Below are 72,089 nucleotides of genomic sequence, written 5' to 3' on the forward strand. Positions count from 1 at the left end.
TTTTTAGCAACAGGAGGCAACTAGATAAGCGTAGCTCAGGCATCTCTACCACTGCAGTACATCACTGTGTCTCAGCACAGACAGGCAAGGGCTTCATTTTGACTGCAGCAGCTGTAAAATCACTGACCCTGAGCAAATGCAGGGCAGTTTTTTTTAAAGACAGTTTACTCCCAGTCTGATATGAAAGAAACTTACTCTTCACTTAGCTAAAGATATCATCCACATAAGTTTTACGTTGTGCAAGCTTAACTGTTGACCTGCATTATGAATTGAAATGGTCACGGTGCTGTTTCTCACATAGTTTAATCAGAGTGTAATTACTCACTACCAAGTGTTCTCCTGTCCCACTGCATTCACACTCACCTCATAGCCTTTCCAGCAGAGGTTTCTATTACAAGACAGCCATCAAGGACATCCTGGGGCAATGCATTACGAATGGGAGCACTCAATCCAAAGGCATTGGCTCTGCTCGTCCCTTACAAGGCAGAAGGAAGAATAGGTCTGAACATTTAGATCAGCTCTTATTAACATAATTACTCATGATGGTTTCACCTAATTGCTGTAATTAAAATATAAAGCATCTTTTCTTTCTAGTTACTTCTAGGACAGTCTGTTTTATTTCTAGCACTGATGTGTAGTGTAAGGTTATAGAACAATGTCTAGTGAGGGAAAATGAATACAGTTTCTAAGAAATTTAATTTAACAAAATCTCTATTATATCTTAAATTAAAAATAATTTGAATAGGGGCGTAAAGGGAAAACAGTGACTTTTAGAGCACACATTGCATGCATCAGACTTTTGAGTTTATTTTCCCAGTTCCAAAACAGATGTCATAACGTGTTCCTTATTGACTAAGATCCCAACCCACTTCAGATAATGACTGATCTAGTGATTGTGTATTTCCACTCTTTCGTTTCCAGTGCAGTGAGTAAGCAAAGAATGTATCTTAACAATCTGAAAGCCCTTAGTAATGCTGAAATTTCCACGAGGAAAGAAAATTTCTAGGCTACTTGAATTTTTGACTGAGTGGGTGTTAGTGTTGGTAATGTCACTGCAGTGCTGTCATTCGAAGTACACATCAACTTACTGGCCATACAGGCAGGAGTGTCCGATGTCTCTGCTGTCAGCCAAGCTAGGTGCAATTTGAATATTGTATGTTGACAATTTAACACTAGGAGCAGTATTGCTTGATACTGTGCACTGAAATGTGGTGAAGTTCTGTTATTTAAAAAGAAAGTGAGATCTTAGCTCCCACTTCATTCTTTTAATATAACTTTTTTACATGTCAAATTTGAGCTGGATGTCCCAGAGCATTGTTGAAGCAGGGTTAACCACGAGGAGGCTGAGAATGTTTGATAGTACGTTACAAAGAGATAAAAGGTACTAGAAAACTTACTGTTTGTCTTGGAAGAAATAATTACAGCAAATTAGTCTAGTTTAATTATTACAGTAATTTAAGTGACTTGTGTATTTTTGCTGTAATTATAGCATCACTAAAGCTGCAAATCCTGTAGAAAAATAAATAGTGCCTTATTGAAGGCAGCTGTTGTGACAATTATTGTAGAGCTAGCTTTGGAGAGCAGTGCAATTCAATCAGTGTGGCTTGCTAACTAGTATTTCAGTTCAGCATTTTGTGATAATGATTCACAGCAAATGAACTCCTGTACAAAACCAGAGTAGCTCTGCACCCCCACACAGACCAGCGACGTGTGCTGCAGGCAAAGGTTCTAGTATCCTTGGTGGGGCAGTTAGGAAGAGTATATTCCTCTCAAATCAACATTTTTTTTTTTTTGCTTTTTTTTTTCTCCCCATAAAGCCAATTTGGTTACCTTTGAGGGTACTTTGTGGCAATGGCACATGCAAGAATGGCATTCTTTAAGAATCTGAGTACTTTATGTTGCTTGTGGAGTTGTTCTGGCTGAATCGGTTTCCCATCCTGCATGCTCAAACTCTGGGGACCCCTGGAGCTCTTGTCCTCAATCATCAGCAAGCCATGGCCCCTGCTTCCAGAAGGAAAGAAGGAAGTCAATTTTATTTATGTACTTATTTATTTTCCAGAGGCATCAGAGAAAGTTGTGATAATTGTAACCACTAATTTAGGACTTCCTTCTGCCTCTGACCCCAAATCCTAGTGGTGCTTGGGATGCACGGAAAGGGCATGAGCTAGAACTATAGAAGAGCACATCATGATTCTATGATTTGGTTTCTTTTTCCATGTGACTCATCTACACCGTCTTGCCAGGTGGTTTGGCTTTTAACTTCATTTCTACTTAGGCCTCATTTCTGATTTGGGAGAGATGAACAAAGCTCACTGTCTTCAAAAGGACACTAATGCTAATCCTTGGTTTGAGTCTCTTCTGCTTAAGAGAAAGCCAGAGGTGGTCAGGTCAAGATGACACCTAATGCCAAGGCAGTCATCCCCACTGATCCTTCTTGAGCTGTGAGACCTGTTACCTGGTGACTTCGCTGGTTGCAGATGTGTGCGTTTTACCCATATGCTAACAGAACTGCTAACAGAAAGGAGCAAGGGGGAGCTACAAATCTCTAATGGTTGTTAATGGCTGGGTCTTTTCAATGCAAATGTAGAGATCAGCCTGAACGTTACACAATCCATTCGGCCTCCAGAAAATATATTCCAAGCAAGATAGAAATGAAAAGAAAGAGTTTGGCTCTTCAACAAATAAGTAATATTACTTATTTCTACACTACCTCTGCTGCAAGCTTCCCTCTCACCTGGGAGGTTTTGTGCCACAGAGGGGCTGCTCTGGGATTCAGATGACTTGAAGCAAACATATTCTAAGTTTGTTAAATGCTCTTAAATGAGTGAAACTGACCTCGGTGTTTGAAGCCCTGATTTTCCATAATTGTACAACAAGTGAGAAGATGGAACAGTGCAATACGACTGCAGGAAAAGTCAGGAATTTGTCATTTGCCACCATCAGATACTGTATTTCTTTAAGAAATAAAGAAGAATAGTTGCCTAAATGTAGGCTTGTGCTTGCTAAGGACTGTTTTGTAAAAAGCTGTAAAATTAGATAAGTGGAAAAATAAAAATTGAAACAGTACATAGATTCCAGTTCAAGCTTCAGGTCTAGCAGAGTAGAGCTATTTTATGGCACGTGTCTAATGAATTAGAGTCTCCCTCTCAAAAACTATGTTCTTTATCTTGCTGCAGCACACCTTTTGATTGGATTTTAAAGCCTTTAAAAATGCAGATTCAGGGTTATCGTATTGCTTCCAGTCTTACCCAATTTACCAGGGTATTGTTCAGTACGTTGAATGAAGATTGGAAGTGCTCCCTGACATCAGTCATTAGTGCCTGGCTCCCTTTTTGCAAGTTCTGAGTGCTGCCCTGCAGAAGAGTGGGATAATGAATTACCTACACCGGCATGTGTCGTGCCTTCAGGACAACTTGCATGAAACATTTTCTACAGTACTCCCCACAGGTTTTTCTCATTTTCCCCCTTTCTAGTTTCCCCCTTCAGGATGACAGTCATACATACTGTGTTTTTACTATCACGTAGTCCTTAATTGAAAGACAAATAAATGGCTGTGCTGTTGTGTCGCTGAATCACAGAATATCCTGAGTTGGAGGGGACCAATGGGGATCATCATGCGATCCCATCAGTCTAAGACTTCCACCAGATATTTGAGGTCCTTACCTCTGATGTTGCTAAATTGAACTTGAAGTTTCAGGGTTAACTAATAAATATTGGTCTTGAAGTTTTATTTTGCTGAAGGAATTGTTGTTGTATGTTTACTATAATGGTGACTCATGGTAATGGCTTTCTATATCCCAAGAGTACAGCATATGATCTAAACAGATTGGTAAAGTGTGTCTACAATTAAATTTGATGGCAATAAACTGCTGTCAGAGGTAGTAGTAATCTCTAGTGACTGTGCTTTAAAAATCATCTAAAAGCTGCTCTTTGCTTTGAAATTCTGTAGTAAAGAAGCCAAGTAAGCCAACCTCTCGTGGATGATCAGGACTGAATTTAGTGCAACTAAAGAAATCAGAAATGCAAGGTAAAAGAGGCCATCTAAGTTCAAATCAGTCTTTTTATTTTTTTATAAATATTTTTGTCCTGAAGAACAAATTCCACTCTCTCTCTTGAGCTAGACCTGACCAGCTGCCTAAGTATGCCAGTAGGGCAGGCTGCCTGGAAGCCAGTTAAGGTTTGCCCACCACACAGACTCGATTTTGACAGTTTGTGTCTGGGGATTTTTAGCTCACTGGGACTTATAGATCAACATATTTGTTTGTCTCGCACCAATGGCCCATTGTGTTTCCTCAGGGTGCTGTCTGTAGTTCAGAAAGGCAGGACGTATTGAAATCTTTTGTTTCTGTACTTCAGTGAAATACCTTCAAATTTAATTATTTTTATTGCAAAGGAAATGTTTCAGGAGCAGTAAAGGCTAAAACAAAGCCTAAGATCAAATATTTTTCCTCCTGAAGCACTTGCTCGCAGGTGGGCACTAAATTATTATTATTTTGTCAAGCTATTAACTTGTGCAGAAACAGTGGCTACAGATGAGCATTTTACTTCCTACTTAGTAGACAGTTCTGGATTTTGAATGTTTTTCTTAAATAAGCACAGCCAAACACTTTATCTGTTCTTTTTTTGTGTGCCTAACTATAGAAGAGTCCAGTAGTCAAGTGTATAAGAACAATTTTGCTCTTAAAATGTAAAATATAAATTAAATGAATGAATATTAGGGCAGTGTGCTTTTGTTGAGCATTATTTTTGACAAAGTTTTGATAAATAGGCTAACTTATGCTTAATTGTAATATTTCTATAACCATTGTTTCTTTAAGGTCTGACAATTTATTTTGGATGTTTTACTGGAAACGTAGGGTAGTTGAAAGGAAAAGTGAATATACAGTCAGGGGTTTCTTTGGTTATAGACCTCAAGGAACATATGCTGCATTCTATGACTATTTTATGTGAACACTTTTTTTTAGATCTTACAGTAGTAGTTAATGGAGTGGTGTGGTACCTGGCATGACAACAAGCTTTGTGAGCAATACCTGAGACATTCTCTTGTGAATGAATAATCATTTTTCCTTTCTGTTGTCACACCAGTCCTGGCATTTTACTTATTATTCTGCCATCGAGATTATTTTCCATTCTTTCTGGATAGGTATCACCACCTGCTCTTCTTCCAGTACACACATCTTTTCAGTTAACAGGGCTCTTGTCAAAGAATCTCCAAACTTCTGACCTTGGTTTTTCTTTTCACTCTTCCAATGACACAGCAGTACTGTAAAACAATTAGAAGGGACAAGATCTAAGCATGGTAACATTGAGAGAATCTTCTCCCTTGTTGTTTTGGTTATGCTTTGAAAGGATAGAAAGGTCACATTACATTCCTAATCGTGATAGACTTTCTGGTAAAACTGCCCCTTTTCAGGTCCCTACATTACAGAAGATGAGATTTCAATAATAGTTTCAAAATAGCCTTCTTGAATAAAATTAGGTAAAATTGCCCCTTTGTCACAAGAGGTGCCGAATTCATTAGCTTTTATATTTCCTTCATGATAAATTAGGAGTGCTATGCAACGTTTTGTATCACTACAGTAACAACTTCATTTGCTTTAATGTCAATTTTTTTTAATGAGTTTGAGATAATTATATCTGTACACAAAAATACGACTGAAAAGAATTGTTTTCAACTGTCATAAACTTTATGGACAGTACAAGGTTACACTGCAAGTCCAGTCGTTCCTTCACTTGAGCAAAGTTTGCTGAATGAGTGAGATATACTGTTAAGTCTGTAGTTAGTAAAAGACTGATTATTTATCAATACTTCATTAACAATGATGTTCAATATTAACTGTAAGATCATATATTTGCCAAGTCTTGGCAGAGGACATTCTAATGCTTTGGTATTTTAAGGTAATTTCATTAGGGTGGTGGTCACTGTGAAAGTATTTCCCAGCTTATCTTGGCTCTGATGGAACCCCAAACTCCCTGTTCCTTCAAGAACAGAGGCAGAAGTGGCAAACAGTGTGAAAGTAAGTGCTGCAAAGCGTTTTCTGGGCTGCCTTTTCTCTTGGTGATGTTTATTTCTCAATCCACTGACATCTTGGCTGCAGCACAAAAAGATGGTTATGGTACAACAGCTGGAAGCTATGAGAAGCAACTCCAGAATCTGGTACCATTTTTATGCATTCATCAAAGGCACATATGCTTATGCCCTTTACACCTTGAGGTATTAACACTGTTGTTCATTAACCAGGAGGCTCATGCATCTTGCAGCTCATCTGAGCTTCTTTAATATCACTGTCACCACAAGGCTCAGTGACATGGTGTTTTGCATTGCTCTCTCCCATTAATATAAGTTGTTTTTTGCCTCATTCTTAAGATTTGTTTACGCTCTCCACATGACAGATCTCCCAGCACAAGTATATCATCCCACGGCCACTTCATTTCCATGTTAAGATGCACTTTCCTTTAAAGACTCGCAGATTCCTGAGTACAAACGACATCATTGTGTATTGAATCTTTTTAACGTTGAATTTCTTGACTCAGGTTCTCATTAATATCAATCAACAGAGTGGAAAATATGGTAGTGAGTCAGTCTGGGGTAGCCTACTGCAACAACCAGTGCTCTCCTCTTCAAATGCAGCTGAGAGGGCAATGCTCCCAGTCCTGCCTCCAGCTAAATGCTCCTGGCTCTTAATTGACTCTGCATGTGAAGGCCTGAATAAAGTTGTGATCTATGGAGAATTGAATAGCCACATGTCCCATAGTGTCAGCTGTAGACAATGCCTCTTGAAAGAAAAAAGGTGTGTAAGACACAGAGAATGGAAATGTAGAAGCAGGGGAAGCAGCCAAGCCATGAAAGGACCTGGTCCCATCATAGCCACTGTAGTATTGCCACCCCCCAAAACTTAGTTCAAAGTCTTGCATAATTTCATTGTCATTGTGTAGGTTGAAAGATGTGGAGACCATAAGCACCTTGAACTTAAGGTTTGCTGCATTCTGAACAGTGTAAACATGAGCTGATCTGCATTCATAAGCCTTTAATAGCTTTGTTTCTTACTATGGTTGCCAATTTTTTTACTAAAAGAAAAAAAAACACCTGAGAAGAGTATAATAATATGTCTAAATAAGTAAAAAAGCTGGGTAGGAATCAGTATATAATATATAGTATTATAGGGCGTTACATAATAATATATATAGTATACTACAATATATAATTATATAAATATAGGTATATAAATGCATATAGTATAGTACAGTATGTAATAACAGTGGTTTTGCTTTGTTTCCTTCTCAGTAGCAGCAATCACAGGCACTGGCTGGAGGGCGATCTGCAGGAAGGACAAGGAAAGCCATAGAAACCGTCAGCCAACAATTTTTCACCTGAAAACAACAATATGCAGAGGAGCCAAATCAGTGATTTCATTAAGCAGTTGCTTTCAGAATTATCTTCTCCTCACTTTAAAGGCAGGGAGACTGTCTGTCATGTCAGCTTCTCTTCAGTGATAACCTGGAGTGCAGTTTACGAACGGAAGTGTTTTATTGCTGTTTTTGTCTGTATTGCATCTTGTTAATTTCATAATTAGATATTTGCTCTGGTTTTTTTTTGTTTGTTTGTTTGTTTTTTAGTTAAATGAAGTTATCAACATCCCTTAAAAGAAAATCAAAGTTTCTGGCATATGCAACTTCAGAATCTAAGAAAGTTTGAAACAAGTCCCTGGTTTTTCCTTTTTTTTTTTTTTTTTTTGGTTGACTTATGCTGTTTTGCTTGTTTGTTTTGAAGTTGCTTTAGAAATTGCTACTTTGCACTTGTCTGACCAAAGAGACTTCAGAGCTGGCAGACCCTTGGGCTTCCTTGGGTCTGCACATAGGCATCTTCAGACTTCAGCCACAAGTAAGCACTCATGAAAGTATTAATTTTAATTAATGTGCATATTGATTACCAAAATGCAGAATGGGCTAATTGGGGTTCTTAAATCCAAACCTCAGATTTGCCTGTGTTTGACTTTCTATACTGTGCATCCTTCAGTTAATCTTGTATGTGTATTTATTATGTTCTAGAGAGAAAAGCTTCATGATGTGCACCGGGAGTTGTAAGAGACAGTTTCATCTTTCGTAGGGATTTAGGAAGGGGAGAAGGACTTGCTTTTGTAGAGATTTAATACAATTTGTGCATTTTTCTTTTGTGAAACTAGTCCTTCTATTTCTCACAGATTTCATATGAAGCCATAATCTCCAATTTGAACGTTAACCTTGAGGTGCTCGTGCTCAGTCTCCAGATCTGTTAACAGAAGTGATGCTTTCTTTCTGCTGGTACGTTTGAGATAGGAAGGAGTACAGAAAAATTACACAACAAATACTTGAGAGTAAAACTAAGAGCTGCTCCCAGTAAAAAGACTCCAGAACAAGCAGCCACAATGGGCTCAGTCTGTCAACTCATGACATGGATACCCAACATGCTGCGAAGGTTACACCTTTCAATAATGCCTTCATTTTCTGAGCAGACAGCATTTCTTGACAAAGTATCTAATGATGAGCTGAGTTAATTTTGCCCTGTGACTTACTCTGTGGATTCAGATATTTGAGGAGAGGTGGGGGACCCAAAGAAGTCGGAGGGAATAATGACATGGGGGCAGCTGTTGTGCCTTACATGCCTGTGAATGCCCTCCTTAATCCCCTTTGGAGCATCCCAGGGATGAAAGCAGAGTTGCTAGGATGTGGTTGAGTGTTTTTGAGTGTTCTTTTGAGTTTTAAGTGCTATCAGGATCTAGCAATTACTAGTAAATATCAATTCTCCTTCTTTTTTCATCTTCATTTATAGGTGGCAAAAGAGTATCCTAAAATTCACATTCTAGTTACAAATGACCAGTTAGAATCATTTGCTTGTAGGACAATTTGCATTTATAAATATCCCTAATGCAATCCCATTACTGTTGAAAGAATAAAGAAGACAATAGGCTTTGATCAAGTAACTATGTAAAATATATTTTGGTATTTCCATGTTGGGAAGCATGAATAGCCACAGAGAAAATATGCTTTCCTTCAGGCAAGGTTGTAATTCTGTTCTCAGCTGAAAGGATAGGTAATAAACATTGGCAATGTGTAAGACTGTCTCTTCTAGGTCCTACCACTTACTAGCTTGAAGAACAGCAGGTACTAATTTACAGATATAACTAAGCAATTTATATTAATGATTATGGTTCAGACTATTGTGGTGCTTGTTCATTCTACACTGAATGCCTTCTCTAGTTCTCCTTTCTGTCTTCAGTATGGAAGAAAAAGAATTATTGTTAAAATATTTTGTTTCTGATTCAAAGTCTTAATAACTATCAGGTCACCACAGCACATAAGAAATATGCACTGCTCTGACTACAGTAAAACTTTCAGCAGTGATTGCTTCATTGCTGTAATTTAGAGAATCATAACAAGTTATCTCCTTGATTGAAGAAAGAAATGCAGAATATCTTTCTGCAGTGTATGTTCAGTTGGAAGCTATCACTAAAGTCAACATCAAGGCTTTTACTGGACTGGAACTTGAAATAATAACTCATAAATACACTTGGATTCAGCTTTAGGATACCTTTGTTGTTTCTGTTATACTCTGTTGGCTCAGAGGTGTTGTTAGAACCAGGATTAAGGCCCACAGTTTAGGCACACGGAGACTTATTTAGCTATCTATGAAAGGGTAGAGTTTCAATGTCTAATTGCATTGCTCTTAGAACTAGACATACTTTGAAAATGAACTTCAAGCATGTTCTGCTTTTCCATGACAGTGCAATTATTCTATTGAAGTTACTTTTCTATCTGGTTAATAAACAAAGTCAAAATCTTCTGTCTGCCAAATGCTGTAAAATGAAAGCTACTTCTGTTTGAGACTAAGTTCACATGATGTTATCTCGAACTGTGATGCACTTTGGGAAAAGGAGACAGCTCTGAAGGAATTCACATCTGTTCCCTTCGAAGTCCCACTGAGAAAATAAATGCTTGCAATACATTTCCTGAGGCTTTCTCAGTTCTTTCCCTTGACCAGATTTACACTAATCTCAGTTTGGTTCATAAGGAACATTCCAGGGCAAGTATGCTTTATTTGTTATTCTTTATTTCTTATTCAGCCTCTCCTTAAAATTGGTTACCTTTTAAAATTGTAGTTATTTTTCTAAATACCGATTATTTTTTTTTTTTTTGTCCTTTTTGGAAACCTGTAAGAAGTTGTTCAGCTTAATGGTATTATGCTTGCATGCTCAGGTCTGCAGCTGCAATAACAACCTCCTAGGGAGCCCAGGTGAGACTTCTGTCTAGAAACTTCCATGAAAGAGCTGTCTCACATAGGCTTTCCAAGGTCTATGCTGAACATTGTGTTTACTGAAGCTTTAAAGAAGAATAAGATGCTTATGTTGAGGCAGGCATTTGCTTTCTTATAGGCATTAATGAACTTTCTGAGAGTATTTTCTCTTCCATCCTTCTCCTTACTAACTCAAGGCTGCCAGTGGAGCACCGGAGGGTGGTGGTGCAGTAGACAAAGCTGTGTAGTGAACCGCACCAGTTGTTCCATACCTTTGCTGATGTCTTAGCAAAGTGCTAAAGAACTGGTTTGAGTATACAATGAACCTTTTCAGGCTGAATCCTACCAAGCTCATAACACTTACTTTGGGAGTTTTGAGAAGGCACATGAGGCCTTAATCCAGATTTCTATTTACTAAACTGATAAAGACAAAGAAGTACAGTATATAAAAAATTGAGTTATCTACCTAACTTTTCCTCTACTCTCATTTAAACGCTGCCCAAGTCATTTAATAATTCCATACCTATCAAACCAGAGAGAACGTGCAATGACTTCGTCTCAAAGTCTAAGATACTGTTGTCAAAACAGGGTGTGCTGGTCTCCAGCTTCTGCTTCAGCACTGTGCATTTGTCCACTGTTGATATAAAATAGAGAAATAACCCTTAAAGCCCTCCTGTCTTCTCTCTTCTTTACAATAGTTGGAAATGCGCAGTAATATTTCTCTTAGCACTCTCTGTGGTCTGGGCCTGTTATATTGGAGTTTCTGAAGTCTTAAGTGTGAAGAGGATTTGTGTTTCTATTTTTATGTCTTTGTTTGTTTGTTTGAACACTGCAATAAGTCTTTTGTTATTTCAGTGCCAAATAAGATGATCTGCGGGGCAGGAATATTATCCATGTGATCTGCTTGGTTGAATTTTATCATGGGTTCCCAGGAGTTCTCTAAGAGTTGTGTTAAATCTGGACAGGTTTTCTGTTTGTGTGCATCTGCCTAATTAGTTTGCCAATGTGTCCTCAATTTTTTGGGATGGAAGTCATCACCAGTACAAGCTTACGTACTGCAGCAGAGTTATAGCAGGAATGGGTTGGGTCTCCTGCCAATAAACTGTGCAGTCATGTCATGTAAAATCTGAGGCTCTCACCAAAATATTGATTTGACCAAATTATTTGACTTTTGCTCAACTAGGATATCTTTTTTTTCCTCAAGAAAATGGAAGCTATCACTCAATGTAAGCAAGATCTGTAGTGTTCATATATATGCAGATATATTTATATAGAAAATGTAGCATATGCTTGCAAGTACTGTTTGTAGACAACTTTGTCCCTGTTCCTGAGAGAGGAGCTCAAGCATGGGGGCAGATATGGGGCACTCCAACCATAAGTCTCCATTGGGATAGCAATCCAGTGATTCTTTGGAAAGGCCAGACCCTATGCAGTTCTCTATGTAAAAAAAAAAAAGTGCACGTTGCTAATCAAACCATTCAAAGCATTTGCAGAATTATCATCCTCATCATCTGTATGAGGAAAAAAAAACTTACCATGAAACATGATGATGAATGCAGGCTGATCACAACTTGACATCCAGCTAATAAGTAACTGAGCAGGGAGTGGAGAACAGACCTATGGGTCTTTGCTCTGAACAGGTATACGCACTTCAGTGCACAGAACAGTGATAAGGACTGATATCTCCTACTAAAGGAAAAGAGCTTTATCTTTCAGATCTCTTTTCAGAGAAGGGAGGAGATGCAGCTGGCAACTGTCTTGAAACGTGAAGAATTTAAATCAAGCAAGTTACTTCTTTTTACAGGCTTGAGGGATGAGCCTTTCAGAATGGAATTCATCGTAACTGCTTCTATAAAGTGTTTGCCTTCTTTTTTCCTTGAGTATGATCGTGACTTCACTGAAGAGCTCACACCTTGCTGAACTGATACCTCAGATTGGTTTCTCCCATGCAACCATTACATGTGGAGAGAACAGGAGAACCAGCGTGCTCCTCTTTAATAGATGTCCTTCCATGAGAATTCCTGATTCTTGGAATTCAATGCTACATCTTCACCTGAAAGCTCTGTTGTTGATATCCATTGTAGACAAATTAAAATACATTCAGCTGGGATACCTGCTTGGTTAACCCTTTTGTGAGACCTATTTGTTCAGTGCTTTTATGCTCTCAAATTGCGCAGAAAATGTGCACTAGTTGATGGGTAATATGAGATTGCAGCACTATGAATTCAGGAAAGCACTTAAATAAATGGCTACATAGATGACTGTGTGATTGCAGACATATTTAAATGAAATACGTGGCCATATGCTTTGCTGAACTAAGTGCTTTCCTGGAACAATTAAATTAAACTTGGAGAACAGAGGTGAGCGAACAAAACCTCCAAAATCATTGTTATCTTCATAATACGTGTGATGCTGTTGTGCCTCAATGTGCACTCATCAAGCAGTATATTTAGCAACATTAAGAGGGATGTTAGAATTACACTTCTAGAGCTTGTTTGCACATCTGCAGACGTGCATGATATTACAGTGAAATGGAGAGGCTAAGATACCTAAACACCAGACTGCACTTCAGAAACAATCATTGAGAGTGGTGGCATTCATCTGTGTTAAGATGAATGATTCCAGGAGAACCACAGTGCTGTGTGTGTATGATTGATTCTGAGCCTTTTAAGAACTGACTTGGGGAAAAAAAGAACCATTCCTTTTGTTCTCAGAGGGGTCAGATCTTTTAGCTGCACTTGCTAGAGTGAGAGGAAATATTTAGGAAACAGTAAATTTATGGTGCAAGAAACATCCAGCACTCACAGTTTTAATAATGTAGCAGCACTTTGGTATATTATGGCAAGTAAACTGATACCATTAATTCGTTATGACAAGAGTCAGTGTGATTAGTCTACTACATATTCAAGCAGCTAAATCTTAATACAAATTGAGTACCATAAAAAATTAAAGTTTTCTTGCCAACAGGAGTAGTTAGTGAGGAAGTTTGAGTGAGCTGAGGAATAACCTTGAGAGAAGTCCCAGCCCAACAGGAAATCATTGCTCTGCAGCCTACCTCTTCAGTAAGGAGATCTCACATGAAGGCTCCCATAAGGTAAAGTGATGGACTCATTTTCACACTTAGAATTCTTATCATGTTGCTCTCAATTTCTGATGTAATTTGTTATTTTCCCCCTAGGGAATTTCAGTGGTCATCTGCTTTATCTAGAATTGCATCCCTCTTTGTTTGTAGTCATGGCCATGAGCTCTGGTGCTCTGCCATCAGTGTGCTGTCTGGTTAAAGGAGCCTTCATGCTAAGGCTTACCAAGGTTCACAAGCCTGAGCCAACACTTAGGTCAAGTGCAGGAGTTGAGGGCATCCATCACAATTTGTGAACAGTTCAAATCTACACAGCACTTCTCAGTCCTCTCCACTTTACTGAAAAATAATTTCTAAGTGCTCTTAACAGTTTGAACCAAAATGTTTAGTTTGGAAAGTAGAGATTTAATGTCATTATTATACCTGCTGTAAGAAAAAGACAAGGTATATGTTATATATTAAGGCTGCATACTATGAAAATTCTTCCCTGTAAACTCTTCTGTGCTATTTTTTCCTCTTTCTATTGTACTTTTGACATTTACTGCTACAATCACATCAAATCTGTTTATATTAATATTAGCATTAATAATTCATCGTTCCTTACTGAAAAAGTTAAATGATCATAAATTTGATTATCTATTAACAATATTTTAGTAGTTCATCTTCCTCATTTGAGAACCTTTAATGACTTCATACAGTGATTAAAGCAGAAATGATAGACAAGGAATGTGAAGGTTGCATGAAGCATCTAGTAACAATGATATGGAAAAAAGAACAGTAAAACCATTAAATCATGCAATATGGACAAACTTATTGGCATTTTATTGCTGCTTTTCTTTCATTTACAGAACCTGCTGAGTGATACAGAATGAAAATATTATTAATTAACCAGCTATTCCTTGGCTACAATAAACACAGTAACTAATTTTAGCTGAGAAAGTTTCTGCAACCTGCCTGTAATTATGTATGTGCCTACCATTGGTAGATTGGTTGGCAAACAATGCAATGAACTGATAACAGCAGAGAATAAAACATTGGTTTTGAGACTGAGCTTTACAACCAGGATCAGCAGATGAAGAGAGCAGAGGGTTTTTAAGGTACGTTATCACGTTTACTCCATCTATGTTGCTGCAGATCTTTTCCTTGCTGCAGAGTGCAAGTTGCACAGCAGAAGTTGCATTTATGAATTATAAATTATAAATCCTTGTTTCTGAAGTCTCAGGTTGTGGAGACCTTGAATATGAAAAAGCTGAAATACAATGCTACGGAAGTTTGCAGGGTGGCAAGGACAGTTTGGCAAGAAGAATTTTAATATTCTTCTTTATTTTTAATATTTAATATTCTCATTTTCAGAAAAGTAAATGTTACTCGTTAGGGCTCCTATCTGTGGAGTGTTCTGACAATGCTACAGGAGACTCAGAGGAGGAACTGCTGGAGTATAATTTCCTCATTGTAGAAACAGGCCTTAAATATAAGCTTTTAAATATGCAATGTAATGGCAGGTTTTAAATGTGTTACTTCCCTTAGGAAGTAACTATAATCATAAAAATAAATAGTGATTTTGATATTAACAGAGAAAGTGTGAATAGCACTATGTTATTTGTCCAAACTTTTTAAATAATCACTGTACAATCGTAGATGGGTTTGGGTTGGAAGGGGTCTTAAAACTCATTCAGTTCTCCAACCTCTGCCATGGATAAGGACACCTCCCAGCAGCTCAGGCTGCCCAGGGCCCCAACCAGCCTGGTCCTGAGCATCTCCAGGGATGGAACAACAACAGCTCTCTGGGCACCAGTGTCAGGGCCTCACTGCCCTAATAATAAATATTTTTTTCTTAATATCTAAATAAATCTATCCACTTTGAACTTAAAGCCATTACCCCTTGCCCTGTCACTAAATGCCTTTGTGAAAAGCTTGCCTGTAGGCCCTGTTTTAAGTACTGGAAGACCACACTAAGTTGTCCCCAGAGCCTTCTCTTCCTCAGGCTGAACAAACCCAGCTCTTATCTGGAGCACATAGAAGTGCTCCAGCCCTCTGAACAATGTGTAGCCCTCCATACAGAAGGGTACATTTATCTAAGTATATATATATATCAGCTTTATTGCACTGGGGATTGTTGGTATTTTGTTATTGCTTTTATTCAGTATTCATTCTGGTGGCAGTGCAATTTCTAGGAATAAGAATGATGTTGAGGGTAATAAACTAAACTTGTATAAAGTGGTCAGCAATTAAGTTAAATAGATTTGCAGTGTTATTTCACAAAATCAAACCAACAAATAAACAACAACAAAAAAATAAAACCAAAAATCCACCCCAAAAGTATTTCTAAAGTACTTTTCTTTTGGGTTCTCACTAAAGCGCCTGAGAGTGTTTTCATATGCTAGTGCAATGTGTACACATTACTGCATTTTCTTTGACTAAAAAGAAGCTGTTTCTCTGCATTTAATGCTGTTTTATAAGGTTAAATATTCTTAACCAAATGTGAAATGCAGTTGCTGCTGCCAATGTATATCGATCTGCATGATGGATATCAGTTTTAATTAGTTTTACTGTTGGCGTGCAGTTCAATGTTAATAGTCCCATGTTGTTCTTTCTGGTGCTGTAGTAAAATAAAAGAAACTTCCTAAATATACTCAGGAGAAAATTCTTATTTGTGTATTTAAAAGTGGTTTAGTGGGAACAAATCGCATTCCTTGGTAGTTGGCCAAGAGTGTAATAATGGAGTAATCTGTGTGAAATATCTGGAATAGGAGATTTATTTTTAATCCCAGGACTAGGGGATATGATTTAAAACCTAAGTAATGTATGAAAATACAAGAATCGAATGTGAATACTGTAACGTAGGGTTTTCAAAACTATTTTGTTTTTCTCATGCCAATGGTGTTCCTCTTGGCTTAGATGGGCAAGAGGAAGTTCAGTGGCCTGGAAATCACTCTGATTGCTCTCTTCTGCCTGGTGGTGGTGGTCGCCATTGTCCTCATTGCACTTTTAGCAGCAGGAGTACCTGCAGTCAGAACTACAGGTAAGCACTTCCCACTTCCAGGACCAGAAGCAGAACTGTCAATGAGAACTGCTCAGCTCTGCTTGCTGAGATGCTCACGAGACCCATAGCACTCCAGAAACTGCCTGTTGGCATCATTTAAACCATTGTTGAGATCAGATTTTTCAAAGAATGTGGGTGTTCAAGCGGGGAAAAAAAAATGATCATTTCTGTTTTTTGTTTGTTTGTTTTAATCTGGGTATTTCCTGTTACTTTCAGTGTTATATTTATATTCTTAAATAAACCTTAGGGCATGTTTAAATGACCCTCTACCTCAAGCTCCTTTGGATGAGCAGTATTTCATGGGAAGGAGCGCTCATAAGAGCAGTTACACAGCACTGTTCAGACAAAAGGAAGCCCTTCTGATTTTAATTCAGCATAAATTTTTAAAGAAGCAGCACATACTGGGTTACCAGACTTGTTGAAAACTGAATTACTATATATCTTCACAATTAAAATAATTTATGTCACCTATTTGTGCAAAAGCTCAGAAGTGTAACTCTCCTACCTTTACCTGGAATAGTTCTGTGCAGCTTTTCAAAGCTAGGGTAGAAATAGTTTAAACTCATTTGAATCTGTATTAATGGTTAGAGGTTCAAGGTGGTGAGAAAGACTCAGCAGAACCAGTTAATGGTAGTCCAGATATTAATATATTTTGGAAATAACCCATTAATTTATTTCTCTAACAGAATTTACACCACAATGTCAGAACACAGTAGCAGAGGAGAGAATTGACTGCATCCCAGATCAAACAGCAACAAAGGTCTGAAAACATCAGAGTAAAAACAATTAGAAAATAGGCTTTTCCTCATAAAATCCTATATTTAATTATGAAAATTTACCTTTTCCCTAATGTATTGATGGTTTTCATAATTTGTTTTGTTTTGTCTGTGAACGCCTGAATACTTTGCATATAAACGTAACTCCTGTACAACCAATTTTAGCCCAGAAGGGCTGATTTTCTTTTAGTCACTGTGGCAGTTTATTGTCAAGGATTGAAGACCTTTGCCAATATACTCCCCAGCAATTCAGCTCAGTGATAAGAGGAAACAAAATCAGGCAAACAAGAAGCGGGTAGAAGTACGTACTGTTTTTAACATTTTTTTTTTGTCTGATGGCCAACTGCTAGTATTTACAGTCAAGCATATTTTAGAAATAGCACACTGAGATTCACTTAACTCAAGTGCATGAGATCTTTATAATGCAAAGAACTCTGTCAATTTCCTTTCAGAACAGATCTGAATCTCACCTACTTCTTTGTTGTCTCTCATCTGAGCAAGCGCAGAACATTCTTATGGTGGTTGCTATAGAAAGGTTATTTTTGTTATTTTTCTAATCATCATTATTATTCATTTTAATAATGGATATTTCCATTTTCTGATGGAAGACGATGGGTGCCTGGCCTCTTTTTTCTTTGTGGGGTGCAGCCTGTGAGAAAAGATAGTGAGTATATTATGATGTGTGACGATAATGCCATTTACAGAGATATAAAAATGATTAACCAACTGTCTCAGTTTCTCTGTGAATTCCCAATCTAATTGCAGAAGCGACAGTTGTTAATGATACTGTCATACCATGAGTTATATTATGATATATAGTTCAATATAGTCTTGCAGGTTAACAGAGTAGTAAGGGCTCAGCTCACAGCATGTTTCTCTTCTCTTTGGTTCCTTGCTTCAGGAGCAAGCCCACCACGATAGGTGTCATGCAGATCACTTTAATCTTTAATTACTACCTTCAGAGCAACCACCCCATACTAAGCACTGTGCTTATCACAAGTGAAGAATATAGACTTGCTCTGGTTGCAACTGCAAACTTTATTGCAAATCTGCTTTCCATTTTATCCTCAGTGATCAGATATAATAAAAAACAATAAAAATAAAATCACCAACAAAAAGAAAAGAAATAAATAAAGGGAGAGGGCAAGATGCAGATTTGAACACTGTGGTACTTGGTCTGGAATTAGAAGTAAAACACATGATTGTTAAATCTGCTATTTCCTTGATGGGCAGTGGATTTCAGAAGATTAGACACCACCTTTAATAAACATAGCAAACATAAATATCACCTTTAATCTTTACTCTGAAGAAAGCTGCTAGGAACATGCATGACAAAACCAAGAGTCCTGTTCCAGTGTTTCTGTTCATCCCCTTACACTTTTTCTCCTGCAAGCACTTTTGTTGTCCTTCTTTAGGTTTATTCTGATATTACAGCCAGCAGAGATCTAAAGGTATGTGTATTTGATTAGGGAAGAACTCTGTAGTGGTTTCCATTAATGGTTTTTAGAATAAAAAGCATCTGGGAGTGTTATGCTTTGCCTGAGCTCAGGTAGCAGCTTAGCATCTCTCTTGATTTCTTTCTTAAGTATTCTAGGTGAAGTCTGGGAATGCAGAGGATTAGGAGAGTGGAAAGCAAAGAAGTATTTATTAACCAATCACAGGATTGCTAGAGATAAAAATCCTGAGAGAGAGCAGGCTTTTGTTATCTAGTCACTGCTGTGGAAAGTTTGGTTTTATAGGACAAGAAGGATGCACTAGTAAAAATTAAGCTAACATGAACAGAACTAGTACTGTCCAGTACTGGACCTCTGAAAGCTTGAGGGGAGACTTTGTTTGGTTTGTTTTTACTGTTTTCAAATATATTTTAGCAGAAGTTTGTTTCGATACTAAGAAGGTTAAGTGTTGAAGTTTGACACATAGCCAAGCAATTATTTCAATCCTTGATGCTATGTTCTCATTTTGTATCCCACCATACGCTGCTTCCTCATTTCCAGTATTATTTATAATGAAGCTTTGACATTTTCTTTGACTTTGCTGTGCTTTGGTATCTGTTGCATTACTTTAATAGTTCAGAGGCTCTGACCTCCTCCTATCTTTGTTTACACTAAATGATAGCTTCTGTAACAGCCTTGACAATACCTTTGAATGAACTCTGCTCTTTTCTCTGTGTCAAGCATAACTGATCTTACACTTGTGCACTTACTTCCTCATGCAGCAACTTCAATGTGCCACAAAAATACAGAACCAGAGTTGATGAATCCACTACACTAAAATCTATCCTGCAGAGAATCACTGCACTGTAAAGTAATTGGTGAAAATATTCAACAAGTATACATGTATTTACAGGTACACAAGTAGCTGGGAAAAAGAAAAGCATCTTTATGAAGTTGGGAAAAGAGATGCTTGAGCTGTCAGGCATTAGGATGAGCTGGTTTTCAAGCTATTGGAATAGTCACTGGTCTAGGAAGGGCTAAGAAGATTGAGGTTGCAACTTTATAGTTTACTTGCTGTGCTTGGCCCAGTCGCCACAAAATAAATGCATGAAAATATCTTGAGCTACTAGCTCTGTGAATTTCCTCTGTGCCCTCCTTTGGCGTTTGTGCTATTTGTGGGCTAGAGCTTTCTCTGTTCAGAGAATGAGACAGGTATATCACCTGAACTTTATAGATTGGGCTCTATAACCTGCACCAGTAGCAATGGATTTTGGCTTATCTTCATCTATACCTGCAGACTGTTTTAAGTAATTGTGGCACAAACAATGAAAATATTTGAGCACGAACAGCTTCTGCTAGCATACAGGTGGACGGAGAGGTCCTGAAGATCTGCGTGTTGAATTTGGATGCCCAGGATCACTGAGATCATAGCCTTGTGCCCTTGGTGGTGCTTCTTGTATCACTACTGCCCTTTGTTCCCAAGTAATTAGTTTGGTTTTTAACATAGGAAAATGCGTGGACATTTACAGTGATGAGTTATGCAAGTGTTATCTTCATACGTTGAAACAGTGCAGACAATCTGTGAAGAAGTTAATTTCTAACAGTAAGGCAAACATATTCCAGTTTATTGGAAATACTGAGAGGTAGATTAAAGGTTGATGCCTCTAGACTGAGATATATGCTTTGAACAGTGGGTTTAGTGGCTTGGGTTATTTGTTGTTGTTGTTCATTTGTTTTTTAGAAAAAAATCTGAATCTAAGGTTCTACAGGAGCAACCTTAACGTTTCTGATATTGGGAAATGACATTGAAATGTAGTTCCCACACATAATGATAAATGATGCATATGTGTTTTCCAGCCAGATGTTCACTAGATGTTAAGCCAACCATAAATGTTATCCAGTCTCCAGAGTGTGAGCGTTGGTTAGTCTCTAGTGCATCTACCACAGCTCAAATGTTTCCTTAATTTTTTAAGGGTTCATTCTTCCTGTCAATCTTCAGGTTCTAGGAAGAATTTATTATCTATGCTTCTACTCTGAATCACGAAAAACAAAAACCTTGTTGTTTATATTTGAATTGATTAAATAGATTTTCAAAGAAAGCATTTGATTGCAAGTTTTACTATGTTTTCTGGTGTTTGGGGTAAAAAAAACCCACTTCAAGTGCATTTTAATTGTTATAGCATAGAATGTTTATTGTGTAAAATCAATGGATTTGTGTCCCTTCTGTCCTTTAATTAGAGCACATGTGACTTGCGTGGCTGCTGCTGGAGTCCCCAGAGTGATACTAGTGTACCCTGGTGTTTTTTCTCAAACAGCCATGGGTATAAAGTGGATGGGTCAACAAGATCAACTCAAACAGGTAAGCTGCTTGCTGAGGAACCTGGTTTTAATGCACAGCTAGATGTCTGATTTGAAACAATAACATTCCAATTTGTTTTCTTTAGGATTTGAGGCCACGTTAACGAGGCTGTCATCACCTTCTCTCTTCGGAAAAGATATAAACACCGTTCTCCTCACAGGAGAGTATCAGACACCAAATCGCTTCCGGTTCAAGGTTAATTTTCTCATCTGTTTTTATAAGGTTTATGATCTGTATGTGGTTTTAGACTGGCCATTTCCATGCAGTGAGTTTAGGAGGGCTCCATTAATCCTTCAGCTGCACCATCATCAAAATGATCAGCTCTTCCTTTCTTTGTCCTCTCTGGTGTTGCAATGCGTATGGTTAATGATGGTTTAGCACAGTGGGTTTTCCTCATGAAGAAATTATTAAGACCTTTAAAAACTCAGTTTTTATGGTATCTACTTCTTTTCTTCATTGTAGGAAAAGATTCTGGGGCCAAATCTTTTTTTTATTTCAGATTTATTTATGGCCTGGCCATATTTCTTAATCAATTCATCAGGCATATTTAGCTCTTCTGAAGCTTTATGGGAAGTTCAGTAGTCTGTGTAGTGACTGTGGGGTATCGGTGGTTTCTGGGGTTGAGAAGGGCTTTTTCTGTTGGAGGCTTGCCTCCTGTGGTGGGTTTCTCTGGAAACCAGGGAAAAACAAGGTCAAATATAAGTAGGGAAATAGTCAAAAATGAGTGAAAATGGAAAGAGAATGGTAATGAACATAGAAGGAGGAGTCTGTGACAGGGACAAGATGGTGCTAAATTAGATAAATTTGTTAATGCTGGAAAGTGTTTCCATGTTTTTGAAGGACTAATGCATTTAAATATGTGCAGATTACTGATCCTGCAAATCAAAGATTTGAAGTCCCCCACGAGCATGTGGGCTCTTTCAGTGGACCTGCAGCCTCCAATTTAAACTACAGAGTGGAAGTGAGGTCAAATCCCTTTGGTATCGTGGTGACCAGAGTGAGCAACGGGAAAGTGCTGTAAGTAATAGTGGTGGTTTTTTGTTTTTTTTCTGATTAGCACTGATGTTGCTGGTTTTTCTGAAGGCCCGTGTTGCCACACAGAAAATCAGTTGCCATGTGAATAAGGTAGAATACACTCTTGGATATGGCATCTGTCTCTGGTCTTTTGTATGATGGACATTCCGGAAGGACCCTTGTGAGGCCTTTTGAAATACTGCAGTATGAAGAGATGTTGTAGAGACTTTAGGTTTGGCTGTCCCTTTTCTTTCCTCCAATACTAGTGAAATCTTTATAGCCACTTTGTTCAAGGAGTATTTGTTATCTGAAGACCTTCTCAGTGCTTCAAATCACAAATACTCTTAATTCCATCTTTTATCTTAGCTGTAACAATCACACCTTAGCTCTGAATCACCAAAATCAGACTGCTCTTTATACCTATGATAGAAGAGTAGTTGTTGCAAGGCAGTGATAAGCTGGTCATGTAGTGCTGTAAAATATTTGAAGTACTGTATATTGAATGCTTTAATCCCATTTACTGAAAATAAACAAACAAACGTAGGTCTGAACTAGCTGGATGTCTTTGAGAGCTATTAACAGGGAGGAAGTATCAGGATGATTACCAGTCAGAGTTCTAGGACAGTTGTATTATCAATGCTTCAAGTTTAATTAAATAGCTATTATTTTCATGCTGTTGTTAGCATTGTTTTCTTATTTGAAATCCTCCGTAATGATTGATTTGCAATTATGGAGAACACAAGAGATGGACTTATTATTCAGTAGTCCATGACTGATTAAACAGGTATATTAAGGTGAGAATAAGCATCTAGTTCAATAGATCCATGCTGAAGCCATGCTATGGAAGACTGAGAGAGTTGTATCACTCCCTTTCATATGGATATAATGACTGTTAAATACCACAATTTCCCACAAAAATGCAATCTTTAAAAGTTTTAATTACAAACTATATGAAGTGAGTAGATCAAAGAAAATTACTTTGAAACTGTGTACAATGTTAAAACTTATTGGAGTAGTTTTCTATTTCAAAGTAAGCAATTTTCTCTGCTTTTGGTGAAAGACTGTTTCTGCTGATCCATGTAAGCTCTTGTTTTAATAAAGCTGAAAATAACCTTCAGATCTCGGGATCAGCTTCATTCCAATTGCTTTGTGATTTAAATCTGGTTTAACTCATAATTACTTTCTCATTGTGATTGTTTCATTTAAAAAACAATGACTGATGGAAGGTAAAGCTACTTCTGGGTGGGGCCAATTTTCATGCATTTGCTAGGTGGAAATGTTGAAAGTCTCATAGCAGTAAAAGAGGAAAATGAATATGACTAAGATCAATATTAATGAACTTAAGTCTTTTGACTGATTAAAGGACCACTGTCTGGCAGTGGAAATTGCCCTACTCCTCACTCTCTCTGTCTCAGCACTACTCAGACTTCATCCCAGTTGCCTGAGTCCCCCCTGAATAAATAAGGAATGAATTTAGCTTTAGATTCAGCCTCTAAATCTCCCCTAATCCTTGCTTGGGAGATGCACAGTTTATAATGAAAGAGACTGGTGAAATGTACAAAATTAATTAACAGAAGAAACTTTATTAATGAAGCGGACTTTTACTGTGTGGATTCACAGATGCTTAGGTGGGAAGCTGTGCAGGAAGAGGCAATTGTGAATGTATGCCTGAAAACAGAGGCCACCTATATTTGAAGTTTCTATAGCATTGAGAGGTATTACTTGTCTCCTAATCCATGCAAGGGCCTCTCTACTGCAGCTACACACTATCCCCTTTCAGCATCCCCCTCCTTCAGGTGGAGAACTGATCCTGCTAACCAGCTTAGCTAAAAGGAGTAGAAACAATCACTGCAACGATTCCTGATATAATCCTTTTTAATTTCCTTCTTATTTTCCTTTCAGTTTTGATACTACCATAGGACCACTGCAGTATGCTGACCAGTTTTTACAGATGTCAATCAAACTACCTAGCAGCAACATTTATGGTGTGGGAGAGCATGTGCACAAGCAGTTCCGACATGATCTCAACTGGAAAACCTGGCCCATATTCAGCAGGGATATTGGTCCCTCTGAGGTAAGGACCTATTTTTTTGTGTTCTCTGCAGATAAATTCTGGAATCCAAACCTATTATGTAGTAGTACATTAACAACACCTACTTCTTGGGATACTGCTTGGGTAGATAATTATAGCATGAAGGGAAATAGTTTAAAGCACAGGAAAGGAAGGTTTAGATTGGATATCGGGGGGAAGTTCTTCACAGAGAGAGCGGTGAGGTGCTGGAGCAGGCTGCTCAGAGATGTTGTGCGTGCCCCATCCCTGGAGGTGTTCAAGACCAGGTTGGATGGGCCCCTTGGCAACTCAGTCTACTACCAGATCTGGAGGTTGGTGGCCCTGCCTGTGGCAGAGGGTTTGGAACTTGGTGAACCTCGAGGTCACTTCCAAGCCAAACCATTCTGTGATTTTATGATCCACTGAGCTTTTCCAACAAAATTCGTTATGCACCCTGATATTACTAAAAGCTAGGTGGTACTGATGAAAGTTTTCTGAAGGATAGCTTTTAGAAACATTGTGATTTTTCTGTTGGTTTGAAGTTCAAAATAAGTTGCTAAACATTAGCATATGAGTCTTCAGCCTTGGCTGCTAAACAATAAATGTCCTAATGACCAGCATATATGACATACACATGCTCAGCTAATGGCCTTGTAGTTTGGCAGATGATGACAAAGTTCTCTTTAACAGCTGTTTAATTAACAGATAAAACGAGTCAGCGGTTATTTGTGTCCATGCTCTTTTTCCAAGATGACTTCCAGGGCACCCATCTTTTTTTGACAATTACAGATAAGTAATTTTATATTTGCACTGAGGCTTCTGTAGGCTTTTTTCCAAGTTCTTAACACTGGAGCACACAGGCACATGGTGTTAGTTTGTCAGTTTCTCCCTGCAGTGATTTGCTGGCAGCATTATAATTTATGAGTATACGTGGATTAAAATCAAGTGAAGTGATGATTCAAACAACAGTTGTCATTTTTTTTGTTTGTTTGTTTTTTGCTTCCTCCAACTTGAAATTCCTGCAGATGGTCTTTTTTTTTTTTTTTTTTTTTTTTTTTTTTGCTACCTTGGGGATGTAAACAATCAAATCTTATTGCTGTGTTCATTAATATCCTTTACTTTGACTAGGGAAATATTTGCTAAATCTTGTCAGCACTCAGCTGAGCTAATGCTATGAACGAAAAAAGCAAACCCAACACGTTCAATGCAGAAGCCATTCTATGATTATGGACATTGTGGAGAAATTAAACAGTACAGAGCATGAGAGAAGGAATGTCTGTTAAAGTGTTTTTTTTTTTTAATTATTGTTGTTCTTAATGTACTTTATTTATAACTATTTAATGAGCCTCCATTTGTCAGTGTTCCTTCAGTTTAGGAAAGTGGCTTCTGTATGATTGAAATATCCCCCAAACACTTACTGCTAACAGATTTTAGAAGCTCTTTTATTTTTTCCCCCCTTGAAGAAAATTGAAAACTTATATGGAGTTCAGACTTTCTTCATGTGTTTGGAAGACAGCAGTGGAGCCTCTTTCGGTGTTTTCCTGATGAATAGCAATGCCATGGGTAAGAAAGCTTTATCTGGAGTTCCCATAATAGCTTTATAAATGATCTGTGGGATTGAGATCAAAACTGAGGAAATATAAATGTCCACTTTAAAATACTGTTGCATATGAAGTCTTAACATTACCTCTAATTATCTGACGGGAGTCATTCTAAGCATTTAGAAGCATTCAGTATATGCAGTGTAAGCAGTGAGTGGCTCAGAATCAACATGCAGGTTGTGTCAGAAACCTATTGGAAGCTTTGTGTGGCCCTGTGCAGATGTGTAGGAGAGCAGTCAGAGTGTAAATTTGGAGTGAGCATCACTTGAAAGTAAATGCCCTTCAGTCTCTAGATATAAGCCTACCTATATGTATCCTATTCATTTGTTTTGAGTCTGGAAGGTTGCACTGAAAATTTGAAGAGGACAGGTTATGTCGCTGGATTTGTTCTGATTCTCTTCTCTTTGTTGGATATAAAGAAATGCAGATATGGGTATTTAAAAGAATCATGTCAATACATTTCTTCTTGATTGCTAATTCAAATAATGGTTGTGTGTTCCTTAGAAATTTCTGGTTTGTGTTTCTTTTTTCTTAAATTTTCCACTTTTCAATATCCATAAGACAAAGTCAGTTTAGATTTAGCTGGTATTCAGAATTGATTTTGTGCATGCTTTGTCTTTCAGAGTTCGCAGTGCAGCCTGCTCCAGCAGTGACCTACAGAACCATTGGCGGCATCCTTGATTTCTATATCCTCTTGGGCAACACTCCAGAGCAAGTAGTCCAAGAGTATTTGCAGGTACCTTTATTTTAAGAGACTACACACTGAACAGATCCTTAAGAGCAACTTTTTTCATCTTTTTATTTCTTTTTCTCCTTTATGTGGCACTATACCTTTGCTACATTATCTATGCGTTAATACATGTTTATCGAAGAACAATTGTTAGTAGGTCACCAACGTAATAGTTAGCTGGGATTATGTGGAGGTATAGATGTTTTTAGCTGGCCTATTACAGGCAGCAACACCTAGAGCACTGGTTTGACAGGACATACACGTGCAGAGAGGATGCAACAGTCTGTACACCCTGACTGAGTTCCACATGAGCTGACGATGATTTAAGTAGAATTACTTTTGCTTCCTTGTTCTTGATATACGGGCAACTTCTTATTCATATGGCAATGTTATATTACATAATATATATATGCCTAAATATATGCCCATAAATATCATACGATCATACGGTAACATTACAGTAAGATTCTTAATGATGTGTCATGATCTTCCATTTGTAAGCTATCACAGATTTTGTGCTTCATTTATTTTCTATCTATTTATTTATTATTTTCACTCGTTTGATCAGCTCTCAGTGCTACCTCGAAGGAAGGAACGGGGGCTGAGGTAACATACACAGCATCCACTGTTAGTACCATTAATGATTTCTGCTCTCAACATGCAGCTTGTAGGACTCCCAATGTTGCCTTCCTACTGGAGTCTGGGCTTCCAGCTCAGCCGCTGGAATTACGGGTCTCTGGATGAGGTGAAGGCTGTTGTGGAGAGGAACCGTCTGATTGGACTCCCTTATGTAAGTTCAGGGTTTGAGGAGGGCAACAACCCCATCAAGGCAGAGTCCTGTGGGAGAAACTACCCGGAGATCATGACTGTGGGCGTTACAAACCTCACTCGTTTCACATCAGTTAAAATTAGTGAATTTATAATAAATTATTATTTATTACCTTCTGGTGTAAAAAGATTTTACACCTTTTAATGCAGTGGCATTATCAAAATGGGACACCAGGGGAGGCTTAATTATGACAGGTTTTACTTGCCAACAATTTATTGTAATAATTTTTCAGTTATACTTTCCAACTATATCCATTTATATTTTATTGTTACCTAGTCCAGTGAAATATTTTTTTCACAGTCGTGTGGGCAATTATGGAAATGTAGATAATTCTTAATTGATAAACAATGATAAATTACACGTAATTTTTAAATAGACTTCAGACTGCTTTAGAAGAACAGCTTAAAAAGTATGAACGTGCTCTGATTTTATGCAAAGAGTTGAGGAAGGAATGTCTGTATTTAAATGGGTGTTCTTAGAAGCTGGGTAGCTACAAAGAAACATACAATGTCCAGGGTCTAATAAAAAAAAATGCCAGTACACACATTCATTTGAATTCTGCCGATGTGAAATGTTCTTTTTAGGTACAAAAGGTATTTCAGTACAGTTCATTCAGATAGTAAAAACAGAGAGAAATTGTCCTAAGAAACGGCAATAGAAAAATATACAAAATCAATATTCAAAATCTTTACATACCACTTCTCACATTAAAGCAGAAATCTCTGTCTTTCAGGATGTTCAGTTCACTGATATTGATTACATGGAGGAAAAGAAAGATTTTACATATGACAAAGTGCTGTTTAGTGATCTTCCTGGTTTTGCAACTTACATGCATGACGATGGACAAAAATATGCTATCATACTGGTAAGCAGTTCTTTTTGCCTTGTAAATACTATTATTACAACTTTTCATAATTATCTTGTGGATTTTTTAATATAATTATTACCTTCCTGCTTAACATTCCTATAGTCTGTAAAAACTGATGCAGTGTTTCCTGGTTTCTATTTTTTTTTTTTTTAACTTTTATTTAGGATGCTGCTATCAGCACAAAACCTCTACTTGATGGTAGTCAATATGGCAGCTACGTCAGGGGGGAGAATAGTAAAGTCTGGATTAATGAAGCAGATGGAGTATCAGCATTAGTTGGAGAGGTAAACACATTTTTATGAACTTTAAGTGTGGTTGGCTTGTTGCAGTTTGTTCAGGGGGACTCACTGTAAACTCTCATTTTCTAAGTCACTTCTTCTAGAACTAGCCAGCAAGAACTTAGATTACAAGGTCTCATTTAGCATGTGATAGTTTTCAATCTTTGATTTTATTTTTTTGAATTTTCTACATTGTATGTTTCTATTTTTGTTAAAATCCTGCGTGAAATTAATGTAAGTTTTATGGAAAAGGAAATGTAGATATTTTGTGTAGCAGATGAGAGAGAATACTTTCATCCCTCCTCACCCATTAAAAGCTAATGCAAGAAAAATGATTTTCTAATATGCCGCCACTGCTTTTGGTGATTCATACTTATCAGAAGATTTAACATTTTTTATATAAAATTATGAAATTCAGTGAATGTTAAACTGGGATCTGGAGGTGCTGGGTGACAGCAGTGTCAACATGGGCCACTAGTGCAACTTGGTAGTCAAGAGGCCAATAGTCTTGAATTATTATTTAGGGGGAAAAAGCCACCAATAGAACTCATATTATACATTTTCATCTTATTCCAATGCAATTAGCAGTATATTCTATTATTTCCCTTTCAATGCTAATAGGTATGGCCAGGTGAAGCCGTGTTCCCAGACTTCACCAACCCAGACTGCACCAGTTGGTGGATAGAAGAATGCAGAATGTTTCATAACATAGTGCCGTACGATGGGATCTGGATTGTAAGTAATTCAGGAAAAAAAAAGACAAGGATTGATGTTTATTAAATTCAATTAACATTGCATTTGAAAGGGATGTTTACTATTATTAGTAACTTGAAATCAGTGCAGGATGTGTATGCCTTTTACTGTTGGATTTACAATTCAAATATGAATTTCAATTTTAAATTTGAATTAGAATCAGTTATTGTGGCATTTAAATGCTCAGTGTGCTGTTTACTGCATGATAAGTGGTGGTCTGAAGCACTTCAGTGAATGAACCATCGATAAAGACAAATGCTTTCACACCCCTGAACTCAGAATGGCTGTATTTGGAAACCTATATACGCAGACAGAAAATGTGTCTTAAACAGGGTCTGAATATAGGGTATAACATCTGTAAATCTATGCTTCAGCTAGCTCATGGATATTCAAGTTAACATATTTGCAATCACTGTCCCAGATTAGGATCTGGAAAAGTCAGACTGCCTAGGCAGAACTCACAGTGCATCTCGCTGGCTCCGCATTTCTCCCCAGACATGAGCTCCCTACTCAGGATGTTCTCTTGAGATAAGTGTGGAGCCAAACATGGGTAAATACAGCATAAATACACAAGGACCTCCTGCAGCTTTTGTCTCTTAGGGGATAAAGGATAACTCTCACCTGCAAACTGAAATCTGTCCAAAATAGATGCATGTATTAATATAGGAATGGACCATTTCTGTGCCCAAGTGGTATCACTCTTACCTAAAAGTATGGCGCTAGCACTAAGTAAAAACTCCTTAAAGGGTAATAGAATAGAACATTAGATTGGGATAACATGGACTCGAGGAAACTTCATTACAATCTACATCTCACTGCCTGTATCTTGCCTTTTCAGGATATGAATGAAGTCTCCAACTTTGTCCAAGGTTCAAATAAAGGTTGTGAGCAGAATGACTTAAACTATCCTCCATTCACTCCCAGTAAGTCCACCTCCTTCATAGAATGAAATATCAGGAAGCTTATTAATTATTGTACAATTATCTACAAGGATGAAAAGTGAATTTCCTCTTGTTCTCATAGATTTGAATATTAAGTACTGATTTTAAGAAACCTTTGCCAGTGATGTTGTCCAAAAATTATTAATAAATTTAGGCTGTAGGTATACAGTGCCTCATTGCAATGGGTGAACAGTTGCTAGCAGAAGAAATCCAGCCACTTAGAGCCCGTACTTAGTGTGTCAAATTTGGAAGTAAAATTGTTATTTTCTCTGACCTCAGACATAGATGAAGGTTTCAAATTAAAAAAAAAAAGTTCCAATTCAGTTCTAAATTAAAGAGGGAAAATTAGGAAAGGGTTACTTGTTAGTTGCCTGAAAGGTACAATGTTAAGCAGTGAGTTAGCTTTGGGGGTTTATCTCAGCATTAACAGGCCACTAAGTAGCACCACTGAGGAAATATGACTCAGTGGAGACCTTACAGGCTTAGTCTGCAGCTTTACAGAGAATCAAACAACTAATGCAAAGAAAGGAGATTCTTCTTACACCATCTTTGTTGCTTCCAGAATTATCCTTGGTCTTGTGATAAAGCCTTCAGTGAGTACATTTGTACTAAGATTTTTTAAGAGAGGCACCAGAGAGTACTGGAACTGAATGGAGCCTGTGATTACCACTTAATCACACCTAGGCAAGGATAGAGTATTTGAGTTAACCATTTTATGTTATGCACTGAACAAACTGACACACACTATCCATCAGTTTACTAAATTCCACTGCCTTAACAAAGCTGCATTTACGGCACTGTCAGCAGTAATGAATGGGTTCTTATGGTATTTGTGTGTTGATTGTCATGAGGCATCCAAAGCTCAAGAACAGAAAATAGCACAAATAGAGCAGAGATGAATAAAACTAGCAGCCAAGAGAAATATTTCATTCCTGTACTAACAGCGACCTTAATTTAAGCACTGAAAAGGGCTTGAATGTCAAGAGTGTATACTAAAAAAAAAAAAAGATTGTAAGTATTCAGAATCAAAATGCACTTTAAAACTAACGTCTGTGTTTCTTTGTTGAAGATATTGTCGGTAATCTCATGTTTTCCAAGACACTCTGTATGGATGCAGTGCAGAAGTGGGGCAAACACTACGATGTCCACAGTCTTTATGGATATTCCATGGCCATAGCAACAAGACAGTAAGGAATTCATGCTAATATCTTTACAGAAAGATTTCAGAAGAGTACATGGTCTACATCTTTCAGAGCAGCCAAGAGATTTCACTTCTAAACAAACCTATTTTCTGGACCATGTTATATTTTATTTAAGCTAATGTAGCAAAAGGAAAATCTACTAAATTCTATGTCAGACATTGTCAATCAGAGGTTTATAGAAAGGTTGTTTAAAATAAATGTCTTGAATGTCTCGAAAAGAAAGCTATTTAACTGTAAAGGACCCAGGTCCCAGGGATAATCAGTTGTTGAAAATGAGTCAGTATATATAGAACTATTGATGTCTGAGTGACCTTTTTTTTTCTGTTGCATAGTTCCAGTCTGGTTTCCTTTTCAGAGCCATCGAAACAGTGTTTCCAGGAAAACGAAGCTTCCTTCTTTCAAGGTCTACTTTTATTGGATCAGGGAAGCACACAGGACACTGGTTGGGAGACAATGCAGCAACGTGGGAACAGCTAAGATGGTCAATACCTGGAATGCTGGAATTCAGTCTCTTTGGATTTCCTTATGTATGGAATATTAGTTTATTATCTCCATTCAGAACAAGTGGGCAAACATTGCTCTTTTACCTCAGTGTTAATATAGACATTACCTAATGTCTTTATAGCCATCTTACCTTTCCAATCCTAAGTTAGTTCCCTTCAGGGATCTGGTTTTAACTTTTTTTTTTTCTTTTTTGCATTCCCAGTGACTGATTTTTTTATTAGAAAATTTCTTTTTTTTTTTTTTTGCCATATGTTTATGATGGGACACATGTAGTTAACAGATATTATCTTATTTATGCTGAAGCTGTAGTACTACTTTATTCATTAGCAATGGATGTGAAATACATTGGTGTTTTCCTATTCAATTTCACACAGAATAGAAAAATCCATTTGTAAGTGAAATGACTTAAATATTTATATTTGTATGAGTTTGAGCTGTTTTCCTAGTGTTGAGTTATTGGCACCAAAAAGGAAGGTAAAGCTTTGAAAGAAAAAAATATAATAGACAGCCCTAGGAAGCAGTTGGTTTCTTGTTTGTTTGTTTTTTTTTTGTATACCATCTAGTTGAATGAAGAGAAGTAGAAATACCTTGAATGTCTTATCCGCCCTGGCAAGAAATGAAAGATGAACTGACACATCCCTTAAATCTTAGATTTTATGTAGAGATTAGAGGTGCAGTATGCTGTCTGTCCAACACAATCTGATTTCATTTTAAGATTGGAGCAGATATCTGTGGCTTCGTTTTTGACACAACAGAAGAACTTTGCAGACGATGGATGCAAGTAGGAGCATTTTATCCATTTTCCCGGAATCACAATGCTGAAGGTTACATAGTAAGTTGTTCCTTCTCTTACAAACTGTTTTGGTTTCTGCTACCATATTTCCTTTTATAGCAACACTAATAAACATTACTATCACTAATAATTAGCTGACCAGTTTGAAAATGGAAGAACCTTGAGATCTCTTTATGAAAACTTACATCCAAGAGGTTCATCTTCTCAGGGGTGTAGTGGTTTAACATTGATAGGTAATCTCCACAAGACTGCTCGCTCACTCCCCCTCCTCAAAAAAAAAGAGAAGGAAGTATGATAGGAAAAAAAAAAAAGGCTCACAGATTGACGTTAGGGAGTTTCATGAAATGAAAAGAGACACAAAAAAAATTGAAAACAAACAAACAAAAAGGCCTCATAGGAGCAAGGAGAGAACTCTAAGCATCTCTACATCAGCAAGTGATGTTTGGCCGCGTCCTGAGAAGCAGAGCTTCAATGCTTTAGGTAGTTGTTTGAAAAACACAGTTGCTTTCATAACTAGAATCCCACTGTTTCTTCCACTTCATCATCTTTTCTTGCTGAGTGTGGCTCCATACAATGTGGAATATCCCTTTTGTCAGTTTAGATCAGCTGCCCTAGGGATGTGTCTTTTCCACCCACCCCCAGCTGTGAGACAGCAGTCAAATTTCACAATTGACAGAGTATTTCCTGCACCATGAAAATAATCTTGTAATATTTATTTCAGCCTCAGGATCCAGCTGTGTATGGAGCTGATTCCGTTTTGGTGCAGACCTCCAAGCATTACTTGAACATTCGCTACACTTTGCTGCCCTACCTGTATACACTCTTTTATAAAGCTCATACTCAAGGGGACACAGTTGTACGCCCAGTATTGCATGAGTAAGTGTACCAGATGGCCTTTGCAATAATTTTGTTAGGAATAAATAATGCAGACAGTTTGAATATTCTTAAGATCTATCTAAATAGGTATATAATTTCTGAAAATGAATATTAGAGTATACATAGAGACAACATCTGAATTCTGAATTCATGAAATACCATTTTCATGTAATCAGAAGAGTAATCAGAAACTATCTGCAATTTCTGTATATATGAATGCATTATTGCCAGTCACTCTGAAGAGCTGCTATGAAATGGTGTTGCCAGCTAATCAGATTACTCCATACCTTGATGTGTATATTAAAAAAGCCATTTCCTTGCCTTAAAACTCTTGAAAGCAACTACCTTGAAAACATGTGTACACACGTGAAAGCACACACACTTTCATATGTGCATAATAAATTCTAAGTTAATCAGACCTTATCTTCTGACCTTGAGATGGCCTCAGATTTAATAATAATAATAATAAAAAAGAATTTTCGCATGACACCTTTCAGTGATGATTCTAGGACACCAGTTTTTGGAAATACGAAGGTTACTGAAGATGGTATAACTCCTCAAAGCCAGTTACTACTCTGTCCTTTCTTCAGGTTCTACTCTGATGAGGAGACATGGGGAGTTGATAGACAGTTCCTGTGGGGTCCTGGGCTACTTATTTCTGCTGTAATTGATCAGGTAGGTTTGGCTGTTTTCATGTCTGTCTCAAAAAGCCTTACCGGGGAACAGAGGAACCTGAAGTCACCAGTTTCAGCTCTTTTCTCTATGGGTGGGAAACTGCAGCATAAAATCACCAAATACACTATTGATATCTCTCCTTTATTCATCTAGTTAGAAAGTAGCTTTCAGTTTTTCTTATTCGTGTGACTATTTTGTTACTCAGCTTGAAGGTTATAGTACCTTTACTGTGTATTTCCTTCTGAAGTCATATTCCCCCTCCCTTTTAGAACTGAACAATCTGAACTGTCAAAAGGGAAAGTAATATGCTTAGTGCTATTAATTACAACTCCCATTTTCCAGACCTCTACAGAAACAAAGTCATCTGATCTGATATTCTGATTAATTCATCTTTGTATCATCCCATAGTGTCACCCAGAATCAACTTCTCTCGTGCTATTTTAGCTTATCTATCACAGAACAAGTAAATGTTGTTTATGAAATGCCTTGCTTTCAAACACATATTTGTTTCTTTGTTCTTCTTTCAGGGTGTGGATGTAATTGATGCATACATTCCAGATGCAGTATGGTATGAGTACGAAACGGTAAGTAAATGCATAGGCTCCCAGGGGGTGTTTCTCTAATGGTCTTTGTGTTGGAAAAAAAAGATCTTCAGTTGTGCTTCAGTGGCAGAGACCTGAAGCAAAGCCTACAAGAAAGAAATGGTGAACAAGGGGGTGGAGGTGGTAAAATAAATACATGAATTAAAGCCTCAAGAAAAGGACATAGAGGTGTGAAATAAAGGGCACGAGGTGGGAAGATGGATTGAATTGAAACTTTAGGAAAGATCATATTTGAAGTAGAGTAAAATATCACAACACTTCACATTTTATTTTATTCGCATTTTACTTTCACTAATCTTGTTTCTGCAAGTAAGTTTCCTAATATTGTGATGACCATTTGATGGATATAAAAAGACATTGCTCAAATTTTGTATCCCAACAGGACTTGCTGTCTATGTTAACTGAGAAAAATCACAATGCTGAAATATGTTTATTTACAAAATTATAGTATATTAATAAATTGATGGTTTTGTTTTTTTTTGGGGGGGGGGAGGGGCATTGGCACACAGATAGATTCCTAGCTTAAACCTCCTCTAAAAGAATTATTTGAGAATTTTCTCTTAGATCCCAAATTTCACAGCAGTGAGAAATGCAATAAACCCATTCTCTTTTATGTGGCTGTCAATAAGGGGGCAAGAATCTCAGAGAGAAAACAATGGACCAAGTTGTACCTTCCAGCTGACAAACTGGGGCTCCACTTGAGGGGAGGCTATATTTACCCTACTCAACAACCAGCTACTACAACAGTTAAAAGGTATGCTTCCAAACCAAATGCTTTCATGGCTTGGTTAGTGTAAATTCAAGAATGGGCTTAGGACTGTCAGGTTACAAATCAGTAGTAGCCCATCAGATTTGTTCTTTCACTTTGAGACTTCGTAATAACTGCAAGCCACAACTCACTTCTGCTTCTGTTTACATCAAATATGTAGTGATTAATTCAAGGTTTATTTGCAGAGCATTTTGTCAATTTGCCGTGTATTTTAATACATTTGCATGAAAATGAATGGTAGTAAAGGAAATATCTAAGATGATTCTCAAAGTTTTGCAACCCTGAAGAATGTCACATTCTTAACATCAACAGGATTTGTTAAAACTCTGCAGTGAGCAGTTACATATTTAAAACAAAGACTTTCTTATAGTCGCAGGAATCCATTAGGGCTTATAATTGCCCTGGATGAGAACAATGCAGCTTCCGGGGAGTTGTTCTGGGATGACGGAGAATCTACAGGTGAGCAGTTACCACTGGTGAAATAGATAAGATAAACAAAAGTTCAGTATGCTTACAGATTTCCATTCTCCAGTTAATTTTATAGAGCAAGAATGAGCCATTGAGGACATAGTAACAAACAATTAACAGTGGCTCGTAAGTCACTGGTTTTTTTGTCATTTTTAAGTGGAAAGAGTAACTGTTATTTAGCTCATCTGTCTTTTTTTTTTTTTTCCATGCGTTCATGTTTCAACATAACCTTCAGTATGTAAAATTTTGGCACATTAGCATGCTGACTGTTAAACCACGGTGTCAAGTTTGATATATATTCTGGTATAGAGCCAAATTAATTTCAACGGGTGCAAGAATGCATATAATTAGTGTTGGACACTAAGAATAGGCAGAAAATGAAAAAGTAGCACTTTTATTAACTCTCTGAAATTATTTAAATTGCTTGTGAAAACAGTAGCAATTTTGTTAACTCAGAGGTACGGTACTGAAGCCAAAATTTGCCATGCCATCTGGTGCATGAGTAGGCATGTATAGGCCCTACTTGTCATTTTGCCAGCCTCTGTGGTATTTCTGAAGGTTTAGATGAGTATCCAGTTTCCATAAAATTAAAATTACTTGAAGTACTTCAATCCCTTAAGCTGTTTTTGCAGCATTTGTCCTATATTATATGTATTTTAGAGGAATCAGCAAACAGTTTGAATATGTTTCTTCTCTAATTCATTTCATATTGTATCCAGCTGTTGGCATGGAGAACTGCATCCCTCTTACCTAATTTCATAGTTACATTGCCCTGTGTCAGAGGTCACTGTCTTTGCAAGGGCAGCAGCTGGAGGGAAGGTGTGATCATGTTCCCTTCCCTGTGATCAGCTCACATTCAGATTTCACTCTGGGGAGGTTGGGACAGGCATTAGCAGGGAGCAAGGCCAGGAAGCAGCACTGCTCTGGTGACCTCTGTCAGAGCCTTTGGATTTACTCACTGGTCTCCTTGAAATGGAGAACTCTCAGTCAGATATTAGGACTTGTACATACTAGGACATATACATCAAAAATCCTAGCTCAGAAACCTCTAGTTTGAAGGGTTTCTGTGCCATGTTGCTGCAGAAGTAGATGCTGGAAGAGTTTTTTTTTTGTGCAGTGTGACAGGAGAACAGCTGCCCGAAGAAAGGTACCGGTGCTCCAGAGGAATTATGATGGCAATATGTAAAAATCTCACTGGAAAGAGAATAACTTGGACGGTTTTATGCATTTGACCTGTAGGGTTCCCTTCTGTTATTTTAACTGTATCAATCACACCTCTCAGAAAAAACTTGGAAGCTTCTGTTTTTTAAAAATGTTGTAAAAGTTTGGGGTGCTTTGAAGAAATAGAGCAGTGATTCGGCTGATTATGGCAGTGATAAGTATTGAAGGCCTTGGGTGGCTGCTGACATGACAGCTGTATGTACTGCTTTGTCAAGTCCTAAAGTAACTCAGCTGCTATTGTAGTCACTTCTGCTGAGTAACAAAACAATAAAACATATAGTCATTTTGTTTCCTGGTCCAAACTTACAGATTAACATCTTTTGAGAGAAACAGTTTACAGTTTGCTTGCATCAAAATAATTTTCTCTTTATTGCAAGGGGAAAAAAAAAAAGACAGGTGCAGACAACTTTTGTATCTCTTCATTTTATATAATCATTTTCATTATGAATCACTTATTTTGATTATTTTGGAGCTTTAGCTTTGAAATATAGATCTACATTCAAGAGGATCTAGAAGAACATAAGCAAAAAGTGAAAAATAGCTTCCATTTTAGGAAAGGTAATTTTGATGTTTTGGAAAAATTTGAAAAATTCCTGGTCTCATGTAAAAAGTTTAGAACTTTCTGATGTTCAAAGAGAAGATGGCAAGAGTAAAATACAAATCTGTCTGATGGAAATTACAGTGATTACTTAACCTGTCTAACTCATAAGCTTGCATTTTACCTGCAAAGTGAAAACATATGGAGAGAGCAAAGCACATCTTGTCACTTTGGACTATATTTAGCCTTAATCCATGTTAATTTACATCTAGTTTACATTCTTTCATTTCTGCAGAAAGCAGATTGCTGGCCAGGATACTAGTTCTTAAGGTTATAGCAGAAGTGCTGTGAATAAATCACTCTTCCTGACTTTGTCGGACTTTGTCAGCTAGAAAGTTCAATCTGTCTACAAATTTTACTCCTCTGGACAAATATAGATAAATAGGAGACCAGAAGACATCAGCAAGATCGATTACAGGTCTAGGAGATGTCTCATGGGAAAAAGTTGTGTGACCTAAATGGAAAAATAAGGGAAAACAGTACAGGTATTTGAAAGTGCAAAAATACTGTTTTAATGGCAAATAGCCTTCCACATGTTTGGGTAGAGAATGGTTTAGTTGCTTCCTTTTAGAAATGGAAAGTCCTCTAAAGCAAGGGTTAAGATAAGGGTTCAGATAATCATAAACTCTGAGCTCTACATGATCTTTAAGAAGAAAATTAGGAGTCAAGACCACCAGTAGCTCGTGCACAGTTTGCTCAGAGCAGCTTCTGAATGCCATAATGATGATAATGAGTAATTACTTGGTGACAAAGTCCTGTTTTTTATTTGTTCCTTTCTGCACTTCAAGTTCAACTTCTTTCTTTACCTTACAGGAACAGTTGAGAGTAACAACTACATTTACTATGAGTTTACAGTTTCCAATGTAAGTATTCTTTTTTAAATGATCTTGTATTCTCTTTTAAATGATCTTATTCAGAGGTTTTATCAAGTGTATAATGAAAGGGCATCCTTTTCTTCCTCCTTATTCTTCCCTCACTATTTACTGAGAAGCAAAGTGTTTAATACTGTCAAGAGGGGTCATTTTCAAAATGCCATCACTTAAGTGAGCTGAAAGTCTTTTATTTGTCTTCTCTTAATTACTTTTAGCATCTAACAAACTCTTTTCACTTCAGCTGCAATGTTTATTGAGTGAGAGAACTATAAAACATCAAAATCTTTATAGTGCCAGAAAAGAGGAGGGCGCAGTGTTTGTTAGACTGAAAAAAAAATTGTTAAAATGAAAAAAACCTTTTGTACCTACACTGGAAATGTGTCTCCATAGAGGGAGTGAAAGACCTACATCCTGTTTGAACCCACAGTATCTGTTTCATGATTTGTTTTCTGTTCTGAGCTGTCCGTTGCATAACACAGATTGCAAGTAAAATGATAACCTTATTTTTCAGAATCGTCTACAGATGGATGTCATGGGCGGCAGTTATGTTGATCCAAACAACTTAAAATTTGAAGAAATCAAAATCCTGGGAGTGCTCCAGGAAATAATAGATGTTACTGTCCTCCAGAATAATGTAGTGCAGGTGTATACACCTAATATCACCTACTATCCTTCAGATAAGGTAAGTTAGAAACGTGAATCTTTGAAATCATCTCACCTTGATTTTCTGTATTGCAAAGGATAGGACTCATTACTAATTACACAGGATATGTGGTGCACTTGATTACAAAGAGAAGTGCAATTGCATTAAATATGTAACGTGTTGCTACTAAAGAAGAGCAGTGAAGGAAATGCTCTCCCACGTTAAAGGTAGCATGGAGGTTGCTTTGCACTTGTAATGAATGTGCATTGTACTCTCTAATTATTACAAGCACCTGAGTTATCTCAGTTACTGACTCAAAATCAAAATGATTTTTCTGACCACTTCCACTCATAGTTCCAAAGGTGAGGGACCGTGTCTTTACACCTGTGTGTTTCCGGATAGCAATATGGTGTGGGATTTAATAACTATTTGTTTAATATTTATAGGTGGCTCATATAACAGGACTTCAGCTTGAACTGGGAAGGTCTTACACGCTACAGTGGGTTCAACAACAGAGTATCAACGAAAGGTTTGATTGTTACCCTGGCATAGATCCAACACAAGAAAAATGTGAACAACTTGGCTGTGTCTGGGATGTAAGCAACTATGATTTCCCTACATTGACGTGACTGAAATGTTTCCAGAATTATAGTTTTCCTTCTGTATTGGGTACAGAGATAGAAGTAGCCAGGCAGATTGGTCAGATCTAATTCATGTGGAGGCACAGCCATCAGCTGACCCATACAAGCAGATTTTATTTACTTCAGTGAAACTAAGGTAGTTGACAATAGTGTATTCTTCCAGAGTGTATCAGAAATTGAGGACAAATGTGGTAGTCTTTGCAAGGTACTACAAAATAATAATAGAACTGGGAAAAAATAGAACAGAGTCGATCAACATCTTCAACTGCCTCTTCTGCTTCAAAGGTACCTCAGCCATAAAGGCTTAACTGCCCTTTGTCTCACAGAAGCACATTTTAAGTCAAACTAACTCCTTTGGATTGATGCTTGAGGAGTAACCCCCGAATTCATTGGAAATCATATCTCACATGCAAACTAAATTGTTCCTCTAACTGTTGATAGCTTACACCTGGATGTATCTCCTAGATATGAACAAAAATATTCCCTATCAGCTACTCCTGAAACAGCAACATTCATAATGCTGAATGTACTTCACTGAATTTGTTGTACTATTAGAAAGATTTGGTGTGATTTTGGATCTTTGGACATGTCTTTTCATGTAAAAGACAGAGTAAAACAAACTCTGGTCCTATTATTGACTGAGTACGTCTTAAATGTTTGCTCAAGTTGAAATATGCTTTAATTTTCATGACAACAAAAAAGTTTATTAGCAACTCAGATGCAGGGAGAAGACATAGTTTAGTTTGAACTACTAGACAGGACAGATGGTATGCAGAGGTGGAAGGAAGACTAATGTGTTAACCTACATCAGCTCATCTAATCTGAGAATAACTAGTTTAAGTTGAATTATAGCAAGAAACTGTATAATTCTAATCTTGTTCTCAGGAGATCTTAGATAAATAAGATAGAATCCTTGTTGGGAATTTTAAGGGTAAATCTTATGAATGAAAACACATTCAGGCTAATTGAAAGGTCTAGTCTGAGTATGCCTGAATATCTCATGAGTTTTGGTGTATATTCCTGGTGGCAGATGGAGAACAGGATTAGAAAGGAAGTAAGCTCTGTAGAGTTCAGCAAACAAAAACTCAGCTGTGTACTGGAATTGAGTTGAAAATGGTAGATAAAGGGAATTTAAATCCACCTTCATTGTTCCACTTGTCAATTTCATGACTGAACTATTGGCACAATCCTGACCAAATTGTATATATCTGATTTTTGGTATATAGACCTCTGTGTTCTGCATTGCTTTTTATTGTTCACTAATTGCCTTCAGTTTTTCCCTAATTTCAACATGTTGCAGCCATTAGATAAAATGCGAGCTTTGGATTTCATGCTAGTAGCATAAAATAGTTTCCCAGCATAGCTCTCTAACCTGCAACCTATTTCCTTTTACAACAGGCATCATCAGCCCCTAACAGTCCATCCTGCTATTTCATCTCCGACAATGCTTACTCTATTGATGAAGTAGAATACTCCTCAACAGGTTTGGCAGCCAACCTGATCTTAAACAATCCCAGTACCAGAGCTAATGAGAATTACACTGCACCAATTGGTACGCTACGCTTGGAGGTTAAATATCATAACAACTACATGCTGCAATTTAAGGTAACATTATTCAAAAACCTTTGTAGTATAACAAATATATATTTGTGGTTGTCTAAGAGTTGACTACAAGATTAATCAGAAAGATATTTAATGCACATGCATATATCTGTATTTGAAACAATGAAAATTAGATATGAAATTTCAATTATAGGTACATACTTTGAATAATTAAGTCATTCCCAATTCATATTTACATCTTTAGGGCTTTATTATTTTTTTCACCAAACCAAATAATGTGAAACAATTGCAGGAACGATATGTACTGGAAGAAAATACTAATCTTGTAAAGAATATTCAACAATTTTTTGTGTTCATTTTAATGAATTCGTTTCTATCACTGTAGATAAACATTTCCTTGACATGATTTGCTTTTTTTTCATTCCCCCCCCTCATCCCCCATAGATTTATGATTACCAGAATGCACGATACGAAGTTCCTATAGAATTAAATCTCCCAACCACCCCAACGAGTACAGCAGAGGGGCGACTCTATGATGTATCAGTTCAGAAGAAACCATTTGGCATTCAGGTTCGACGCAAAAGCACAGGGACAGTCCTGTAAGTCATAGCCACCAGCTCTTCCCCACCCCCCTTCATTTATTTTTCCTGTTTGTTTTTTTCAAGCCAAAACTTTTTCTTGCATGTTACCTTTTTAAAGTATCTCAAGTCCAGTTTTGTGTCTTTTACATAAAAAACATTGTCTGTTAAATGCCAGCCTCATCAGAGATGGCTTCACAGTTGCATCGTGTGAGAACACTGACTAGAGAAAGGATGAAGAATATACTTGGAGCAATACCCCTTTTCTCACAATTACCTGGGGCTTTTACCCTTTCAATTTATAGTCTGGCACTTGCTGAATGTCCTGTGAAACATGGGAAAATGCAGAATGTAGACATCTCCAAGGACTTCATAATGGGTAGTTCCCAAGTCTTTGGCAGGCATGATATTCTACATGTTCTCAGATTTTCCTTAGGTGTCCACAGCTGATCATTTGATTGGATACTGGAAAGTGTAGGAAAAAAAGAAAGAAATGTCTCATAAACTTTTGCAGATGGATTTTGGTAAAATAGTAATTCATAAATCTGAGAGGAGCTTCTTTCTTTACTGTGAAGATGGTCAAACCCTGGAGCAGGCTTCCTAGTGAGGGGGTCAAAGCCCCAGGCCTGTCAGTGTTCAAGAGGCATTTGGATAATGTGCCCAGTAAAAAATATGCTTTAACTTTTGGTTAGGCCTGAAGTGGTCAGTTAGTTGAGTTAGATGTTTTTCCAACTGAAATATTCTACTGTACTCTATTCTATTCATTTCTTTCCTTGATAAAACTTATCAGAACTAGAAGACTGGCAGTAATGATGTTAGCAGTTGTGTGCATTTTGGATTTTTTATTCATAACATCATTCTTCCAACAATTTTGAAGTAAAAAACTTCACTGCAATTTGAGTTCCCTCCCTGTTTCAGCTTTTAGAATAATGTAATTCTTTGGGAGAGCAGCCCCAAAGGTTGCAGTTTGGTTTTCCACAGTAAAGAAAGAGATTTATACCAAATGGATCCTGTGGATTTGTTTCGGTGTGTCTGCAAAACAAATCCAGTGAGTTTTAAAAAGCACCTAACTTACCATATTCCATATGGAATCAAGGATCAGACTGGGAGGAAACTATGATCAGACTCATTGAAAGGGCATTTTTTTCTCTAAATTGCCAAAGTATGATGCAACTCACTGTGACTGATACCTATGCATATATATCTCTCAAGAGACACAACGGATTGTGTATCAAATTCTTAGACATCCTCAGTTCATGTGCTTTAGGTTTTCTCAATGCCCATGAAAGATTTATCCCATCTCCAACAAACAGTGACAGTTTCAGAGAAAAAAAGATACTCTAAAAGAAGAGTCTGCCAACCAAACGCAGTACTGAGCACTGCTGTATTCTTGTTTTTATTTTCTTCTGTTTTAGCTGGGATTCACAGCTACCTACCTTCACATTTGGTGACATGTTCATTCAGATTTCTACACGCTTGCCATCCCTGTATATATATGGATTTGGAGAAACTGAGCACGCCACATATCGACGTGACATGAACTGGAACACTTGGGGAATGTTCACAAGGGATCAGTCTCCTGCTGTAAGTAGAAATGATCTAATGCATAGAATTGTTGAGCAAGTCTTGAGAATCCAGTGGATGTCTGCTGGGTCTAGATGCTTACTGGCTATGATCATATTTATTGAAGCTTATGATTTCAATGGTGTCTCAATGACAATGGTTTTCTCTAGGCCTGTGTTTTGTTTGTGACCAGCAAAACAAATCATGTGGCATTCAGGCTCTGAGTTATATGCCAGGTGATAACCAGAGGTTTATAAATCACAGCCCATTGCTCCTTTTTTTTTTTTTTTTTTTGTTTCTCAATGAATGACTCTGAAAGTTAGGTATGAGGCAGGGACTCAAACTACTTTGTGATTCAATGAGTACTTGGATAGGTAAACCAGAAACATTGTGTCTATGCATATACAGTGTTTGCAGTTCTCAGATAATGAATGACCTGTGGTGGTTCAGTATAGCTATGGCTTCTGGTGTAGATTTCAGTGCATCAAATTATACTAGAACAATAGTAGAATGTCACTACCATCTCCTCATCATATGGATACCTGCTACTATTTGAGAAGTGGGGAGAAATAGGCACGTTTTGGCTTGGAGAAGTTCTCACTAGCAAATTTTAAAGGCAGCAGTACTTCTGATTTCCTATCAACTTGATCACTCTTAAAAAGACTGGCTCCAGCTGTCAAGCTGAATATAGGTGTGCTTTGTAGGCATGTAGGTTATTAGCATATACTTTTGAAGCTTATTTGTTGTAGGCTTGGCAGTTGTGTGTCTCATCTTTTCTTGAATTTATTAGTAAATGTAAATAGGTCATTGCTTATGCTGCTTTCACTGTAGACAGCATTTTTATTTTATTCTATTATTATTATCATTATTATTTTTTTGCAGGACCATTTGAATTCCTATGGTTATCATCCCTTCTACATGGCTCTAGAAGAAGATAGCAATGCCCATGGAGTTCTCTTGCTTAACAGCAATGCAATGGGTGAGAAAACCCTCTTTTTTTTTTTTCCACAATGCATTTTATTTTTACATTCAGTGCTCTGCAGTAGGTGTTAATCTAGGCATCCTTTTCTCATTCCACTTTCCCTATTTCCAGATGTGACGCTTCAGCCAACCCCTGCTTTGACATACCGCACCATTGGAGGAATTCTTGACTTCTACATGGTTTTGGGCCCAACGCCAGAACTTGTTGTTCAGGAGTACACTGAAGTAGGATTCTTACCCCATTACCTACTTGTTCTCTTTTGGTGATTGGTTTTGGCCTATTCATCACAAATGCACACTCTCATTTTCAGCTAATTGGACGACCAGTGATGCCACCCTATTGGTCCTTGGGATTCCAGTTGTGCCGTTATGGATACAGGAATGATTCAGAAGTTGCTCAGCTGGTGGAGGAGATGAAAGCAACTCAAATTCCCTATGTAAGCTGGTTGCATTTAATGTTTGAGCTCATGCCTATAATTCTGGCTTCAAACTATTAAGATCCTTCAAATACAAAAAGCAAAACAAAAAACGCCTCTATCCTTCTGGTACCCGACGGTAGATCCCTTTCTGCTGAGCTGCTCTTCAGCCTCTCATCTTCTAGGCTGTACCTGTGTCCAGCCTTATTCTGTCCTGACAATTTAAACTGAAAACAACTCTTTGGCAGATGATCTATAAATATATACTTTGAAATTGAAATTTCTGTTAATTGTTTTTTGAATTGCAGGATGTCCAATATGTTGATATTGACCATATGGAACGGCAACTGGATTTCACTCTTGGCGCACGCTTTACTGGGTTACCGGATCTAGTTGACCAAATAAAAGGAGAAGGAATGAGATTTATCATTATCCTGGTTAGTTTTGAAAGCTGGTTTTCAATTGCAAATTATCACTGTTTGACCATAAGTTAAAAGAGTATTGTGTTCAATTTTAGGATCCAACCATCTCTGGAAATGAGAGCAATTATGCTACCTTCACAAGAGGTGTACAGGATGATGTCTTCATCAAGTGGCCAAATACCAATGACATTATATACTCCAAGGTACTGTTCTTAAAAAGCATATAACAGTAAAGGTATATCATCTCCAAGTGAGTGTACGCCAGCCTTGAATTCATTGCTATCTATAGGTGCAGTCTGCTAATACTTCATTTATGCCTGAATGTAAATGATGCACTGAATATGTACTGTAAGCTGAATTGTTTTCAGTTTGCATTGTCATTCATCTATGTAGCAGTGAAAGAATGGTTTTCTCTCTCTGTTGCTGGTATTCAGTTTATATTCTTGGTCATCTGATTGTTTCAAAATGTCTTTTGTCCTATAGGTCTGGCCATTTCTTCCCAATGTTTTAGTCAATGAGTCACTGCCTGAGCAAACCCAAATACAGGTAAAGTTCAGCTACTGGCTCAAATATAGAGAGAGAAGTGAAGTACTTCCTTTAAGATAAGTGGCAGCAAACTTCTTAATAAAATAGTGTCTGGAATAAGAAGCAGAAAGTGGCTAGCTCTCCTATGGAGACAAGAAAGAAAATAAGTGATTATTTTGAGTTTCAGGAAATGTTTTGGCATCCCAACAATGTGATGCTTTCACTTGTGAAAAGCACTTCTCTATTTTCCTACTATTTCTACAGCTCTATGGAGCACATGCAGCTTTCCCAGACTTCTTCCGCAATTCCACTGTAGAGTGGTGGAAGAGAGAAATCCTGGAGTTCTACAACAATCTCAAGTTCGATGGCCTGTGGATTGTAAGTTTTATTTCTGGATTTTTCTTCTCTGCCAGTTACTAACCAGGATCAGCACATTTCACAGCGTATCCTTAAGTTCAGAAAGTATCTGGTGCTAAATTGCCATTAAATAAAACAAAGAACTAGGCTGGAGGGGAGGAAGCAGAGTATCAGGGCAGAACCTGAGCTCCCAGCTGAAAGCACCAGTTTAGCTCTGGGCTGTACATTGGCACTGCTTCAGCCATGACTTCCTTTTGCTGTGACACTGAATGGATGGAACCAAACTCAGACTGGCTTTTCCCTTCTTACACTTTGCTGCTCCCTGTCCCTGCGCTGTGCCTGGTGTGAATATGTGTCAAGGAAGTGTGGAGATGCAGACTGAGATTGCAGCTGCAATGTTCCCAAGGGCACCTGTAGTTCTGTTTGTTGTAATTTCGAATTTAGTGTGTTTTGTGCAATGGAAGCAAATGCAATTAGGTTTTGCTCTCCATTTTTAGGACATGAATGAACCGGCAGCTTTTTATAATGGTGCAATTGGCGGCTGTAGAAATGAACTCCTAAATCAGCCTCCGTATATTCCTCGTAAGTCTGACCATTCCTTAAAACAGTTTTAGGAAACTAAATGACTAATTGAATAAATAACTAATGACTAATATGAAATCTCTTATATGTTGTAAATGTCTAAAGTTAGGTATATAAAACCACAACCACACCGCTAACTCAGTGTCCCTTCTCTTCCGAGAGCAAGAGCGTGCTAAAATCACATCTGTTCCAGCTGATAGCAGTAGCTATGTGGCACTTCTAAAAACTGAATTTATTTCTAACTACTTGCCTGTATGTGGATTTTGATACCTGTTTTGCTAGAGGCATGATGAAGAATGTAGTTTCCTTCTGCAGTTTCTTCAGATGAATAATACAATTAATTAAAATTTCAAAAAATATCCTTGTCTCTTCTAATTAACATTTACCCATACAGTAAAATACGTGAAACACTCAGCTAGCATTTATCTATGCATGACAGTAATTTAAATTCTTGGGTTTAAATTCTTTATTTAAGTGCTGATGTGGATAGTATAAATCAGGAATTATTTTTTAATGTTTTATAAGAATACGTTTGCTGCTTACTGTTGTCAGGAACGGTCATCAAGTTAGTATTCAGACATAAGGCTTCACCAGCACCACCACCCCCAGATTTCTGTATATACACATGAAGGAGCAGATTTACAAAGATTTGAAATGTCTTTGGAATTTAGGGTATACCTGACTTACTCTTTGAGCCTTTTCAGCTATTGACACACTTACAGACCCTGATATCTGCACAGAAAGATTGGAGAAATTCCATGTCATGAAAATGGAAGAGATGACAGTATAGATGCCTAAAAGAGAGTAAACGCAACAGAGATCATGAAAACTAACAACTCCATTTGTTATCGAGTCTTCCATATTAAAAAGCAAGTATTACTGTTCCCTTTCTGCTAGATTTGGGATACCGGTCAGAAGGCTTAACTTACAAAACTCCCTGCATGGAAGGTCAGCAGTATCTCCCAGACGGTACTCCTGTTAGACACTACGATGTCCACAGCCTTTATGGATGGTCTCAAACGAGACCTACCCTCGAGTAAGTGAGATTTGAACACTTTCTTGCTATTCCCAAACTATGTTGCAAGTGAATAATGGGTGATTTCATGCTCGCGAAAATTTTCATGAGTTTGCCATGCCTATGAAATTTTTCTTTTCATCCAAAAAGCTTTGAGTCTTCGGTTCAAAGTGGAGTTTGGTATTTAAAGATTCAGGACCAATGCTATATTTATTCCTGTTGGTTGGTAGTGTTTCAGTCATGTTTCTGCTCAGTTAACATAGCGATCTCATCCACGGTGCAAGCAGTGTGGGAGGAAGATGAGGTCTTAAAAGGGACATTTAGGAGAAGGCAAGGTGTGTCTGCTCAGCTCTGAGCTGAGGCTGTGCTTCCATAATTTTGCAATGTAAAGGCATTCTGCTAATGGAGCCAAGTAGAAAAAATAAACTCAAGCATGTCTTCACCTGCAGTGCATCACTATGTGCCTCAGAGCAGGCAGGCAACGGCTTCATTTTGAGTGTGGCAGCTTTAAAATCACTGACCCTGAGCAGATGCAATTTTCAAGGTACTTTTCAAAGACAGTTAACTCCAAGTCTGATATGAAAGAAATTTGCTCCTCATCACAAAGTAATTATTTGTTTATCAGGTCTAAGGATTCCATCCATAAAAAATTTTTTACATTGTGCAAGCTTAACTGCTGACCTGCAATATTAAACATGTCATGGTCATGGTGCCATTTCTCACATAGTTTAATCAGAGTATTATTACTCACCACCAAGCATTTTCCTGTCCCACTGCATTCATACACAACCCGTAGCCTTTCCAACAGAGATTTCTATTACAAGACAGCCATCAGGGACATCCTGGGGCAATGCAGGAGCACTCAATCCAAAGGCATCACTATACTCTTCCCATACAAGGCAGAAAGAAGAATAGCTCTCAACACTTGGATCTGCTCTTGCTAACACAATTACTCATGGTCTCACCTAATCGCTGTAATTAAAATATAAAACATTTTTTGTTTCTAGGTACTGCTAGGACAGCCTGTTTTGTTTTAGCACTGATGTTGTTCTAGTCTTACACTTCAGGTCTAGTGATAGAAAATGAATTCAGTTTCTAAGAGTGTTAATTTAAGAAAGGCTCTTTTATATCTCTTACTGTGAATAACTTGAATAGCATTACGGCTTGATACTGCTTATCAGGTGTAAACTGAAAAGTACTGAAACATTTACTTTATTCTTTTTTGAGAGATATCGTAACAGAGTACCATAAATTAAACTGCTCATTCTCACACTTAAAACTTATAGAAAATTGTTATTAAAAAAGAAAAGAAAAAGAATCTCAGCTACCAATTCATTCTTTGGTACAACCACAGTAGTAACTGTGACAGTGAATATATATGATAATAATAATTTAGCATAATAGTGCGCCATCTAAACAGAAGCATTCAAAAGCCTAAAGACTGTAGCACAAAAGCAAGCAGCAAATTTTTATCTAACAGTATCACTTCACTCCTCCGTTACTTAGAGGAAGTTCCTATATTTTAGCTGAAGGCTGTTCCTCATACTGAGTCTTTTGCAAAGATGTAAAAGCCTGAACCTTTAACTGTGAATCCAGTAACCACTTTGAGGTTTAACTAAGGCTTGGTAACATGAGGAATTGCTTTTCAGGGATACAGTTTTGGTTCAGTCCTGAAGCAGAGAGCTGGCACTCAGAGTCAGCAAAACACTCGAGCACTCTCAACCTTGAGCAGCTCTGTGCATGACATATGGTTTCCTTACATGACAAATTTGAGCTGGGTGTCCCAGAGTATTGTCAAAGCAGGGTTAACCAAGAGGAGGCTGAAAATGTTTGGTAATACATTACAAAGAGATAAAAGGTACTAGGAAACCTACTATTAGTCTTGGAAAAAGTAATTACAGCAAATTAGTCCAGTTTAATCATTACAGTAATTTAAGTGACTTGTGTATTTTTTTTCCTTTCTGTAATTATAGCACCTCTAAAGCTGCAAACCCTGTAGAAAAAAGTGTCTTACTGAAAGCAGCTGTTGAGACAGTTATTGTAGAGCTAGCAATGGAGAACAGTGTAATTCAATCAGTGTAACTTATTAACTAGTATTTCAGCATTTTGTGATGATGTTTCATAATATGTGTGCACAACTGCAAATGAACTCCAGTAAGAAACCAGAACAGCTCTGCACCCCAACATGGATCAGCAATGTTTGATGCAGGTAAAGGTTTTAGTATCCATGCCAAGGCAGTCACCTCCAATAGTCCTTGCTTGCACTGTGAGGCCTGATACCTGAGTGTGAGATGAAAATGACTACTTTATTACACATGCTTCTAGACACATCCATGTTGGTCACTGCTCATCAATCTTTGATGGCTTTTTGATGTTTCTAATGTGATTGAAGCTTCATTGCTTGCATTTTATTCCCATGCATTTTGGTAACTGAACCTACGCTGCCATATCTAGCATTCCAAATCCCTTTTTGTCATTTTGGTTGCAATTTTCTCAAGATTATTTTCATGTGGTTTTCAGGTTCTGCAATAAATTAATGATGTACCACATTGTGTAGACCTATTAAATGAGCAAATTATTCTACATTTGTATTTTCCCACAGGGTAATTATCCTTAACTGGAAATGTATATTTTAATACCTCTTTGTTTTGCTGGTTTGCTCACTAACCATAGGTAGGCTGAGACTTCCATCTGATTTTCTACATATATCTGAAACTTGGTGAATTGTCATAATAAAGAGCACACCTGGATTGGATGTGAACATATTGGTGCACTTTGATGTGAAAATATAAGCCTCTATGTTTATTTTCAAAGAAGATCTTAGGCAATAAGTTCTCACATAATTTCTTTCTTCATCTGTTTTCAATGTCAGAGCTTTGCAGAGTGCCACAAGGGAACGTGGGATTGTCATCACCCGTTCAACATATCCCAGCAGTGGAAGATGGGCAGGACACTGGCTGGGAGATAATGCTGCAGCTTGGGATCAGCTGTCAAAGTCTATTATCGGTACGTAAAAGGAAGAGGATCTGTAATCTGTTTATTTTGTACAGTAATTCCTTTTCCTTGACTTACTTACTTCTAGGACTCACTGATTTTAGCTGAAATAAGGTCTTTTGCTCAGCAACCAGAATTCAGTCAATTCCTTGTTGACCTTTGCTTCTTTCCTTCTTCACTGGGCCCTGGGATCTCCTTTATTCCCCTGCCATATTCCTGTTCCCTGTTCTGCCTACTCTTTTCTTGTCACCTCCTGGTGCTGCTGCCCAACATTTCTTTGTCTGCCTCAGCCAAATCAGCTCCCATCTCTTTCTGTAGAAAAAAAAATCATGACACATCAGAGAAATAGTGAAACTTTTTTTTCCCCGTCATTCAACACTATATACAATACATTATATATTATCTAGCACAGCCATTAGCATATGAAAGGGGAAAGAAAAACAGCTGGTAACACTGAATTATTTTTCTTTCAGGTATGATGGAGTTCAGCCTCTTTGGAATATCATATGTAAGCTTAGGAGTTACTACCTAATATTTAATTTTTTTATACTGTATAAGAATTTATGGTATTCCAGCTGAATTATTTGTCAACTCTCAGACAGGAGCTGATATCTGTGGGTTCTTCAATGACTCGGACTATGAGTTGTGTCTTCGCTGGATGCAACTGGGTTCATTCTATCCATATTCAAGGAATCACAATGAGAAAGGAACAAGGGTGAGTTGCAAATTCTTAATGGCTGGGCAATGCAGCTGTAGAGACCAGCCTGAACATGACATAATCCATCCAGCCTTGAAAAAAAAACCAAAAAACCAAAAAATCACATTCCAAGCAAAGTAGAAATGAAAATAACATGTTTGTGTCTTCATGAAATAAATAGTAGTCTTTATTTTTACATTATTTCTGCTATAAGCCTCCCCTACACCTAGGAAGTTTTATGCCTGCAGAGGGTCTGCTCTTGGATTAAGATCACTTGAAGGAACAGTATTCAAAATTTGATTAGAATAAATACAACTCCTACATGCTTTTCTCTGTTGGCTATTTTTATTTAAATTCACAACACAAGGAAGACTAAAATAGAGTGCTTTTATGGCAAATATTGTTAAAGGGTAGAAACTGACCTCGATGTTTGAAGCCCTAATTTTCTGCAATTACACAACAAGTAAGAAAATGGAACATTAAAGGATGGCTCTGGAATAAAAGTCAGGAATTAGTATACTTTACACATTTGCCACCATCAGATACTGTATTTCTTTAAGAAATAAAGGAAAATAGTTGCCTAAATGTAGGCTTGTGCTGGCTAAGGACTGTTTTGTAGAAAGCTGTAAAATTAGATAAGTGGAAAAATAAAAATTGAAACTGTACATAGATTACAGTTCAAGCTTCGGGTCTAGCAGAGTAGAGATATTTTTATGGCACGTGTCTAATAAATTAGAGTCTCCCTCTCAAAAACTATGTTCTTTATCTTGCTGCAGCACACCTTTCGATTGGATTTTAAAGCCTTTAAAAATGCAGATTCAGGGTTATCGTGTTGCTTCCAGTCTTACCCAATTTGCCAGGGTATTGTTCAATATGTTGAATGAAGATTGGAAGTGCTCCCTGACATCAGTCATTAGTGCCTGGCTCCCTTTTTGCAAGTTCTGAGTGCTGCCCTGCAGAAGAGTGGGATAATGAATTACCTACACCGGCATGTGTCGTGCCTTCAGGACAACTTGCATGAAACATTTTCTACAGTACTCCCCACAGGTTTTTCTCATCTTCCCCCTTTCTAGTTTTCCTCCTTGGGATGACAGTCATACGTACTGTTTTTACTGTCACATAGTCCTTAACTGAAAGACAAATGAATGGAGGTGCTCAGTTTCAGAGATGGAGGAATCTGCAAGGACCATTAGCTATTCCTCATCTCTACCTTGCTATGCTGATTTTGACATGTTTGGTAATTACCACTGCTACTAATAGGTTATATGAAGTCATGAGAGAAGAAAAATGGAAGAGATGCTAGATATAAATTCCCTTGTAAATATCAGAAAATTCATCGACCCATTCTTTTCTTTGATAGCTGTTCAAAACTCACTAATCCACTTTGCACAGCAATAGTTTTCTCTCTTTTAGAGACAAGATCCTGCTTCTTGGGACTCAGCATTTGTGAACAATTCCCGGCACGTGATGAATATCAGATACACTCTGTTGCCCTACCTTTACACATTAATGTATGAGGCCCGTGACCATGGCAGTACTGTGGTCCGCCCCGTGCTCCATGAGTAAGTACAACTCCTTTGCCCTCCTCATTGGGAATTTCCACTACAACTTCTGGAGTTAAGGTCCTCTTAATTGTAGTTTTCTGATAGTTAAAGCTTTTTCCTTTCTGTTAAAAAAAATGCATGAAATGTTAGTATGAGCTTTTAGTGTTGAGTGTCACCTGAACAACAGTATGTGTGTTTTAAGCCATGCAATATTGAATATAGGTTTAGAAAGGATTCATGTGTATTTTTTAAAGCTCACCTGTAGCCTCCTGAGGGAGAGCAACAATAGTTTCACTTGATGGAAGACATACATAGAATAAAAAACTGGACAAAAACTTTAAGTAATGAATATGGAGAGAGTTTTGCCATAAGCCAGAGGTATGCATGGAAATGCTTTTTTTTTTTTGTTTTTTTTTTTTACTGTTCAAACCAATAGACTGGATAAAAATAAATAAATATATTATTAGACACACAAAACTTTATTTGTTCTTGATCAAGAGGAGCAGTACCTGTAGAAGGTCCAACTCTACGTATACTAGATGTGATCTAGTATGTGTATGCTTCTCTTGGCTCAGAAATATTGAGTCAGTTGCATGTATTGTCTTGATTTTTCCAAACCATGTGCCCAAGATAGAGGTATTACAAATTAGAAAGTGATTTCCAGGCTGCTTGCTATTGCTGATACCTTCTCAGCAAAACTGATCTTCTGAATGTTGTGATCTAGATAGAATAAAAAATCTGTTTGCCAAAGAAATGACAGGAAAAAAAATAAGGTAAGTGTTAGCCTGCATTTCTCTAATGATTTTCATATTAGAATCTTTATGCATACATAGCAAAGATTAATGATGTACTTAGAAAGAAATGGATAAATAAAAGATACATATTTAATCACCTCTCAGGTACCGTTAGTACTAGAATAAATACAGATGAGGAAATAGTAGGTACTGAGAATAGTAGATTAAATTACCAGAAATAAATGTCTTGAAGAGGGAACACTTTAGAAAAGTTTAGTGCCCAATGTCTCATCATGACTCCATTCATTTGCAGGTTTGTAGAAGAAAGAGAAACCTGGGAAATATTTGAGCAATTCCTCTGGGGGCCTGCACTGCTCATCAGCCCTGTAATGACTCCGGTATGCACTGAAGCACCTAAGTGTAGATGAAAACGTTAATGTTATGTTATCTAAACTTCTTTTTTGCTTTAACTTTCTTAAAATATTTATCTTTTATTCCAGAATACTTTCACGGTGAACGCTTACTTCCCCAAGGCCCGCTGGTATGATTACCACACAGTAAGTCATCTTCAAAATTGCATGCATTCTTTACAGTGCTCTGTGGGTAGCAGCAGGATGTGCTGAGGTGTGAAGCCACTATTTCCCTTTTACAAACTTCAGTTTGGTATCAGTTCTCAGTGGTACATCAGCTTAGCCCATTTCTTATAACAGCCCTTACTTTCTTGTATTGTAATGCTTAACGTGACCACGGTTAGGAAAAGTGAAAGATGGAAACAGTGCCTTTAGTTCTTCTGTTGACTCAGTTTTAACCCCTGAACGATGTGCACAACTTCTTTGTAAAGAACTGCCACGGTTTAATCCTGATAGACAACCAAGCACCACGCAGCTGCTCCCTTCTTCTTCCCACTAGGATGGGGGAGATAATACAAAATGTAAATGGATTGAGCTTAATATGGACAGTTTTAGATGCAAAGCAAAAGCTGTGTAAGCAAGCAAAGCAAAATAAGGAATTAACTCAGTACTTCCAATTGGCAGATTGATGTTTAACCTCTTCCAGGAAATCAGAGTTCTGTCACACCTAATAGTTTATTGGGAAGACAAATGCTGTAACTTCAAATGTCACTTTTCCTCCTCCTTTCCCCCAGCTTAATCTGAAGCTTGTTTCACCTGAACAGCCACCTTTGTTCACCTGCTGTCAGATGGAGACAAAAACGTCTCATAATTTAGTCATTTTTCTTAAAACCATTAAGTAGTTAAGGGATTTCTAGTAAAAATTTCTAAAAAATTTACCTATCCAAAGAAATTAATACTAGAAAACAAACAAATAAAAAGATTTCAGTCTAAAAAAAACCTATAAAACAAGAGTAATTCAATAGAGGACTTCTTCAATTATTTTCTCATGAATAGGATGAATATATTGATGCTAGAGGAGAATTCAGAGTTTTAACAGCTCCTTTGGAACATATCAATCTTCATATCCGAGGCGGTTACATCCTGGCTTGGCAAGAACCTGCTAATACAACTTTTTACAGGTATGATAAGATTAACTTGAAAATTAAAATGTAGTTTTGTGTGCTTTTGTATCATTATTATCTGGGTATAAAGAAGCCATGTAAGCTTTATGGATGCTTTCTTTCTTCGTTTTCCTCTGAATGACCTCCTTTTAATTTAATAATATGGGATCAAGGATATGAGTATTAGAGACCAGTTTGATGGCAGACAGTATTTCTAATATTTGACAGAGAGAGGAAAGGGGAACAACAGATAGAATTGAGGGAAAACTATTCTCTTCTTCGCAGCCGGAAGAACCCGATGGGACTTACTGTTGCTTTGAATGACAGTCTGCTTGCAGAAGGACAGCTGTATTGGGATGATGGGGTTCGCATTGGTATGTATGGTGTTTCTTCCCATCATAAAAATCTTCCCTGCTGTGGGGGTGGTGTGACAAGATGCCCAGATTCTGCTGGCCAAAGCAGACACATTTCTGGAGGCCTTATCTGAGACTAACTTCAGAGACAAAACTCAAATTAAAGCACAACTTTGGCACTAATTAGCAAACGGATTTTGTTCCTGACTGAAAGAACAGAATCCTTTGAATTACAGAATTAATATTTTCTATAAATTAAATGGTTTCCTGAACCTAGGGCAGCACATATAACAAAGATTTATTCTCAAACCTATAGCACCTTTATAGGCAACGTGGAAAGTTTTAATTAGTTTCCTCAATGTTTCTAAATCTAAATTGCCTTCAGGAAAGAGATATTTACATGTTGTTTATCCTATCTATACAGAAACTATTACTCTTGTAATAGCAATAAGCTATTACCTGAAATTACAAGAATGAACACAGAATATTGTGGATCTCTGTGATCTGCTTGCTGTAGTTTGGAAAGGCAGAAACTGCACTGCTCGTTTTCATCAGCACTACACTGAGTTTACTTGATGCTAAATAATAATAGACTTGATAAGATATACAACAGCAATTTCAAAGAAGCATCAGTATCTATCATGATCATATGTAATTGGAGAGTAATTAGAGATGAACCTGGGAAATGACTCCCATGCTGCCTTCAGTGAGAAACATTTTCTCTCTTGCCAGTCTTAGCTTAGTTTGTTTGCCTTCTTTTGTGTCTTACCTTGCTCCTTATTCAAATAGCACACTCACAACAAGAAAGTATTTCATATCAAAAACATTTCTTGTGCAAATACAGTACTGATCTCTTTATAGGTATACAAATGTGAGCACGCTTCTTGAATTGATTTTATTATAATATATAACTAAGCTGAATGGTGAATACATTTGATTTTATTCTTTCACTTTTGTCAGATGCATATGAAGACGGTGTATACCTGCTAACATCATTTAGTGCCCAACAGGTAGGTAATGCTAGCTCAAAGTTTCTGAATGCTCATATTAGGTGATTATTGTTATACTTTTAGCTATCGATGTTTTACTTTATCAGTTTCTGGAGTTCAGATATCTTTCCCTAATGTTAATATTAGATGAAAGACTAGTTCTTATTCAGTAGTGTAAAAACTGAGCAAGATCTATAAATGTAGAAGACACGTTGTAAGAAAGTTGGTAAGAAAATGCCTAATTAAAGAGATCTTGAATCAACCAACAAGAAATGCTCACATTCAAATAAATACCCTAACCACAAATACATTAAATATTCACAAGTGTATCAGTGGGCTCACACGAGGGCTGTGAACCAGTTATCTTTTACATGACTTTGGAGACTCAGTGACAGTACCAAGAACACTCTAAAGAAAACGTGTGCCCATAATCTACCTAAAATCACATCAATGGATCCAGGAAATGCTGCCCCCAGTTCACACTTGTATCTTTGTTAGGCCTAAAATGGAGAGATTTGCAATTCATCCTAGATGCTTTTGCAATCAACAAAAAGACATCTGAATATCATTGGAATATTAAGAGACTTCTATTTTGTATTTGCTGATATATATTTATTTCCCCTTCTAATGTCCTATTCCTCCTCCAAAGACACACTGGGGAAGTAGAGGCGTTCCCACAGGACATGAGCAACAGCTCATAGAAGCAGAGAATTCTTTCCACTGGATCTGATAGGTTTGGGTCCTACCCAGAACCAGTCAGTTCAATAAAAGGTCTGAAATAGCAGAATTCAGAATGATGAAAAATTGTCTTTTAATTCTGGATCAGGCCTAGCAGAGGCTGAGAGAAGTGCCAACAGAGGACAGGTTTGTCCATGCAGCTGCTGTTACACACATGGACAGGGAGGAAGGCAATTGAAAGACACAGGCAGACTTGTAGCAGCCTAATGACCACATCCTATTTTGTTCTTTATTTTTTTCCCCTTCAGAATGGTTTACAGATCAATGTTGAGCATCATGGTTACAATGATCCAAACAACCTAATGTTTACTGAAATTAAAGTCCTGGGAATGTCCACCAGTGTTCAGCAGGTGACTGTACTGCAGAAAGGCGTGACAATTCCATCAGCTCACGTGCTGACATATGATGCCACCAAGCAGGTGAGATGCTGCTTTTGGGGTAACAGCATCTTTGCAACCACACGTGCTTTTAAACCTCGAGAGATGTAGCTGCCTTTTAAATATATATATATAAATATATATAATATTATATTATATATAAATAATATATATTTAAAAGGCAGCTATATATATACCATATATATATATATATATATGCATATATATATATATATATCAGCACTCAAAGGATGAGAAATACAAAACCTATGCTGGTTAAGACAACCAATGATAGAAATACAAAAGAAAAGAACAAATTCTTGTAATCTATATTGAAAATCCAATGTATCCTGTCAAATGCTGAAAAAAACCCCAAAACAAACAAAAAAAACCAAAATAACTGCATACTATCAAGGTGTAGTTACTAATTTTGGCTTGCTTCTTTTCCCTCACAGGTCCTGAGGATCACTGAGCTTCAACTTCAGTTAGGACAAAGCTACACAGTGCAATGGAGTTAAAAAAAAAAAAAAACCTGCACAACAGCTTCAGCCACACTGCTGAATTTTCTTGTTGTTTTAGAACTTGCATTCTGTTTTCATACTGCCACTTTGGCATCTTAAAATACACTGTACTTTAAAAACATATCATATTCAGTTCTTATCAAGGTATTATGTGTTTAAGAGAGACAGGGTTTGGTACTGTTAAAGCCTAAGTATTAGCTCTCTATATAATAAAAAAAACCTATGTTTTAAACAGTATAGCACTTCAATGTGTCATCTTTCAAAACTGAAATCTGAACGCTAAATTCTGTGTTTTGTTGAGGAAGAATTTCTGGCTGACTTCATGCTTTCTAGACTTTGCAAATAAAGGTGGTTCAGTTGGTGTGCTGCATGCAGCTGGGGTGTAACTGCCCACACTTACCTTCTGTCCTCTTGATTTTAACTCTCCCCAGGTAAGCACAAGTACTGAGATGTATTTAATAGCAAAGTAAATGCATTCAGATTATGAAATTAGCACAAAGCAGTGTTGCCAGTTGCTGGTCTGTAAGATACTAAGGACCAATGACAGTCATGCAAATATTCTTTATGACTTCAGCCAGACGTTTGAGTTTCCTAGTGCTGAAGTTGCAAAATTAAACTTGAAGTTTCAAGGTTAGCTGACAGACATAAGACTCTGAGTTTCATTTCACTGAAGTTAATGCTGTTAAGTTTACTATAATAGTGACTCGTGTTAACAGCTTTCTGTATCCCAAGAGTGCAGCATATGATATAAACAGATTGGTAAAGCATGTTTACAATTAAATTTGATGGGAATAAACTGCTGTCAGAGGTAGTAGTAATCTCTAGTGACTGTGCTTAAAAATCATCTGAAAGCTCCTCTTTGCTTTGAAATTCTGTAGTAAAACAGCCAAGTAGCCAACATCTTGTAAGAAGATCTGTGTACTTACAGGACTGAATTTAATAAAATTTCCCTGTAAGGAAACAAAATTGGAAATGCAGGATAAAAAAAAAAGACCATGTAAGTCCATATTCACCATTTTAATGAGTATTTATGTCCAAGAGAAAAAATTCCACTCTCTCTTGAGACCAGCTGCATAAAAAAGCAAGGAGATCTCCCATTGCTGCAGAAAGAGAATGTGCAGGTTACTCAGCCTTTGACCTATTCCCTGTCCTGTAATGTCCTACCACTTTGCACCTGCCCAACTGATGTGGGCAAAGTTGGGCACAGATGAAGGTTTCGGAGACCTTATTTTAATCTTTTTTTTTATTATTATTACTACATTTATTTGTGGAAATTCATCATTCTGTTTTCTTGGCTTTGTGATGGCTTGTCAGAGCACATCATGTTAGCTGAACTCCATGCATCTGGGGCACAGGAAAAGGCTTTTACTGAATCCCCAAGAGAATAATTAATCAGGAACTTGTGCAGACCTAGAACCAGAGCTCATAAAGGCATTGTGTGCTCCCTGTTGTGCCACTTCCACAGGGCCCAGGCAATGAGCACCCCCTCCTGACGTTTGTACATGCACAGTAATCAGAGCAGGGCACAGCCCATAGCTCAGCCCAAGAATGGAGCCAGACCATGTGTTTATCAACTCTATGTGTATTATACACACAAAGGGCACTAAACTTCACAAGACTAGATATTCATGATTCTTTTTCCAGTTGGTTTCCATCTTCTACATATTTTCATACTAAGGGTCATAAATGGGATGTATGCTCTGGATTTCCAAGTATAAATCATTCTGTTTCTACGACTTCATCAACACTCCCTTTTTATTCCTATTTAACTATTTAACAGAGCATCTTCAGGTAAGGAGTTCAGCAACACTCCTGCCCACAAAATGGCTGCAGGCTCACCTCCTCTTGTTCAAAGATGAACTGACTCTTGTTTCATCTGGCATCACTTTCACATTGAACCAAAGTCTACTTAACATGGTTTTTACTTGGTCTTTGCCTTAAGAAAACAGACTGCCTTATTTTCGTTGCATGTGATTTTTCATTAGCTAAAGAGGAATTACTGACAGAAGACTGTCAAGGCATACCTAGTTAAGTAGTAGCTAGCTGAAGCTGCTCCTTCTGTGTGTCTTAAGTGCAATGGTTCAGAGTCAGTGTGCACTGTCCCTATTCTTCAGAACCTTTCCAGGCACGGCCCCTTTGGAAGAGAGGAACCCTGATGTATGGGAATTGCTAAGTCATGGCCTGAAACAATGGTAGAGGACCTGGTGAAGGAACACAGCCAGCCCTGAGAGCACAGGTGAAAGCAATTCACCTGTGCGACTGGAAGAGGTTCTACCAGGTTCCACTCCTCCCCAAGCCTAATTTAAGGGCTGAGTGCAACATGGGTAGGTTCTCCACTTGGAGATTCCTTCTTTTGGAGTATTCGGTGAGCTCAGATCCGTGGGATAGGTAAGCAAATATTTCTTTCTTTAATTGGATTGTGACTATCACTCTTTTGGGATAATTTAGAGCTGGTTATCTGCCATTGTCTTTTCCTACACCTGCAAAGCAAGCATGGATAAAGATGAGCTGTTTCTGTTTAAGCAGAAGAGTCATAAATCTTTTCTACTTTGTCAAACTGAGATTTCTGGAATTAGTAAATCATCAGATTATATAGTGAAGTAAGGCCAGACTGGATAAGCTCATGCATGACTACTGGTCCCTAAACCAGTTAAAAAGGAATATATTTTTTTCCTATATGTTCTCCCAGCAGATCAGTTTTGACTCTTTCTCTGAGTAGTTTGACTTTCTAGCACTTAAAAAAAAAATAAATTGTAGAATACCATAGCAACATCCTGTGGTTTGATGTAATCCTCCTGTCTATTCTGCTAGAAAATTCTCACTGAAGGCACAATATCTTCCCTGAAGGATATGAAGCTTTTCCTTCACAAATCTTGCCTACTTTATTGGCTGCTGTCCTGGGTGTACCTAAATAAATAAATAAGTAAAAAGGAAACTATACTTGAAAGAAATCATCATTATGTTTGGTATATTAAAATATCCAGCACAACTTTTCCTAGTAAACTATAAGAGTATTTTATGAATAGCGTAGGAAGACTAGATTCTAACTATCTAGGGATTAATAGAGCCAAAGACTCCACAGGCTGCTGAAAATTCAGAGTGTGAATTCAAAACACTATTCAACATACATCCTGGTCTGCAACTGTGGTGAGCATGGCCAAAAGTAGGATACTGGGCAGCACAACTCACTGCTCTAGGACAGTACCCAGTTTTGTATCTGCACTGTTGTGTAGGTGGACAGTAGGAGAGCTCACTTCTTAATGAGGCATTTTGCATTTTTAATTTCTTATCATACTAGAAGTTGAACTCTGAATGCTTTAACAGGGCTCTTGGTGTCAGGTGCACAACTGAACTTTGAGAAAGATATTGAGTGTGCATATAGATGGGTCTGTGTATACTTGGGCGCATCTTGTACAGAATTACTTATACTGCTATATGTATATGCATGTCGATATATTTATAAATAGCTCTCTATATATGTAATAATATATGCACATATACACGTAGAAACGTATATACACATAAATACATATTTATTTCATTGTTAATAAGTGGAGTTTCTCATTATTGAGCTTTTCATGTTGCTGTTTATTGTTGCTTGTTGGGTTATTTTTGTTTCGGTGTTTTCTGGTATCAGAAGGGCAAAACAGAAGACAGTAAGATTAGAATAGGGCCTTTCAGGTGCACTCTAATACCCGCCTCCTGTCTCTGACATGGCTCTCAGCATGGGTGCAGCTTCATTTACTAGACTAAAAGAGACCTTTGAATCCATTGCTGCAGGCCAAGAACACAGCCTGGGATTAAATCAAGGTCAAGCGACAGGCTGATGGGCATTATAAAACTGCCTCCTAGGTGTGTGACTGGGAGAACTCAAATGTTTAACATTATATATTTTTTTAATCTCAGCATGTGAAGTGTGTGGGAAAGTGGTGTGCACAGTCTTGGTAGTGCTAAACTGACTTGACTTTGAAGGCTGGAATGTGTATAAATCATGATTTCAGGCAGGTAAATGAGAGAAGGTGGAAGTACCTGCCATCCTGCCAATATGGAAGGGAAGAAAATGGATAAAGTAAATTAATTCCATCCTTGATCTTAGTAGGTACTGAATGTCACATTGGTCCAGAATGTAAAGACCAAAGACTAATCGTGGTGACTACAAATCCATGTCTTCCTTTTCTTTCTACTGGTTTTGTTTTAGGTACCCTCGAGCAAATGCTCATGCATTGGTCCCTTTGATCCCCTGCACCAGAATTCATTTCAACACCATGTTCACAATTTTAACAGTGTTTAAGGCTTTTAGACATGGAATTAAAGAGCTACACAGAAAGGTTACCTCTTACAGAGAATATCCTCTTTACAGAGTTCTTTAAAAATACAGGTGTTTCACAAAAAATAGTTAGCCCTCCTCCTGCTACATTCCCTTATCCTTATATTTTCTGTATTACTTTGCACATTAAAGGTGGCTGCAGAGTCATTATAACCATTCAGCCTAATGGACAGAGCCCTGAGCAGAGGATCAGCAGACAGGTTGGAGACAGCTTGCAGCAAAATCTATTCTTGGCACAAGGTGTGTTTGGATACAGCAGAAATGATGGGGGGGGGGAGGGGGGGGGAAGCTAAGTACAGCAGCTGTCCTTAATGGTGGTCGTGCAGGTCTCTCCAGATTAAGGTCATATTCTACAGAAAGATGAACGATTGTGTTTTCACTATAAGAGAACAGTGTGTACTGAGAGTATGCCCAGGGACTATCCCTCAGCTTTTCAGGTGCTGGTTGATAATCCTGACTGCCTTAAAGAAAACTAATGTATGTTTCTTTCCTACTTGATGAGTGGCTCGTGTGGTCATTTGTGTCAGACAAGTCCAAGCTCTCCAGTTGTGCATGAATCATGGGCCAGCCATCACAAGACTGATGGAAGTCAGGTCCATGACTGCACCACTGGCAGAGAGGACATCACCTCCCTGATGATTGGCAGTGTGACCCTCAGTACTGTTTATTTTGTACACAAATACCAATCCCTCCATTAGTTAGGGAGAAGATGACAGGACAGGCCCTGTCTGGCCTACCCCAAAGTACCTTTTAAACACCTTCCACGTGGTTTTCCAAATGCTGTAAAGCCCTTTGGTTGTCGTGGAATGACAAGGTAGGGCTTTTATTGGAATTCCAACTGGGTCCCTTCTGCCCCACTAAGAAACCACTGCTCGTGGTCTTTGAAAGCAGAGAAATGGAGGAAATGTGTATTTATTTCAAACTTTTTCCTGCCTATTTCTGAAATAGCAAGTGGACTTCACCTGTGTGCACTCATCTGAGAGATTCATGTTAGCAGTTTATATTTTAAATATGATTACATGGCTGTTGTAATGAGCAGTATTCAGAGTTAATTACCTTTCTAATGTCTTGAAAGTGGAAGAATCCAAGGATTCCTCAGTAATAAAACACATGAAGTGCAAGCCTGGAAATAGCTTGGGGCTTTCTTCCTAGAAATCATAACGTGATGAGCACTATCGAGGTGACGGGTCTATAAATTACATCCTTTCCACACAAGTGGCTGGAGGATGTTTTCAGAGGAATGCCCAGCAATAACCACAGGGTAAGTTACCTTAAATACATTCTGACTGAAAACCTATGGACACAGCAGCAAAATACCAATCTTAGCAGAATACTTAGGGGTTGGAACCTCAGCCTTCAGGATGCAGGGTCAATTCCTGCAGTGTCACACCTGATATTATTGCTGTCTGGGGAGATGACAGGTGCTACAGATTTCAGCTAGTGCTCTGTTATAGCATGTATTGCCCAAATAGCAGCTTTTATCAAATCTTCCGGTTCTTGTGGGCTAGCATGTAGTCAGGATGCTTTTATTTTATTTTCTTTTTTTGCCTTTTGGAAGGTGCTGTCAAATGATCATCCTTTCCCCTGCTGGGTGGTGCAGCTGAAGGATATCAGCAGCAAGGTGCTGAGTGGAGGATCTGCTCCTTCAGCACAGCCCTTACCTGCCTGAACTGTAAGGGAGGAGCAAGCTGCAGCCTGCAGATGCCCCCAGGCATTGTACTCCTGTTCAGGTCAGTCTGCTGCACAAAATCCCCCTGAAGCAGATGGGAGTCTGTGAGCTCTGGCTCTTCCCCACAAGCAATTCTCTCACTCTCATTTGTGCTGCCTGTGGAGTCAGATCTACCTCCATGAAATTATCATGTTTCAAAAGGAGCCCTTTTGCTACTTAAAAAGAAGTGACAATTAATGCATGCTTGGCTGGGCTGGTTCCAGATGTTTCCTTGGTGTTGGAAAGTAGCAACAAGAAGGTGACATCTAGCAATGTGGTGGGTGCATGGTCTGTTGCTGTTCCACCATTCAAACCTCTTCACAACTCTGAAACAAGTTGCTGCTCTCTACCTCTCATTAGAAAGGTGGAGTTATTGCTTTCCATTTCATTATATTTGATATATCATGAGGTGGTAAAAAACCCAGCTTGCTTGGCTACTCTAATGCTTCTCCCAGCTCCAGTGAGAGGTAATACTATGCATATTTTCATTCTGTTTTACAATAATTTTTTTTTTTTGGACTGAGAACTGATGAATTTGGGTGATAGGACATTTTGGTAAGAAGCTACACCACCATTAAGGAGTTTGTACATTCCTCATCCTGCTGAAAAAGCTAACCTCATATTGTTTTAAGAATTAAGACAAGTTTGATGTTTTCACTGGTATTAGTAATGAGTATATTGCAAAATGATTTGTTATGAATTTTAGAGCAATGGTGAATTGAAATTGGATTGTGAAAAAGGAATCCAGTGGGACCTAAAACTTAAGGGTCCTACATGGACCCTTATGGAAAGATCAGGTGTTTAAATTTAAAGTCGTTGCACCAAAATTAATGCCTTCTAATTATTCCCATGGGAACTTCAACTGATACAAAGAACACAGTAGCACTTCTTGATAGAGCAAATTCTCTGCTAAAAATACTTTTTCCACATAGTCAGCACCATTAGTTATCAATATTTTGTGTTTTATTGTATAAAATAAGTAGTTTCTTTTTTTTTTTTTTTTTTGCTTTAAAATTCAGAGCCTTTTCAGATGAATTTTTTGTGTATGAAGCTTTATGGATATAATACTAATTATATTACAAAAAATTTAGGAACGTTCTCTTGAGACCTTTCAGGCAGATATAGGGCACAATTTACTTCTGTTAATATAAATCAAATAATCAGGGTCAGGCCATAAAGCAGCTGTTGCAAGTATATTTCAGTTATTTTACAAGCTGAAGCAATTTACATAGAGAACTCAGTGGAGAAAAGGCAAATAGCAGAGACATTCATGTGGGATGACCAAAAACTAATTGTTAAAGGCTATTATTTTCCAGAAATTACCTCTTAAAATACCAGCGATAGAATTTTATTTTTCCCACACTTTTTGGTCAGTGTTGGATATTGTTTGGCTGTGACTAACAGCTTGTCATTGAGTATAGAGAAAGGAAAGTTTTGGAGAGGGAACGGGAACTCGGTTTTCAGTTTTGGCCTTGGAAGCAGGCCTGAGGATTTTGCCCTCCTATGGTCTTCTCGTGGTCATCCTGAAGCACCCATCCAGCCCTGCTCAGCTCCTCTGTGTGACTGTAGGTGAGTGCAAATCTGGTCCAGGTGAATTCCTCCAGATCTGTGGATTTGTTTGCTGCTATGGGAAGAGTTGGCCTGGAGGAGCTGTCCTGAAACATAGAGAATGCTCAAGTGCTACATAAGTTTGAATATCCAAAGCTAGGGCTAGTCATGGTCTAGACATTCAAAATGGGAGTACACCGAACAGTGCAACATCCTTGCAATTCCTTATGTTTGTGGATTGCTCTTATATCAAGATGATGTTCAGAGGCCTTACAAGAATTAGTCACTTCCTTCCAGCAGGGTCAATCACAGGCTTTTCTGACATTTCATAGTTCTGAATTTTTTCAGTATTCAATAATGAATGAAAAGAAAATAGAACATTTTGCACTGTATATGCAAAGTCTCAGATTAATTTGTTGCTATTCAATATTCTCTGATTCATTTTCTACTGAAGCAAGCAGTGATGCTTAGGAAGCATGTTTTGTTATTTTTCATACCAGGCAGCTCTTGTTTCCTCTACAAGTTTTCATCTGATTCCTTTAATGAAATTCCTCTCACAATTGAGCTAATCTCTCCCTCAGCTCCTCCTTTTCTCATTTTCACTGCAAGCCTTTGCCTCCTGTTCATTCTATGTTACTATCAGTCTTGAGAAAATGCTTTTAAGGGTTCTACCTATTCCATCTCTAACTTAAGGAAAGGAAATATTTTCATGCCACCTCTACACACTGCAATTTTGAATGGATCTAATCAGTTCTGCCCTCTACCTTTTATAACTGGAAGCATTTTCAAATGAAAATTGAGATATCCCATCCTTCACTGATAGCCTAATCTCTCACTCTCTTTCCATATAACATTTCAAACCATAAAAAAAGTTTTCCTGACTTTCAGAACTTACCCACAGTACAAGAGCTTTTTCCAAGAGTTTTAATTGAAGCCAAACATCTATTTAGGTTAACACATCCTATCTTCAACTTGAATACAATAATTCCTTTGTTTTTTAACCTTTGATCAGCTGCCTACCTTCGAACTTTTGGATAGCTACCCCATTCTTGGATCCTTGTCCTATTTCTCCTGTAACTCTTGCATAAGTGCACCTTATATCTTAGGTGAAATAAGTTTTTGGTTTTTTTTCTCCACAAAGATAGTTTTATTCACCTTGTTTATTCTTTAGTTTTTGCATATAACTACTGAAGAAATCTAGGGTATAATACTAATGAATAGAATGGAGTAGAATAGTTTGATTGGAGGGGATCTACAGAGATCATCAAGTCTAACTACCTGACCACTTCAGGGTTAACAATAGTCCAGATTATATAAGAGAATTGAACTTATCTGTGATGGACTTGGGCCAGCATGTTCCATGGACTATGGTCAGCATGCCCAGAGCTTTCACTTGACCGCACTGAATAAATCAGAGGTCTAGTTGGCACTGCCTGTTAGGAAAGAGCAAAGCCTATTACTGGGTTTATGCCCCTTTTCCACTCAGGAAATTCACTCTTCCTGGACAGAATGCAGGGAGAGGGACTGGAGGGATCACTCTTTTCAGTAGGAATGAAGGGATGAAATATCCCACTTTCTTCTGTGCTTCTGGGTTACTCCCTCTGGGTGACAGACACCATTAAAGATGTTCCACTTTTCTACTGGGACTCAGAAACCTCAAGATGACTAAATCAGCAATAAAAACTAAAAAGAAAACGATGACAAACTGCTTATTGTGACTGGCACTTTTTTCAGCATTACACCTGCTTACGTCTGTCTTTTCTGCCTCCCTCTGATCCTGCAAACAGTCTCTGGTGATGCAAGAGGGGAAGAAGTGACAACTGGGTTGTTCTGGGTTTCAGCAGCCTTTATATACAAATCTGAAGCATGCTTCTCCTGGTGACAAGTGTCTGGATGACTGCTAATGCAAAAAGGGGCTGTATGGAAAAACAGCTTTTAAATTGCTTACGCAAAGCAGCTGGAGTATGGCAACATGCAACTAACTGTGTCATTTGGGTAGGTACCATTCCCAAACTACCAATGTATTATTTATGGAGAAGGTTTGTTATCAAACTGTAAATTCTGTATACCTAATAGAAAATATACCTGCCAGCATATCATCAAGTTTTCCCTTAAATACCCAGTTTCACAGCATTACTCAAAAGAACATGTGGTTACACATATAATGCAGGCAAAGTATTATATTAACATAAAGCAAAAAGAATAAAATAAAACAACCAAATGTCGAAATACAATTTCAGGACAGTCGGAAGGGTTTTTTGGCATGACTTCAAATATTCTAACCTGCTAATTACCTCATGTTTAAGTGCTTGCATTAAGTGATTTCTTACTTTGGTGCAGACTCAGATATCGGGATCTTAATACAATTTTGAATGAATTCAGAGCAGGAATGTCTTTATATTCACTATTCATGAACTAGTTAATAGTTATCAGTCCTGTCTTGCTCAAAGTTTCAAACTAAATACTACACTGATTGAAGCAAATTATAATGAATATGACAGTTTCAGGCTTGATGCAATTATCCAAGTACTTTTTCTCTTTGGAAATGGCCTTTTTCATCATAAACCTCACCCTGCTTCTGTTACTGTCATCTCCCAGGTGAAGAATACTTTCTTACCTGGCATGCACATAGGAATAAGTAAAACTCTGGTTTTAAAATTGTTCATGAATCCTCCCATAGAGACAATGGTTTCTCAGAAAATTAGAGGACAGAGTTGCACATGAAGGGTGGGAGACCTAGAAGGATGGAAGATTGTGAAACAGAAATAACAACTGAAGTCTTGGTGTGTTTTGTCGTTTTCCCCATTTGTGAGGATGTGTGTCAGCCCCCGAAACAATTTCAATGTGCTTTTCTTAGTTCATGCAGCATAAACACAAGAAGACTTCAGTGTTTCCAGGCACTGAAATAGAAACATAGAGAAAATGCATTGCTACTGGAACAACCCAACACTCAAGTGACTGAAGGAACCACTGTACTGCAGGTTATCCAGATTTTCCTTCTGCTGACAGGTAAGATCACAAGGAAGCTATAAAATTGATGGTGAGAGCTGGCATAGGCTGAGGGTGTTGACCACCAAGGGAAGTTGTGATGTTTCCTTCACTAGCAGAGCTCCTGGGAGAGCTTGCTATGTGCTCTTGTAATCTCAGCATTTTCTGCATGGCAGCACCTAGCAAACAAAGCAGAAAGAAATGGTGTTAATAAAGTAATCAGAAATCAAATTGTTTCTGAAACGAAACGACATTAACAAGATGACTATTAATGAAGGATCATCTTATTGAAACTGAAAATACATGCAAAATAATACTGCTGAGGAAGTGGACTGACATTTCAGAGTCTGGCACGGCCAAGTTCATTTAACTCCCTTTTTTGAGCATCCTTATGCTGGTTGATTTTGTGCAAGAGAAGAGCTCAGAGACTGTTAGGTCACATGCTGTATTTCACTGGGGCAGCACCTCAGGTCCTTGCACTCAGAGGAGACTTTTATAGCATCCCTTAAATATGAATCAAGTGTATTAACATTCAGAGGTGTGGCAGGGCTAAGTGACACAGTCATATGGAACACTGCACTTCTAACTGAAGTTAGACTGCATAGGAGTGTAAGGAATGTCAATTGGCAGTTAAAATCTGACCCAGTGGTTTTTATTCCTAAAGATATATACGTACAAACATGATTTAGGCAGGCTCATTCTTAACAGATATTATATTATATATAAATAGAAATGCTCATTAATAGATTATGAGAAGAATTTTGGGTCAGGTTTTTGCCTCTCAGAATGCATTATAATGCATTTCTTATCAAGTCTTGCATTACAGTCCTAGAGAGGTAATTTGTGCTTTCCTTCTATTCAGTATTTCTTCGCAAGGGAAGAACAAAACTTAGAATTATCCACCTGCTGCTAGATATCTCCTTTGAGATTTCTTATTTATTTATTACTATTAGATGTTAGATAGCGAATATCCTTTCCAGCAAACTGTAATGCATATTTATGAGACTACACGTAAATATGTGGGTCAAAAAGGAAATTATTTTTCCTTTAAACAAAGGAAAGAAAATCAAAATAAGCTTCTCTTTTAATGGCTACATGCTGAAAATGTCAAAATTTGAGGTTATGTATTTCCAGCATAGACTATTTGAAAGTTCCTTTGTATACTGGGTAATGAATCATAACGTCCTGGGGTTTGTTTTTGATTATTTTATTTTTTTAAATTGTGTAGAAGCAAGGTCCCAGAGAGGAAGTATTTCCAACTGCTAGAAATGTGGCTTGCATATTCATGTGTAGAATATACCTATACAAAAAGTGTTGAAGATGTTAAATGTTTACTCACAGAGACATCCATTTGCATATTCCAGAAAACTGATTGTGTCCGTTGGGAAACATTTAGCTGCCAGACAAAAGATGCCATTTTTCTCTCTCTTCCTCCAAGTATATATGATGCATATAATAAAAACAACTTGTAGTGTTACAAACAATAACAGTTTCATATGACAACGACTCTGTAAGATGTTAACATGTTTAGAAATTGAGAGTATTTGTTTTCATGAACATTTACTCTCAGGATGAAACAGTTATCCATGTGCCACATAGCCCCATGGATAACTTTCCAGTGCCCTATTCAGTTTTGTGGATGTATGGTATAGATACATTCCATGTGCTTTCTTTGTCCTTAGGAGTTTGTTTTAAGTTAACTTAAAGATAACTTAGTACCTCTGTTCCTCTATAATGAAAGTCTTAAAGCTGTGCAGTCTTAATATTGTTGTAATTACCTTTAATAACAATGACAAAATAAGTAATTCCTGCAGCCCGATATTTTATGATTTTAAGTCATCTTCAACTTCCTGTAGATTAAAAAAAAAAAAATCCTTCCACTGTTTTCACTGTCCCATAAAATGCAAAGAAGCAGCTGTGCACTTATCACAAGATGTGCACAAGAGCATCATTCACATGCTGAGACACTCACTGGAGGTAGTGCTCAGTATCTGTTGTAGAGGGAAATACCACTCTTCCATAGCAAATCTGCAGCAGTTCTCAAACACCACAATCAAACAGCAAAGAAAGACAGTAAGAAGTGAGAAAATGCTGCTGAGAAACTTTAGTCCCTCAGTCCCTTTACTGTGAGTACCTTGCTTTTATTCTTATTTACTTTATAGGTACCTTATAAATATTTAATTTAAACAGGATCTATAGTATAAAGTGAGCTTTTACTGCGAAATGACCAAGCTGTAACTTGGTTTAAATTTTGGGTACAATTAAACTTTTTTACTGCCCTGCTACCACAGGAGCCAGAGACACAGGAAAATATACAAGAGGAGGACAGCCAGCCAAGGGGAGCCTCCCAAAATGGTATTGCCTGGGACAAGAATGTCACTGCATTGCACCCCAGCGTCTGTTTTCTTCCTGCAGAAAAAGAGGAAGATGAAGAAATCTTTTTTTCTTTTAACTTCAAGTCACACATTTCTACAAAAGAAAAAAAAAAGCAGCATTATTGTTGAAGCAGAAGAATTTCAACTTTCAAGTTGTCTTTTTTTGTTGTCAACTTCAGAAGTTTCCAAAACTTAACAGCCTTACTTCAAAAGCATTTGGTTTAAACCTACGCTTGATAATGAAAGAACATCTTTTTAGAATATTTTCAGAGTCATAAAAACCCCCAGCAAGCTCACATGGCTGACATGTTGACAAACGACGTACCCAAAAGGATCTGGTCACAGAAATAAAGTTAATGGGAGAGTGGCACTTTCTCTCCAGCTAATTGACAACTCAGGAAACAAACCCATCCCAAGAAATACACAACAGTATTACAGCAACACATAAGCTGTCAGAAAATGGAGCCTGCTTATTAATCTGAAATCAGCATTCATTTTGATCCCTGGCAGGGCACAGATAGGACTTTTGGGGGCAGAAGAAATTTATCTGCAAGGTCTCACAGCACAACGTGCTGAGGAAACAGCGAACCCAGTTTTGAAGGCCCGTTAGACAGCAGTGAAAAAATGTGAAAAGGCAGCAGTTTAAATATTTTTAGTCCTCTGCGGCTTCTTCCTTATTTAACAGCTTAGCTAGGCTGCATAGATTGCAGAGAAGGGTTAGAATAACCTCAGGGTGGGAAGTTGGGTGAATAATGTGTTACTCAGAATGACTGGTTTCAGGACAGCATCACTT

The 72,089-nt window shown here is 37.7% G+C and overlaps 1 protein-coding gene across 1 annotated transcript; it reads left to right on the forward strand.

Annotated features, from left to right (window-relative positions):
- Positions 1-14,396: 14,396 nt before the first annotated feature.
- On the forward strand, positions 14,397-58,577 carry SI (sucrase-isomaltase). The gene is made up of 49 exons (XM_065747818.1): positions 14,397-14,446; positions 16,248-16,371; positions 17,079-17,152; positions 20,840-20,960; positions 21,046-21,155; positions 21,826-21,977; positions 23,877-24,048; positions 25,488-25,587; positions 26,249-26,361; positions 27,020-27,145; positions 27,918-28,049; positions 28,217-28,336; positions 28,952-29,065; positions 29,922-30,006; positions 31,094-31,211; positions 31,582-31,753; positions 32,446-32,562; positions 33,245-33,399; positions 33,990-34,074; positions 34,602-34,658; positions 35,306-35,430; positions 35,816-35,904; positions 38,546-38,595; positions 39,116-39,286; positions 39,694-39,843; positions 40,940-40,942; positions 41,287-41,493; positions 41,896-42,050; positions 43,445-43,613; positions 44,475-44,571; positions 44,686-44,798; positions 44,885-45,010; positions 45,298-45,426; positions 45,507-45,614; positions 45,895-45,957; positions 46,201-46,314; positions 46,791-46,875; positions 47,773-47,911; positions 50,763-50,896; positions 51,358-51,392; positions 51,483-51,599; positions 52,995-53,143; positions 54,173-54,257; positions 54,360-54,416; positions 55,266-55,390; positions 55,658-55,746; positions 56,686-56,735; positions 57,701-57,871; positions 58,285-58,577. Exons 2-49 carry the CDS (start codon positions 16,248-16,250, stop codon positions 58,345-58,347), a joined length of 5,415 nt encoding a protein of 1,804 aa, XP_065603890.1. The 5' UTR covers positions 14,397-14,446; the 3' UTR covers positions 58,348-58,577.
- Positions 58,578-72,089: the final 13,512 nt, after the last annotated feature.

Source organism: Cyrtonyx montezumae, unplaced genomic scaffold (assembly GCF_038088225.1).
Source record: "Cyrtonyx montezumae isolate F1298 unplaced genomic scaffold, pur_monq_1.0 scaffold_5, whole genome shotgun sequence".
In the NCBI taxonomy this organism is placed as follows: domain Eukaryota; kingdom Metazoa; phylum Chordata; class Aves; order Galliformes; family Odontophoridae; genus Cyrtonyx; species Cyrtonyx montezumae.

Bases quoted from the DNA above. Each gene is read 5' to 3' on its own strand.
- SI (XM_065747818.1), top strand. From the start codon at position 16,248: ATGGGCAAGAGGAAGTTCAGTGGCCTGGAAATCACTCTGATTGCTCTC. The intron at 35,431-35,815 runs GTATGCTTCCAA...ACTTTCTTATAG, and splicing joins GCTACTACAACAGTTAAAAG to TCGCAGGAATCCATTAGGGC. The intron at 55,747-56,685 runs GTATGTATGGTG...CACTTTTGTCAG, and splicing joins GGATGATGGGGTTCGCATTG to ATGCATATGAAGACGGTGTA.